This window comes from Malaclemys terrapin, chromosome 10 (assembly GCF_027887155.1).
Source record: "Malaclemys terrapin pileata isolate rMalTer1 chromosome 10, rMalTer1.hap1, whole genome shotgun sequence".
NCBI classification, from domain to species: Eukaryota; Metazoa; Chordata; order Testudines; family Emydidae; genus Malaclemys; species Malaclemys terrapin.
The window spans coordinates 2,000,745-2,052,188 of NC_071514.1; the positions used below are offsets into that span (position 1 = coordinate 2,000,745).

At 39.8% G+C, this 51,444-nt stretch overlaps 1 protein-coding gene across 2 annotated transcripts; it reads left to right on the forward strand.

Moving 5' to 3' along the window:
• Positions 1-2,032: 2,032 nt before the first annotated feature.
• Positions 2,033-32,957, forward strand: GOLM2 (golgi membrane protein 2). Of its 2 annotated transcripts, XM_054041334.1 has the most exons (10): positions 2,033-2,448; positions 8,027-8,081; positions 10,847-10,949; positions 13,208-13,298; positions 14,968-15,112; positions 15,532-15,612; positions 16,022-16,120; positions 18,045-18,218; positions 26,858-27,025; positions 32,409-32,957. In XM_054041334.1, exons 1-10 carry the CDS (start codon positions 2,122-2,124, stop codon positions 32,477-32,479), a joined length of 1,314 nt encoding a protein of 437 aa, XP_053897309.1. In that variant the 5' UTR covers positions 2,033-2,121; the 3' UTR covers positions 32,480-32,957. The 2 variants fall into 2 exon arrangements, with proteins under 2 accessions (XP_053897309.1, XP_053897310.1); XM_054041335.1 differs by lacking the exon at positions 26,858-27,025.
• The last annotated feature ends 18,487 nt before the right edge of the window (positions 32,958-51,444 follow it).

Consider the following 51,444-nt stretch of genomic DNA (forward strand, 5'->3'; position numbering starts at 1 on the left):
ATCCCTCTGAAATGCCTCAATCTCCTCTGGTCCTTATTAATCTAAATAAGTTTATGCCATCTACAAATTTTGCTACCTCACTACTCACCCCCCTTTTAGGATATTTAATACTATTAAACACCATTGGGCCCATTAAGGCAGCATTTCTCAAATGCAGCCACCAGGGGCTTTTCTTGCGGCCACAGCCCCCCCAGGCAGTGATAAGGGCGGGGGGAGCAGTGGTCCCTCCCTGAGGGTCACCAGCAGGGGTTGGACCCTGCCCCTCTCTGGAGACACAAATGCTGGAGGAGGAGGCAGCTAGTAAGTTTCCCATTTTCCTGGTGATGTAGGGTTGGGCTCCAGCCCTGGAGTAGCAGGCTCTGGCCATGGGGCTCCAACCCCCAGCTGCGGGGCTAACCCCCCATTGCCCGTGGCCTCTGCTGCCTCTTCTGGCCTGTCATGCATTCCCCCGTCCCCCACTTCCCCCCTACCAACCTCCCCATCCAAGGCTTAATTTGTCTCCAGGATTGCCAGGATTGAGTATGTCTGCTGCTGTGAAAAGTGATATTTTTATGTTTGATAATATCACTTTTCACAACAGCAGACTTGCTAGCTAGCTAGTCTTTTTAAAAAAGCAACCAAAAAAAGGAAAAGAAGCAACAACAAAAAAGACAAGTACCTGCAGAGCACCTTATTTGTGTTTCTATTCTGATTAGGTCCTATAAAGAGGAGAGACAACTGTACATTATTTTTATTATTGAGTCTGCAAAAAGATTCAATACATTTACAATGATTTGGACATGTGTATGTACATATATATTTGTTTTTCCTAAAGTTATTTAAGTATTTTAGGAAAAATTGTCAGCACGGTCCCCAGCAAGAGTTGGTGGCCGCACTTCAAGGCCACCAAAAAACATGTTGTGAGACCCCTAAGGAACCTGGAGGCACCCTGCTGTTAATCTTTAGCCATGATGAAAATTGACCATTTCATCCTACTCTTTGCTTTGTCTCCTAGACAGTTTTTGACCCAAGACAACGCTTTGCCTCTCACGCCGTGAGTCCTTTGTTTAGGACTTGGTTAGTCTCTTGGGATGGACCTTGTTAGAGCTCCAGGCAGTTTCCAGCAGATGGATCTGCCGGCTGTGCCCAGACCCCAAGGCCCTGTCTGCACCGCACCGCTACGGAGTGTCTCGCTGCACTTGTCTGACGGTGTCAGAGGGGAGCCGGGTTAGCCTGGAGCTGTGAAAAGCGACCGAGAGTCCGGTGGCACCTTATAGACTAACAGACGTATTGGAGCCCACGCTGGCGTGGGTGAATGCCCACTTCGTCAGACGCAGGGTCGGACAGGTTTGCCCTGGTGTCCTTCGCTCGTCCCTCTTCCCCGCCCCCGGCTGTGCTCACCCGGGGCAGTGCCCGCCCCGGCGCGCTCCCCTCGGGCTGCGTCTCGGGGTGCCAGTCCCTAGGGTGACCAGATGTCCCGATTTGTGGGTCTTTTTCTTATCTAGGCTCCTATTACCCCCCCACCCCCGTCCTGATTGTTCACACTTGCTGTCCGGTCACCCACCAGCCCCCTACATCCGGCGGGCGCGGCGCGGCACACCAGGCCCAGGCCCAGGCCCCGCCGGCGACTCGCTCCCGCTGCCCGACTCAGCGGGAGAAGCCGCCGGTGCCTGAGGGGAGCCAGCCCAAAATGGCGCCGCGCCCACCCCCACCTGAGGCAGTTGGGCTCTCGCGAGAGCTGGGGAGGGGGGGGCTCTCGCGAGACGCGGTAAGGCGGAAGTGGCGGGGCCTGCCCTGGAGCCGCCGGCCGGGGCCCGGGACCGGCGGGGGAGGTGAGGGTGGCCGCGGGGCCGGTAGCGGTTCTCCCGTGTGGGGCGGGACGGCGCTCGGGGTCCCCTCTGCCGCAGCGCGATCCCCCGCCCCTGCCCCGCCGCCCTCGGTGCCCTTCGCTTCCCGCCCCGCTCGCAGCTTCCCCGGTGCCCCGAGCCCCCCCCCCCCCCCCGTCCCGTCCCGCCCCGTCCCGCCGGGTCCCCAGGGGCCTTCCCCGTCCCGTCCCCCCCCCCGCCCCGCGGGGCGCGTCTCGGCTTCTCCCCTCAGGTGCGGGCGGAGGCGGCGCGCGGGCGGAGCCCCCCGGCCTCCCCCATGGTGGGCTTCGGGGCCAACCGGAGGGGCGGCCGTCTCCCGTCCTTCGTCTTCGTGGCGCTGCTGGTGCTGATCGGCCTCCTGGCCTTCCACTCCTGGAGCGCCGCGTCCCGCCAGGCCCTGCTGCAGGAGGAGCTGGCCGGGCTGCAGGGCCAGGCCAAGCGCGGCGAGGCGGCCCGCGGGCGGCTGGAGAAGAGGAACTCGGACCTCCTGGTGCGGGTGGACTCCCAGCAGAAGCAGCTGGAGCAGAAGGAGGCGGACTACAGACACCTGAGCGGGCAGCTGCAAGCCAGGGACAGCCAGGCTACCCAGTGCGAGGACAGCAAGGTCAGGGGCGCGGGGCCACACAGCCGGGCGGCTGTTGGGGGTGACAAGTGAGAGGGGGTCTCTGTACTTCCTGCAGTCCTGTTGTCTTCGACCGAATCCTCTCTAGTGCCCCATCTAGAGCCCTAACAAACCTCCGAGGCAGGGTTTGGGAGTCACTCTGGGGGCCTCTTCTAGGACTAGTGACTTTGTCAGCCTAACAGTTTGCAGCTCCTGAGGGATGATTGAATGGGTGCAAGAAACAAAGGCTTTAGCCAGTGTGGGATATGGGCTATTTGACTATAACCTTGGCAGCGCGTTAATATGCTGCAGGTCAGCTCGTTTTTTCTGGAACTTTTTTTCTTCCATCGGATCTGTTCTGACTAACGAAAAAGACATCCGAAGCTTTAAAAGCTAGGGGACTACTGTTCTACTCTGGCTTACTGGGTAATGTGTTATGGAAAAAATGACTTCTTTACACAGCACATTGACAAGCCAAGGTAGGACCTGACTGCCTGTGCACTTTTCTTGACCACTTTAACTTGCAAAACTCTTTGTCTAGAAAAAAGAACAGGAGTACTTGTGGCACCTTAGAGACTAACACATTTATTAGAGCATAAGTTTTTTCATGGGCTACAGCCCACTTCTTTGGATGTAGCCCACGAAAGTTTATGCTCAAATAAATTTGTTTGTCTCTCCACTCTATATGCATCCGAAGAAGTGGGCTGTAGCCCACGAAAGCTAAATGTGTTAGTCTCTAAGGTGCCACAAGTACTCCTGTTCTTTTTGTGGATACAGACTAACACGGCTGCTACTCTGAAACTCTGTAGGGATATTTTAAACTAACTATGCAAAATATTTTCCATTTGGTTTGTCCTGGGAAAGAGTGCGTGAATAGATTTTGTGCTAGTGCTGGTAAATTTTCATGACAACTTTGCCAGGCTGTGTTAAACAAGCAGCTCTTTTTAATAGTAAGAAACTAAAGATGTGGTGGTAATAGTTAGTTTGCGATCAGTGATGTGATTGAATTTTGTAAGAAACCCTGTGTATGGTAGTAAGTGCAGTGTTTTTTTTTAATGTAACTGGGGATTGTGTTCTTGTGATTGAACAGTTTGTACTTTTAATTAGTATTTTTGTAATAGAATTTGAGGAAATATTGTGTAAGTGAAATTTTTACTGCTTTTTTGGATGCCTTTCTTTGTGATTCACATCACACATTTAATGAATTTTACAACAAAATATGATCAAATAGCATGATATAAAGTGCAATGGTGTAGTTTTGTCAGTGGAATTTGAGTAACCTGCTTAAATAAGAACTGTCAAGGTTGTTGTTTTTAAAAAAACCTGTCCAACTTAGACATGGGATAATTGCTGTTTAAATGAAAAATGTATCTTATTCCGATTAGCAGGAAATATGGTGGGAGAGCACCACAAATTTTACTACTTAAATGGCATCACCGCATGTTTTGGTCTGTCTATATAGTGAAATCATTATTTGCATTATTTCCCACTGCAGCAATGAATGAGCTATTCAGATCTTGCCATTGAGGAGATTGGAAAAACCTATCATTCAGTCTTTGCTGAGAATTAACTTTTGAGTGCTTAGAAAATAGACACAGTGTGATTAAGTATGTATTTTTAGAAGTTGATATTCTCTCTGAAAAACAAATAATGATACAGAATAAAAAAAAATCATACTGCTGCATTTGACTTTGCTGCTGTTTGTGTTTGGTTAATTACTAAAAGTATGCTCTACAGGGATACTAAAATCAATTGCAAATTGTGACCCGTAAGGCAGTTGGAAAACTACGTTGTACAGTACCAGGATAGTTGGGTTTTGGTAGTGATTTGTAAGTTACAGCTGGCTGAAATTTTCCAAACTTCAATTTTTGTTGTTGAGTTTTTATCACAATTTCAGTGAAATCAAGTGGTGGGTATTTGTATGTGTGAACTTTATCAAATTCATCCTACTTCTTGGACAGCTCTCTCTAAATATTGCTATGCTAACTAAGAGACTGTCTTATATTCTAAAATGCTTGGCTTATTACTTTTTTACTCTTAAACATTCGGCTTTTAAAAGCCATGCAATAACAGCATGTACAGTATTAAGCATATTTAAGTTTCTTTAGTACTACTTCAGATCATAACCCTAAGTCTGCTGCTTGAATTTTAGCTAACTGTAGTCATCTTGAATTTCTATATTCAGATAGAGATACAGCACTGCAACTGATTTACACAGAATCTGTGGTAGAGTAAAGAACTCTTCATTAGTACATTTTTATAACTGGGAACTATAAAACTATTGGGAGCACTCCATGCTAAACTGGTAGTGATTGGGTTAAATGATATGACTTGCTTGTAACAGAGAACTGGTTTTAAACTCTTTTGGAAGTGTCTTCTGCAGGGAGGTCTAAAGCTATTTTCTCACTTGAAAAGGCTTATGAACACTTCATTGTGGTTTGAGGTGGTTTTTTTTTTTCTTCCCCCCTGTACTTAATTAAAGAGAGAGGAATTTTAACAATTGAAAGTTTATGGCTATTTAGCTGTATTATTATTTTTAAGATAGCAGCTCTATAGAGGAAGGTATTCTATAAAATACCTACTTTTCATAACACTTCCATTTATCCCAAACAACATAGAATCTAACTCACCAAGTTTTAGTGGATCCTTTTAATTCTGCATCCTGTACATTTCTTCAAACAAAATGGGGAGAGGGGAGTATGCCAGCGGCTGAGCTTACCAGCTTTGACATAGTGCATATAATGAGAGATTCAAGCTTATGAGTCTCATTATTTTGCTTGTGATTAGAATGCCAGTCGGCCCTTGTTGAAAGGAGCACATTAAAGCATTTTTGTTTGGGATTTTTACTGTGCATCACCCAAATCCAGAAGCCTTAGGGCCTCGATATTATCAGTAAGCACATAAAGTAGTGCTTTTAAGCACCTTCCCAAGGTCTCATTTTAAGTTAAAATTATAGATAAAAGGACATTAAGATTGTTTAGTCCTCCAATGTTAATATATCAATATAGTTTTATTGAGAAACATTTTGTTACTTCCTAAAATCAATGTTTGTTGCCTCTATTTAGAGCCTTAATAGAAAAAGTTGATGGCAAAGAATGAGGTCCTGTACAGAACCCTCTTCTTCACTTCAGAGGTGTTTTCCTGACAGCTGTCATTAAAATCTGTCTCAGATAACAGTAGCATGGCAGAAACATAGAACTCAGAAATCAAATACTGCAAAACCATGCTGCCTAGATCCAGAGGAACAGCATGAACTGTAAAGGCTGCAGGATAGTATAAAGTTTGACCCTTTTAAAACAAATGTTTGTGGATGATCTTTAAATGTACAGTGGAATTCATGTAAATGTGGCATGAGAGCTATGCAACACTATATGAGAGTTTCCACTGCCAATAAACCCACACTATGGACAGTTCTCAAGATATAATGTTTAAATATTTACCAAAGTGTCTGACGTGGCAAGCCCAATGGAGAAGAAAACTGCATTGCATGTTTGAGATACAGGTGAATCTGACGGGGGTTTTCCAGTACAGCTTAAAACTCTCCAGTAGGCACTGATTTGGAAATAGTGTTGGTTAACACAATACTAGTGCCAAAATCTGCACTGGGAAAACAACAGAAGGCGTTTATAGCCACATTTTTAAGGTCCACAACTATGAAAAGCAAGTGAGTTTTGGAATATTGCAGTAGGATAATTGCTCAAACCCCCCCCCAAAAGAATATTTAAGGGCTATAGCAAGGATATACATCATCAATGGACATATATTTCCAAACTGCTTGAGACATGGCAAGACAAAGGGGTTTGCAACTTTCTTTTTCTTAGCCTGTTCTCTTCCGTGTAAGAAGAACTATTGTAGTTCTTCACACAGTAACAGAAGTGCAGCCCTACATGTAAATTATTCCAGAAAGCCCCAGGGCTTTGCCTTTGTTGCTTAAGTAGCAAAGACAACAGACCTATCCAGAATTTTGTGCCCCTCCACAACTGTTTTTCTGAAAAGTCCCATTTCTTGCTTGTGTGAACAGAGTTTGTTTCAGAACGGCGCAAATAGCACTAGTCGGCATAAGGCATGTAGATGAGAGAACTGTACTTCCTTCGTAAGTGTAGGCGAAACAGTCCATGAGTGGGAGAGAAGCAGTTTCTCCTCACACTATGGACATTTGCCTTTAGTTAAGCTCTCTTGGCTATGGGCTATTTCATTATTTAAAAAAAAAAAAAATTGTTTTGGGGGCTTCAATGATGAAGGAAAGGGATGGTGGGAATATTTATACCTGTCTCAAATTATTTTCCAACATGAGGAAAGAGTCTCCTCTCAACTTGTCTATAACTCAGGTATTTTACAGAAGGGTAGAACAAGGTGGGTCAGCGGAAGGAAAGATCAGCAGCAGTAAGGCTTCCCATATGAGGGACTTCCATGAAGATTTTTTTTTTTTTTTAAGGGAATGAATAATCCTATTAAAATTGCAGGGCAAGGAAATCTTAGTGCATCTTAAGACCTGAGAGCAGATGTAGCTTTTTTTAAAAGAGGTATTCCATATGTCTGATTCAGAGATGTTAAAACCTCAGAAAGTAGGGGGGGATTGAAATATCTAATGTCCCTTTTTTCCCAAAGCAAAGGGGTGTGTCCATATTGTACAATTTTAAAAATAACTATAAATAAATTGTGGCTACGTTAAAAAGCGAAGATAATTGAATTCTAATGTTTAGTTAAACTAACAGTCCAGAAGCCATACTGGGGAATATGTATGATCCCAACAGAGACAAGTTTCTTTCAGAAACTAACTGTGCAGAGGTCAGTTTTTGACACAACTCCTTGGCTCTGCATGGGGTTTCTTTGATTCGAGACATTGTTCCCTCACTTCTAGCATTTTTCCTCTTTGCTTTGGTTGGTTCATTTTATGAAAAAAATAAAGAAATATAAGGTATTTTGGCATGATAATGGCTTTATATTCTTTACACTTACCTTTGCATTTGTTCTCATTGGTTGTAATTGCTAGTGCTTTTACATAATAAAAATATCTAATAAAAAAAGCCTTCATAGAAGTCTGGCTCCATCAGAGCTGAGGTAGATCTCTTAAAGACACGTTTTCATTTTAAAATTATTGTTTAAAGCAAATATTCTTAGCTGTCTTGCCATTGCTTCTTACTTTAGTACAACTGAAACATTTTAAAATGATTTTTCACTATTAATACTGTTTACTTTGCAGTACTTAGGCTTGAACAGTGAAATTGTGACTAGTATGTTCAGTTTGTTTTCATGTAGTACCACAAATGAACCTTAATATTACAAATAATAGGTTTAGACATAAATATATCTACTTTGGCTTCGTTAGTTTCCAGAAAATATTTCTATTAAAGGTAGGTTTAGCTAAACCTGTCTAAGCAAAACATAGGGACTTGTAAAGGAAATGTATGATTGATTTTACTTGCAGCACCTTCTGTGATTCTGAAAGCAGTTCACACAAGTTTATAAAATTACACTTTTACTTAATTGTGAGATCGAAATGTGTTCAAATACTCTTGGCTTATTCAGGTGTAAATATATATTTACATCTTTTAGAATAAATAAACTTCTTTGTTTGCAGATCAAACTACAGAACAACATATCATATCAAATGGCAGACATACATCGTTTAAAAGGTAAGGAACTTTCTACTTGCACATTGTGCGAGAATAGCATACTAACACTAAAATTTTCAGAATTCCTTAGGAATTGTGGAGTGCATGCTGAAAGAAAAATCTAGAGTATGTCTGATGCTGGAGTATTAACAAGTGACAACTTGCGTCCTTCAACTACGGAAGTTTTACAAAACGTAATTCATTATCTGGTTTAGTTAATAAGGGCAGGATGGATTTCCATATCAGCCTTTTCATGTTATGCAGTGGAGGGAGAGGATACATTCTAGCAAAAACTTTTCCAAAATACCCAAAATCATTTTCAAGGTGACATGTAATGTAATATTCTAGGTACCAGTAATATCAACATTGGTTGTCCATTTGTAAGGTAACTCCCTTCTCTTCATGTGGCAGTATAATAATACCTGCATCTGTAATTTTCACTCCATGCATCTGAAGAAGTGAGTTTTTTACCCATGAAAGCGCTTATGCCCAAATAAATCTTTTAAGACTTTAAGGTGCCACCGGCCTCCTTGTTGTTTAAATTAGTATTAAGTAATTTGTCTATTGAGGTAAAAATTACGACTGAAGGAATGAGGGGGAGAGAGATTCTGACTCCTGCATAACATAGAAAATTATAGAAATGGAAAAGGACCAGAAAATTCATCTAAGACAGTAGGATCGACGGGTTGGTGACCAAAGTATTTCCCAGTCTATTGCAATCTCAGGTGGCAGAGCAGGGCTGCTGCTATGGCAGGCTCCCTGCCTGCCCTAGCCCCACGCCGCTCCTGGAAGCGGCCAGCGCGAGTGGGGGGACAGGGATCTCCCTCTGCACGCTGCCCCTCTCTGCAAGCACTGCCCTCGCAGCTCCCATTGGCCGGGAACGGGGAGCTGTGGGGGTGGTGCTTGCAGAGAGGGGCAGTGCGCGGAGCCACATAGGCCACAGGGGCACGTGGGGCTGGGGTAGGCAGGGAGCCTGCCTTGGTGGCAGCCACGCTACAACACCAACTGGGACCCGCCAGAGTTAAGTGCTGCCCGTCGGGAGGCTGCACCCCAGCCCTGACCCTCCTTCCAGAGCCAGCATCCCATACCCCCTCTTGCACCCTAACCCCCAGTCCTGATGCCCCTCCCAGAGCCAGCACCCTGTACCCCCTCCTGCACCCCAATACTCTGCCCTAGCCCAGAGCCCCCCCACACCTGAACTCCCTCCAGAGCTTGCACCCCTCACCCCCTGCCCCAGGCTCAGCCCAGAGTCCCCTCCCACACTGCGGACCCCTCAGCCCCAGCCCAGAGCTTGCACCTCCCCTACCCCAGCCCAGTGAAGGTGAGTGAGGGTGGGGGAGAGCGAGCAACTGGGGGGGGAGAGGGGGAAGGATGGAGTGGGCGGGGCTTTGGGGGGGCGGGGTAGATCTTGGGTTGCCCTTAAATTCAAAAAGTGATCTTGGGCGTAAAAAGGTTGGAGACCTCTGATCTAGGGTGTGTCTTCCTTCTCCTGGGGTGTATTGGGAAGATTGCAGATGTGTGCCCTGCATGTTGTAATGTTTAGGGCCCTACCAGTTTCATGGCCATGGAAAATGTGTCACTGACCATGAAATAAGCCTTTCCCTGTGAAATCTGATCTCCCCCTTGCGGCTTGGGGCTCCCACTTGCAAGTCCCAGCTGGCTTGGGGAGGGAGAGGACTTATTCTTCTCCTTCACAGTCACTCTTGCTCTCAGGGGGAGATCAGACCAACCTCGGAGTGCCTCCCCCTGCTTCAGGAAGCTCCAGCCCCAGAAGTTTCTGCAGCTGGAGGAGATTTGTGGAGGTGGGTCCAATATCCCCCTGCTCTTGGAAGTGTCCCAGCCAGGGAGCTGCTAGCTGAGAGTCTCAGCTGGGAAGAAACAGGCCTTGTCCTTCCCTGGCATGGCAGCTGTGGGGGAGGGTGAGAGGGGAGATCAGACCCACTTCCAGGTATTTTTTTTTGGTTGGGACCCTCATGGTTACAATACAGTGAAATTTCAGATGTTAACAGCAGAAATCGTGAAATTGACCAATTTTAAAACTGTCTGGCTGTGAAATTGATGAACATGGACTGTGAATTTGGTAGGGCCCTAGTAATGTTGACTCCTCACTTGCTTAGTATCTTTAAAGCAATTAAGAGTAATTAATATCAATAAATAGGCATTTTAAATCTCACATTTACACCCGAAGCAGCAGGGAGGAGAAGCTTCTAAAGTAACTGTTTTGAAAACTAAAGTGTATGTTAAAGGCTAATGTAGATAGATGTAAAAGTATAACCTGTATCCTTTTAAAAAAAATTTCTTGGAGTAGAAGCACAGAATGTCTGCTGTATGCTAAGGCTGATGTGTGTATGCATAAAGTGTAAATTGCTGACCCTAGAGAGAGAGAGAGGTTTCCATTTATATTGCTATATTTTTCAAAATAAGGCGGTATATTAGGAGATTAATATTAAATTATTTCTGACAAGTAGATGCATCATATAGCCCTTTAGAATGAAGAGAGTTAAATTTTTACCATATATTCTTATCCTGAAAGGTCACAAGTGGTATTCTGGACTTCAATATCAATGTGTATGAATTGATTTCTACTTTACATGAAGAACTTATTTGGCATGTTGTGTGGCTATACAATTTTTTTTTAAAGATTCCATGGGGGCGGGGAATCAATAAAAACAGTAGAGACCAGAAAGATTTGAAAATGTGCATTTTTCATATAAGAACATCAATGGTAAAAGGGATTAAAGGGGAGGTGTTTTTCTACTCACTTTGATTTGTGCAATTTGGCCTAGAACAACTAGCAGAATTACGCCAAGAATTCATTCGTCAGGAGGACCAGCTTCATGAGTACAAGAAGAACAATACTCGCCTTGTGAGGAGGCTGGAGTATGAGAGGTATGATGCTTTTGAGTGTCTGTAATAACCACAGATTTGTGTACAGTTCCCATCAATGTGAACTCCACAAGCTAGTCAAATAGATCTTTAATCCTCAAATAGACCTTAATCAATAGATAGCTGACAAATCAAAAAAGCTGTCAGGATTTCTAATGTAAATCTTTATTTTCTGGTGTTTGTGTTTTGTTGGGAGTGGGAAAGTCTCTAGAGAAATGTGACTTCCCAGAATTGTGCTTTTTATTCAGTTTGACTTAAATCATATATCGTCTCAAGTACGAGTTGAGACAATAGAAGAACTATATTTAATCAAACTGGGTTATTGAAGTGTTTATGATATGTTTATCAAGGTCTTCATGACAAATTTATTTGATTGGAATTGAGGTAAAAAGACTGTGTTTAGGCTGAAATTAACTTGAAATGTCTGCTATAAATTTGGAAGAAAAATCAATTTTTAGGAAGCAGTTCTTTCCCCCACATATTGTAGGGAAGGGTGGGACACAGTAATATTGAGAAAAGGCTTAAAACTTCTGAAAGGACAATTTATAATGTTTGGTTAAAAGTGTGTGTATTGGGAAGCTTTCAGGACAAAATACATAAAGTAGAAAATTAAAGCTTTGCAGGGCTACTACCTCTTCACATTTTTATCCCCAAACTCCCTAATTTGTGAACCATCCGTGGTTCATTTCTACGCCTAAAAACTGTTTTTAAAAATAGGTTTAAGGGTCTGTTACTTTCGTATTTGTTCATGTGCTCCACCTTTCCTTCTTGAAGCTGCTGTGATAATATCATGCTCTTTTGTCATCAGTATTAATTGGCTGTGGCTAGCACATACCTTCCTCTCTGTCAACTCAAGCCTTACAAGAGATAAAACACAGAGAGTAGATGGAGGCAGACGTAACCACCCTGGGTTTAGCTCCTGAAAGCCTAATGGGATAAGCAAAGCAACTCTCTCATTTTGAGAAGATAGCCCTTTACTTGTTTATGTGCCCATAAATAAACATTGGATGCAATGGAACACATTAAAACTAACATATCATAACTGTTTATTCAGCCAATATACCTGCACAGGAAGGAATGAACTGCGTTGTATCCTGGTTCCTTTTAACTTGAACAAACTTCTAATAATTAGAGAAACCCTAATATGTCCTTGTGGACTGCAGTTTAACAGTAATTTGCTGATATTTTAACCGAATTAATGGGCTTTTCATCTAGGGCATTCTTAAACATACTGTTAAATTCCTACAAGTTGTAAAATTATCTCTTTCCGTGATCAGTTCTGAAACTTATCCAAAAATATTTAAAAACCTTAATTACACATTTCAGATGCAAAATCCATTTTGAGTAAATAAACACAGTTATAATAAATGTTATTTCTCTGAAGATAAGAATTAGTGATTTCAGAAGAATAGAGAATTCATGTGGGTGAGGTTGTGGAAAGCTACTTCGTTTAAATGAAAGGGTTTCTAAAGCTGTGTTCAAAATCCGTTTACTGACCACTGGCTTTTCTATTACAAACTAATCTGAAACTCTTGCACAGATTCTCTTCTCAGTCTAGAATTAATATTTTATATGTATAAAAAACATTAAGGTTCAAATTCAAGCTCTCAGAACTTAAGAAAGGCCATAATTAAGGTTGCCTGTGCAACTGTAATTTGGTCTCCTTGTGCGTGTGTATTACGATTGTCTTTAATTATGATCACATTTCTTTTGCATAGTACCTTAAGTCTGGCATTTCCTAACTTGAGTGCCTTACTCTGCACCCTTAATATTTTTACTGTAGTTTTGTGTGGTTTTTGTCCCTTAGGTTTTTTTAATCTGACAAAACATACCATCCTATTGCATTATATTGACACCCACATAGTTGATCAGAATTGTTGGAATCTTTAGATCCACTGAACAGACCTTGTTACTAGCGCCAACAGAGTATCTGGTAGTAGTAGTTTGTCATCCTTTCTGAGGATGGGCACTAAAGAGGATGAGAAACTTTACTCATGAGTTTCACAGATATTTGCTGATGGCAGAGGAATGGTGAGACTAAGGAATTTTGGTTTATTTTCCAGGCCTATAAGGGAGTGTGCTCTACTGGTCACAGACCTTCTGCTCACCCCACCTCTGAAACCTTGGTATTTTCGGTGCTATCCCAGTTTCTAATCCTCAAGCTTCTTGTGCCAGCCGCTTTTCTTTTTCTCCCAGGCAATTATGGGAGACTTGGTATAATCCAAATCAAATGTGTAACTGTTAATGTGCTTCCTATTAAGTTTGCAGTGTGGACAACAAATCAAAGACATGAGAATGCAACATGAAGAAAATATAAAGAACTTAATGGACCAAGTTGCACAGAAACAAAAGGTAAATAGTGGCTAAAAATAACTGTTGTCGAAATAGTGAATTTTTTGTTTCAATATAAGGATAGCATCATCTTGAGCAATAAAATCGGAACTAGTTTGGATGTCTGGGACATTGGCTTGGGTTCACCAAAATGTTACCGTGTAATTATTTTGTTTTAGTTCTAGACCGGAAACACGTTTAAGGTCTGCCTTGTAAATCAGCAGCTCTAGAAACACTTGCTGTATCCCATCGTGGAGCTGGATGCTAGATTTTGCCAATGAGATGTGCAGTGTAACTACCTGTTAGTCCAAGGCCTATGTATGGTAACTTCCTACTAGAGGCAGAGGGGTAGAAAACCTATTAATAATGATGGAACTAATTTTTTCTAAAGTTTACTGTACAATATAGTACAAGCAAAATACATGTATTATGGTGGAGTAATGGTTTTCTTGGCATTCCTTTGGAATGACTGTGATATCTGCTTCACAAATGCTATAAGGAGTTCCGCCATTCCAAATTCATGCCAATGAAAGCTTTGTACAACCACACAATCGTCCATTTTCTCTCTAGATATAAATGTAGTGGCATACTTTCAGCCAGGCAGCAGCCTAGCAACCCTATTTGTGGGTGAAGTTCATGTCTAAAATGAACTTCAGGTACAAATCTGAGTAATTGAACCTTATTTAATATGCACCTTCGTTCAGATAGAGGTATACCCACTCAGTAATTGTACCCTTATTCTATTCTGGGGATATAAATTGTTCCTGCAAAAGGGAATTACTGAATTGAGCTCCATATGAACCAGTTACGATCTGTTCTGCTGTAAATGGGAGTCATTGCTTTGCACAAGGCACTCAGGAATCCTTACCCTTGTGATGCACCTGTTGGGGGAAGAGAAACATGGTCGAGGTGGGCCCTTTACAAGCCATAAGCCTAGATTCACTCAGGGACCTTTGTGTTTGAAGTCTGATTTTGTTATCTTTCTGAAGGCTCTTTTCCCTCTTGCCCTGAGACACGTTTTTTGATTTTTGCAATGTTCTTGAATTGGCATTTCTTTCTGATAGTCAGTTCCTGCACAACTGCAGGAATTGACTCATGTTTGGAGCACAGTTGCCAACTTTCACGTGGTAAATAAGCACCCTCGACTTTCACAATAAGCCAAAAATCAAGCTAATCCCATTTGAAAACAAGGCCAAAACAAGCCAGTCCCAACACTCTGTGACTAGATCCCCCCGGTGTGCAGTCTAGGACTGTGGTGGGCCCACTGTGCACTCTGCTTGCCGGGAGCCAATCAAAAAAAAAAAAAAAAGCAACAAGCTACAAGCCAAAAACTAGCCAACAAGCAACTCACAAGCCAATTAAGGCAAAAACAAGCCCAATTTCTGCATTTTTATTTGCGGGTTTGGCATGTCTGGTTTGGAGGGCACGGGCAGCATGTATATGTGGCAGGCAATGGCAGATGTTGGCCTATAAGGGGTCTGGTTCATGCTCTGCCGTATTATCTACTGCTCTCAAGGTTCAAAACCTTTAAGAGCTTGGAGCTAACCATTCTCCTCCTAAAGAGCCAAGACCTAGGAGTGAGAACTCTGCAAGGTATGCTCAGAGAAGCAGAATTGCAAGGTGAGTGAGTGATTTCTCCCCTCCCCTCCAAGGATCGTCTTCATGAATGTTTAATCTGTTTTAAAAACAGGATACACAGAGAATCCAGCCAAGACAAGACATTGAACGGGGTTTGAATGATGATCAAACAATATCTAAGACCGTTCAAGTGACAGATGAGAAAAATGTAGTAAAGAATGAAGAACCCTCAAGCAATCACATCCCTAATGGCAAAGGTATTTCCTTTTTGCATCACAGGATAAATATGCGTTAATTGTATTCTATCCCTCCCCGTCAAACAGAACAATTGTTTCTGAGCTAGGACAGTGAGCAGCCTGCCTCAGTTCAGGTGTGATTGGCTAGATAGTCTGATTACAAAAACTACGGGTATGCTGCCCTTGTCCTTCTCAGCACAGAGGGAAAAGACTGAGTTTGGAGTTCGATCCGCCCTTCCATTGGTCCCTCCAGAACGGAGCTGAAGTCCACTAGCAGGGCAGTGTGCGGAATCTTGTGCTGGCATTGTTGGCATTCTGCCTTGTCTGTGGATAAGTGACTCGATTCCAGGGCTGTTAGCCCAGCAACTTTCACCAATGCTAAATTCACTATTAAAGTCAAAAGAACAACACAGAAGAACTTAATGTTTTTATTTTGACAGAGAAAATCAAATCAGGAGGTGATGCAGGCATGCCTGGAATAGAAGAGAATGATCCTGCTAAAGCTGAAGATACTCCTGCTGGTTGGAAAAATCATGTTCTAATGTTCTAGGATATTGCTATTTATATAATTCTGATTTAAATCTCTGAAGTGTTAGACAGCCAATTAGTCAGTGAACATTTAAATCCAGATGATTTCAAACCCATATATGTTAGGAGTTGTGTGTCAATACAGACTTTTTCGGTCAAAAAACATTCAGATTTTTGGTAGAAGGTAAAAATGTCAAGTGCTTAAGTCAATGGGAATTAAGTTGCTTCGTCATTCTAGCTTTTTTTTGAAAACTTTACCCAGAAGTTTTAATTTCTCAGTTGTAGCACTGGGATTTTAAAATAAAATTTGGTATAAATAGAACTTTGTTAAAGTAAAGCCTAGAATATAGTGGTGGTTCTGTTGGACAAAACTCTTATTGTGAATCCATTTATTTTCTTTAGCTTTAAAGAAGCCTCTTATTTCAACTTCTCAAAGTGAAGGTCATCAACCCAATATGAATCTTCCTACTGTACAGCCCCGTTTGCCAAATATGATTCCAGGTATGAACTCTTAACAGGCGACATTTCAAAATCTCCTAAGATCTTGTTCAATAGCTAATTTCTGCTACCAAATCATTTAAGGTTAGCTGCAAGCATCCACTGACTCTGACCTTTTAAAACCACAAGAAACAGTAAATTATGATTTTAAGCCTAACCAGTTAAATTTAGTTCTATTAATGTCAGGCAAAGAGCAAGGGTAAAGAAGATGATGATGATGTGGGTTTGATTTTTTTGTTTTTTGTTAAAGTCCTGGGGAAAGGTTGGATTCTGTCTACACTATAGTTGAAAATGCATCTTCAAATGCTATCCTTGTTAGGAAGGTGAAATATACTTTGTGTTTGTGTAAATTGACCAAACAGCGTTAGGATATTTATAAGTTGTGCCAGTAGAATTACCAATGGTCAAACGAAAAATGTCCCTTAATGGTTCATTGCAAATTCTTAAAGAAATTAAACTTTAAGATACTAAAACTAGTGGATTTTTGTGTTCAGAGTTTGCATAGGTATACGCTTAAAAAGTTTTAAATTTCCAAATAGAGACATTTCTTAAAGATACACTTTCTACATCTATTTCTATAATTGTACATAGCCTCTGTGGAACAAAGTCAGAGCCATTTCGTTCTGGGTAAAATTAGTTTTCCTTGTCTCTAAGAAAAGCAGTAGAGATTCTGTGAAATCTTGGCCCCACTGCATTCAATAAGAGTTTTGCCATTGAAATCAATGGGGCAAGGATTTCACAGGATTTCTCTGTGCTCCTTATTCATGTGTATCTGCCACCCTATTTGCAGTGGCTTTGCATTTAAATTAAGGCTGTCAAATGGTTAAAAAAAATAGCAATTGCAAGATTAAAAAAAGTCTCAATCTGTTTTAATTGCATTGTTAAACAATAGAATACCAATTTACATGTAATTATAAATATTTTGGATGTTTTTTGTACATTTTCAGATATTGATTTGTTACAATACAAAATGTACAGTGCTCACTTTATTTTTGATTACAAATATTTGCAATATAAAAGACAAAAAAATGAATATTTTTCAATTCACCTCATACAAGTCAACTCAGTCCTATATCTTGTTCAGCCAATCGCTAAAACAGACAAGTTTCTTTACATTTACAGGAGATAATGCTGCCCGCTTCTTATTTACAATGTCACCTGAAAGGGGGAGAGGGCATTGGCATGGCACTGTTGTAGCCATGCCATCTATCTGTCAGATATGCTAAACATTCATATTTTGACTTGTAGACTCTATAAAGTTTTACATTGTTTTGTTTTTGAGAGCAGTTATGTAAAATTAATACAAATAATTCTACATTTGTAAGTTGCACTTTCACAATAGATTGCACGACAGCACTTGTATGAACTGAATTGAAAAATACTGTTTGTTTTTACAGTGCAAATATTTGTAATAAAAAATAATATAAAGTGAGCACTGTACACTCTGTATTCTGTGTTGTAATTGAAATCAATATATTTGAAAATGTAGAAAAACACCCAAAAATATTTATAACAACTTTAAATTGGTATTCTGTTGTTTAACAGCGCAATTAAAACTGCGATTAATCAGTTATTTTTTAATCTAGTTAATTTGTTTTGCGTTAATTGCTTGACTTAACTGCAATTAATTGCCAGCCCTAATTTAAATTACTTTTGAAATCCTAAATACTGTACAGGAGGTATTGATTAAAAATCTGGGACAGAATGCATGTGGGGCAGAAGCTTAGCACAATCCTATGCTTATGGGGTCAGAAACTTCCCTACACATTGAAAAGTATATGAGTGAAGCGGTCAGTGCCTTGCCGTCTTCATTAATAGAAGTGTGGACTACACTAAATTATCTTCAGAGGAAGCTTTGTAAGCTCCCTTTTACATGGTACAGAAGGAAAACTAAAAGGGCAAAATAACACCTTTTTTCATGCTGTAGATTTAAATGCTGACAATGAAGGAAATGTTAATCTTGTGAAGCAGATCCCTCCAAATCCTCCTCAGCTCTTGATTCCTGAACAAAACTTGGAAAGTAAAGAACACAAAATTGAAACTGAACTTGGAAAACAAGCTCCAAAGGAAAGAGTTGGTGACTTCCAGAAGATGAAGCAAAGTAAGTTAGTCAATACCATTGTATTTGTACTTCAATCTCTTGGGATGCGTGCATGTCTTTCTGTGTCATATCTGTTGCAATAACACCCATTACCAACAAAGTGACCAATTGTGTGGGTGGCCTTATAGAAATTAAACATGCAGAAAATTTAAATATGTGGGAAATATTACTACAGAAAGTACATTCCTTAATTTTCTTAAGACAATAGCATGTCACTGTTCAGAGAGATTAGTTTTAATTATTCAACTATCTTTATGGGTATTAAAAATGTAGCAATTTATAACACTTTACATTTTAAATAAGAATTAAGTATGAAGACATTCAATCAAAATATTAAAATCAGTTTGTATGTTGCAGGTAGACAGCTGCTTGTATCTATCCAATACGACTTAACTCAGTTTTGACCCTTTTTTCTTAGTGACCATGCCTTGCATGCTCTTACAAAAGAAATAGTTTGGTACTATAATGGGGGAGGAAATTGACTTGGTTTGATTGCTTTTTTGCATATTGTTCAGAAGCTTTGTTCTGTTCCAAACATATCTCCCAGAAGAACCCTTATGTTGCCTTCTGTCTGTGTTGGAGAATTATTTTTCTTCTGACAGAAGCAAGTTGCACTTAATGTGCAGAATGAGTTGTAGTCCTGCCAAGGATGGATTAGTGGGCAGAGTGTAGGTGAAACAAAGGTGCATCACCAATACAATTTCACATGGCTCTGTAATTTATCATGTGGACTGCATGTTGTGTGTTACACATATAGTATGTTTTGTTATTTTTCATCTTAAAATTTTATTTAATTTTGTCTTGTTTTCCTAGGAAGTCTCTTCTTGTAAAACTGTTTATATTTAGTAGTTTTAAAAGCTCAAGATTGCATTGGCTTGAGTACTTACGTTGATTTATACATTTCATCCATTTTCTTGCATCAAAACAAAGGTGTTCAAACTTTTCAGATGAAAAGTTCCCTGTGAAGTGTGGTTCTATGGACCGGGATAGGCTTTCTACTTCCTCTTACAATCCCAGATTTGTGCTCTTAAAAAACAAACAAAAAAAACCCCTCTTCTGGTTGGTTGTTTTTTTTCCCTCCAATTGAAAAGCATTTTATGAACATCTCTTTAAAAATAAGTGACTTATGGAAACTTAACTTTTGTTCAGTATTGACTTTTTAAAAGCACGTTCTCCAAATGGTGTGCATGTTATTCATGGAAGAAACAAAAGACTAGTTTTGGTGATTGAACATTCTTAAATCTACTTCTGAATGTGAAGCTTTAGAACAGTGAAAACTAACTTGGGCTGCTTTTAGGCAGGAAGATATAACGATATAATTTTTTTATTTTATTTTTAAGCAAAGCAGAATCAATTAAATGAAATGAACTGACTTTGGTTCAGAATAATTATTTTGCATACCTAACAAAATGTGAACTGAACAAACTTTCTCCAACAGTGCTTTGTAGTCTATTATTCTAGTAGGCAGAAATATCTAAAGATATTGAAATATTTAGTTAATGGAATTCTTGTGTTGACACTCTGGTTTCCCTTGCCTTTTGGAAGGACACTGTTGCTCTAGAAGTGCACAAAGAACAGCTACTTTTCCTAAAGCAGCCTATTCTTTCTTTTTTGACTGATTTGTCCACATGTATTCCAGTTTTTGTGATGCGCAAGCAGTGAACTCACTGAAAAATGACTATAAGATAACTCTGCCAAAGAAGGTACCAGACCTGGATCTCTCTACCAAGGATTAGTGCTGGGTAAAGGTACGAACTGAACTCCAGTAGCTACTCTACGTGTCTGAGATTGGAACACCGTAGTGAAACTGCAGAAGCTGCTTGAGCTCTGGGAGAGTAGGTTCTGATCTGTGTAGGTGGGTCCTAATATTCTACCTTATAACCTGTTCTAATGCAGTCCAGAACCCATTTAGATAGTCTTTGGATAGAAATGTGCTGTCCTTTCACTCTGTCAAATGCCAGAAACACTCTAGGTGAATTCCTGAACGTTCTTGTTCAATCCAAACAGTAGGAGAAAATCCTGACTACATCTTAAAGTATGGAATCTAGCTTCCATCCTTGACTGGTATGAGGCTTGGGGAAGAAAACTAGCAGGTGGATCACTTATTTAGGTGAAAGTTGAGGACTACTGTAGGTGAGGACAGGAAAATAGATCCTGTGGTTCTATGTGGTTGTTGTCTGCGCTGTCAAACCTACCGATGAGAGTAGAGGAAGGGTCAGAAGTTCGTCTCCTCTGTGACCTCTGCCTCTTCCTTGGAGGCTCTGATATCTGTTGGCCTGTATATCTGCTCCTCCTGGAGGTGGGGCTGTATTGCCCCAAAGAGCACAAGGTGGCTCACGAGTCTTTTAGCATATGTAAGGCCTCATTGGTATGGGTATCGAGAAGGTCATGATCCACCCTTCAAGGACCCTCAGTGGTCATTTGGGCCTCCTTCAGAATACTGGACAACTGCAACCAAGATGCTTTGCATGTAGTAGTTGGGGTTGCTATGGTGCTTATTGACATTTGAGACCTCGAAGGATGCTTGTAAGGAGGTGCAAGTTACCATTTGCTCCTCAGTGATGAATCTTAAGTTCTTTCCTATTTTCCTGAGAGAGTGTCTCAATAAAATGATGTTCTGGCCCAATTCAGGAAGTTGTATCTAGCCAGAAGCATTTGGCAGTTTAATTGATAGGTGCTGAGGAATGGGCTTTACAGCCAGAGAGGTATTACTTTGGGTGGTCTCTGTTTAGACCTCTTTGGGACAGCTGCAACCACCAAGGATCCAGGTATGGGGTGATTATAGAAATACTAATACCCTCCAACGGGACTTGGTAATGTCTATGTCTTCTGTGACGTGGGTGTCACTGATGCTCAGGTCTGCTATAGATCCCTTGTTTGTTCCAAGAAATTTTCTTTGATATTTTGGCATTGCCAGTCTTCTGGAAATAGAATACAGGATGTCAAGAAGTATGTGCACCTTCTCTTGTGCTATTTCTACTGGAATTTCCAAGATATCAGCCATTCATTGGAGGCGCTCCTGGAAGATCCAGTAATCACCTTACTGGCTTGGAACAGTTGGAGTGACAGCCTCATTAGGTGATACTTTATTGCCACTGGGATTGGCTGGACATCTGTCTCTTGAAGAAATTTTTGGTATAAATCCTGGGTCCAGATGTTGAGAAGTATGGTGGACTGGTTGCCCTTCTTGATGTGGTCTAAGCTGTGAGGGAGGACCTGGCTTTGGAGGCAGAAACAGTTGGTGAAGTCTTTCTGCTGTTGCATCTCCCAGTGGCCCCAGAATGGCTGTGATTGTATCTGATTGGGATGTGGTGTTGTAGGCGAGAGAGGATTCCCCAAGAGGGCCCAGGGATGAGTTCCCTCCTTCCCCATCACCTCCTGTTGTCCCGTGGAATTTTGTCCATGTCAGAATGGCTTGGGTCAAAATGAGGAGAGTATGTTAAGTACACCTCTACCCTGATATAACATGAATTCTGATCTAAAGCAGTAAAGCAGCGCTCCAGGGGAGGCGGGGCTGCGCACTCCGGCGGATCAAAGCAGGTTCGATATAACACGGTTTCGCCTATAATGCAGTAAGATTTTTTTTTTTTTTTTTTTTGGCTCCCGAGGACAGCGTTCTATCGAGGTAGAGGTGTATGTGGGTGACATCTCTCTACTTTACTTGGCTGAGGTGGAGGAGGGAAGAGTATATCTCCTCCATAGGTGGAGCCATTCTCTCAGGCATTGTAGATGGTTCCTAACTATCTTGTGTACAGACTGAGGTGGCTGACCCAGATGCCCCCGGAGCGAGGAGTTTATTAGTGGCTAGCAATGGCAATTTTGGGAGGCTGGTTATTGTTAAGTCTCCTGGTACCAAAACGATCTGCTCTGGATGTGCATCTCGCACATTAGCAGGTAACATGGTAACAGATGTTTCAGTGCCATTGCTTTGGTACTAGTCATGGCATGCACCAGCTCAAGAAACAGTGCAGAGGCCATCTTGAAACCTGCTGGTGTTGAGGTGTCAGAGGCACAACGGGTCTCAAACGGTCTCCTACTCTCCTGGGTGCTGGTGAGGGAGCTCTGTCTCTCTCATCACTTTGAGAGCGCTGTTTTCCTCCCTCTCGCCTCAGAACTCTGCATCCAGGAGAGTTTGGAGGATGCTGTGATGGATGTATGGGACTAGCTTGCCGAGGACTGGACCCAGGGCTTACAGGAGCACTAATTGACACTGTCAACTCTGGCTTGGAAGATATCCTGAGGGACCTTTCCATGAGGAAAAGGTTTAGGTGGGATTCCCTGTGTGTGTGTGTCAGTGTCAGTGTCAGAAAAAGCCTGACCTTGAGCATTGGAGCAATACGTGTGCTTCAGTGAGGCGGAAGAAGCACCTCAGGTGTCCATTATTAATATGAATAGTGGCTTTGCAAGAGGGACAGGATCCTGGGGGTTTTGATTTCACCATGTCCAGGTGGTGCTGTGCTGGAGCACCTCCCATCTAAATCCTATTTTTTTTTTTTTTTTTTTTTTTTGCCAATGAGTTTAAAAAGTATACAAATCTAAGAATTATAACTACAATGCTGACTTAAAACCTAGCTAGAGAAGGAAATTGCACAGTGCTCAGCATAGGTTCCAGCTTGTCTTTGGCAGTAAGGCAGTGAAGGCTGGTTGTGGCTGTCCAACCCTTATGCCCTTGGTTACAGGGCACAGGTGAGTGCCCAGGGGACACTGCTGTCGAAAAGAATCGGATGTTGTATGCATGGTGGGAGGGGAGGCAGGCACACCAGAAGTGGAATACTTGTGGACAGTTTCCTAAACAGTAATGGTTTTGTAGGAGCAGTTACTTAGCTTGTTTCCATACCTGGCTGCAGTCAGCTCATTCAAGAAAAAGGGCAGCTGGTGGATCGTATAAATATAATAATTTAGCTCTTGGTGCTTCTGTGAGTCCATAGCACTTTACAGATATTAATGTAATGAAATATCAAGCTTTTGCAGGGCACATGGGAAAGAGTGAGAGTTGAAGTAAAAGTGAAATCTCCAGAAAATCTGTTTTGAAATTAACAGAATTCTCACTATAAGCTTTAAATGGGAAAAACTCCACACCTAACATACATGACCAATTTACTGAAAGCTTTTGTTTTCTTGTGGGATGCAATGGTCCCTTATTTTTGTAATATAATCTTTTGGGATTTTCTATAGCACCTTTTTCCCGTAGTATCAAAGCCTATATTTTCTTTTTCTCTTATAGTACAAAGCTGCTTGGTTTAGATTATCATTTGTTTAGATTGTTAGGCTCTTTGGAACAAGGAGTGTGTCTCAGACCTCGGATGTGCATGTAACAGCTAGCACAGCAGAGCTTTGATCTCATTTGTTCTTCCATAATACAAATAACTAATAATCTTCTCACAACTTGTAGGAAGACCTGGGTATGTTAACTAAAAAGAAAAGTAACTCTCATGCCAAGCTCAATCTCTGTAAACTGAATTTTTTTAAAATTGGCAACTATATGCCCTTATTTTTAAATTGGTGAGAAACTTGGTGTGCAATATCAGTGAAATTCATTTTTTCATCTTTTTAAGGCTTTGAATGTTTTTTGTTGCCAAACTTTACTGTCCTGTTAAATCACACTTGGTCTGCTTGGTTTTATTTTTTGAACACTAGAAATTGGTCCAAACACTTCATCTCCTGCTTTCAAGTTTTACATTGAGGCTTAACCTTTAATGAATTCTCAAAATGATAGATGTTTTTCATGTCTCTTATATACTGGTACTGAAGATTGATTTTTTTTTTTTTTAAACATTTGAGCAGTGTCATGCAATTGAGATTAAACTGTTTCTATTCACTTATCAATGGACAAAATATTGTATTGTATGAATTTTATTTGAAATCGGGAAAACTTAATGGAACTATAGCCATGGAAGTTGTTTGAATCTCCAACAAAAAATTTCCCCAAAGTGAGCATGTCTCTTAAGAAATAAATATGTTCTTAATAGCAAATTGAGGTTCATCTGTGCATATGAATCTCTTTATTTGATAGTATTTATAACTAATTTAAACTAAACCAACCTAATAGGCTGTTTTAAAAATAAACAAATATAGCCTATTCTGTAAAAAGCAACAGAGGGTCATGTGGCACCTTTAAGACTAGCAGAAGTATTGGGAGCATAAGCTTTCGTGGGTAAGAACCTCACTTCTTCAGATGCAAGTGGAGAAGGTGGATAAGGAAAAGTTATTTACTTATTCCCATAATACAAGAACTAGGGGTCATCAAATGAAATTAATAGGCAGCAGGTTTAAAACAAATAAAAGGAAGTTCTTCTTCACGCAGCGCACAGTCAACTTGTGGAACTCCTTACCTGAGGAGGTTGTGAAGGTTAGGACTATAACAGAGTTTAAAAGAGAACTGGATAAATTCCTGGTGGTCTATTAGCCAGGATGGGTAAGGAATGGTGTCCCTAGCCTCCCTCTGTCAGAGGGTGGAGATGGATGGCAGGAGAGAGATCACTTGATCATTGCCTGTTAGGTTCACTCCCTCTGCGGCACCTGGCATTGGCCACTGTCGGTAGATAGGATACTGGGCTAGATGGACCTTTGGTCTGACCTGCTACGGCCTTTCTTATGTTCTTAATATCTTGCTCTTCATTGTGGCACAGTGGATTTAATTATTCTTAACTAAATCTTGATAAATATTTGTCCATTCTAGCCTTCAATATCTGACACAACTCTTTAGCAGCTATATTTTATTCCTACCTGTGTTCCTCCATTTTTAACCTGAATTATCTGACTGTAAGTTATGCTAAATTTGGCTGACCTAAAGTTGATTGGTTCTCTTCATATTTGAAGACTTAGTGTTGTTTCTTTTTCTGTAGACTGAGCATGATCAATTCTTCTTCTCCTTATATGTCTTTATTTACAAAACTTAACAGTGTATTTCTCTCCTGAGTTCTGACCTTTATTTGTTTAAAATGCAGTACCAAGAATTCACGCAGTAATTAACGTAGTGCTAATTAAAGCAATTGTCTAACATTTTTTAGATAGTGAAAATGTGTAATGTATCTAAATTTGACTTTGCTTGTGAGCAGGTCATAATTTCCTCTATCCTGGTATATGAACCTATTTTTGTGCGTCGTCTTGTATATGGATTAATTTTGAAAAGTTCTGAGAATAGGCCAGTACAGCTCAATAGACGTGTGCACTACTTGTGATTGCTCAAAGAAGAAATGTGATGTTGTTTCTGTCCCCTGTGTGTTTGTTTTTTGAGACTGCATAAATGCATGTAGTACATACCTGTGCATGTAATCTTCCAATTTCCTTGTATATGACTTAGAAACTTTCTGTGGACACTTGTGCCAGTTAAACTCAGATTTGCTTTCTGTGAATATTAGTGCAATAAAAAAGACATACAAACATAGCTGAAGAGAACTCACTTAAAAATTCAAACAAATCTTTGTGGAAAACCTTACTCAGTATTTGCCAATCTCTGTTAATCACATGCTTCATTGTGTACAGTAACATTAGCTTTTCTTAAAGCAATGCCACTCTCCTAGTCCAATCATCCACTGCATGCACGCTTTTCTCTGATCCGAATGTTGAAGTGGCATTCTCCCATTCAGTTTTTCTGCATTTAATTGCTTTTTACATATGTGACTTTACATCGGTGATGATCGTGATCTCCTCAAATCTCAATTTTTAGCTTCTCTCCAATATATAAAGATTGTATTGCATTTTAATCTAGTCTCCAGTTGCAATCCTTCCAGGTTCATATCTGCGAATTTGATTATCATATTGCACTCTCTCCTCCAAGTAGTTGATAAATGTATTGAATTGTAGTGGACTCAGACCCCCCTGGATACTCCACTGAACACCTGTTCTCAATTTGACATTAAACCATTAATCTTTTCTCATATATTTTTAGTTTGTGTATCCGTTTTATAGTTCCAATTAATTCATGTTTTTTGTAGTACCTTATTTCACTGTGGAACTATTCCTCGTACCCGCTTAAAAGCATAAGAAGATATTTACTATATTTTTTTAAACTTTAAATCGTAACAGGAAAGTTAGTATAAAGATATAGTAACTACATAGTTCAGCAAAAATATTCCAAAGACTCCAGACAGATCTTTGTTGGATTGGACCAGAGACAGCATGGTGCACTCAAGAGACTAGCTGAATTCCTTTGAAGTATTTATACTTCACCGTGAGCAGAAAACCACCAATCTGCTTTCTAAGGAGAAGATTTTTTTGAATTTTTGCCAATGTGATGGTAAAAGTTAGGCAAATCTAAATTTAAATTAAAAATTCTTCATATTCGTGGATAAATCCTGGCATTCGAGGAAAAGTGAATGGTATATCTGGATCTTCATATATGGAGCTTTTTATTTAAACACTTTTTTTCTCCAAAGAGTGAAGCTCATAGTAACCAAATACCATAAGAACTAGCTGGCATGTGCCACTGACAAGCAGAATTCTCATAACTCCATTTAAATGATCAAGTAAATCTTTTTGCATGGAGATGTTTTCATAAAACAGTATTAGTTTTTCACAAGTGACATGGCTACAAGGACTGAAGATTCTAACCTATCGTCTGCTTTGTTAGAATCCTTTTCTTTTCTTTTCTTTTCTTTCCTCTTTGCTTCTGACTTAATCCTTTGCCTACTTCACAGGCCGATTCTTTGATGAGAATGAATCCCCTGTTGATCCGCAGCATGGCTCTAAATTGGCGGATTATAATGGGGATGATGGTAACGTGGGTGAGTATGAGGCAGACAAACAGGCTGAACTGGCCTACAATGAAGAAGAGGATGGTGATGGTGGAGAAGAAGACGTCCAAGGTGAGCTTGGGCCTTGTCTCCATCCCACTAAAGAAAAATCCACACTGAGTTTACTTGTTGAATTTGTGTACAGCTTCAATATTACTAGTTAATCAAAGCTGCCTTAGCATGAAAGAAATGTTCTTCAGGCAGTCTTTCTCTTCTGTTTATACTTGCTGTTTCAAAACCAACCTTATAATGGTGTTCAATACAGCATATTTTAACATTGTATAAAAATCTTTGAAACAATCTGCTTTATTATGCTAGTAAAGTTAGGATGACTGAAATTTCAGGAACAGTTTTATTTGCCTTCAATAATCAGGAAGTCTCGTAGTTAGTTATTTTGAACACACATGCGTCTGCATTCATTAAAACAATTTCAAAGGCATATTAACATGTATTTTGAGAATACTACTTATATCTATAGTATCACAACTATCTTAGGATGCTATATATTTGCTGATCGTAAAATGATCATCATTTAGCAGCTAAAACTATACTAAACATTTTTGTGCTTAATACACGGATTCAACAGACATTCAATTCACCCTATTAACTTCAGAACTAGTTAACTCAGTCAGCTAATATCCCTTTATATGTGCATGCCTCCATCTTTTGTTCTGCGTGTACTTCAGTGTATTGACTCTTTGTTGCCTGGCTCCAGTTACACTATTAATGTTGTTTGGTAGTGTAGTAGTATGCACAATTTTATGGAGAAAATGTTTAGGGTTCTAAATATATTTCCAACTAAAGGAAAAGTGCATAAGACAAAATATTTTGAAGATCTATAGGTGCCCTGTTCTTGATCATCTTATTGTAACCACATATTCTTTTCCTGAAAAGTTCCCAGATAACAAGGTTTGTACAGCAGGAAATAAATTTGAAAGACTTTCTTTTAAGCATAGTTAATGGATACCCTAAATATGGCTAGAACCAACTGACTAGTGTAGTTGTGCACTTAAATATGCATCGTACTGGGGCGTGGGAAAGCTAATGAACAGGGGAAAGAGTACATAAGTACAGATCGGAACGTTGAGCAACGAATTAACTTACTGACAAATGAAAATTACTGCTGCTCTTCCAGCATGAGGCTCCTGTTCTTGCAGTTTTGATCAAAAGTGACAGGTGCATTTCTAAATGCACTGGATTACTGTCTTCAGTTTCATCTGAATAGGGCTGCCATGTCTTCAGTTCTAATGGTCTGTAAAACCCACTTTGTATCTTCGATTTGGAGATCTGACCAAGTAGAAAACGCAGCCTGTTTATTTTATTGCCATTGACTTACAGAAGTATGGGGTGTCTGCTCTGAACCTTCCATCTTGTAACGTTAAGGAAAGAGTCCTATCTAGACACTCACATGTGTAACTGTCTAAACCATGCATCAAGATTTTCAAAAATAGGAGCTTAAAGTTAGGCTTCTGTCTGGTTTTTCAAAAGAGATGAGCATCCAACAGCTCCCTCAGTAGGTACTTGTTGGATGCTCATCTCTTTAGACAACTCGGGTGACTAAATATGACTCCAGTTTTTTAAAACCTTAGCCATATTGCCTAGCTTTTCATTTTAGCCCCTATAATACTATGACCCTTCCTAAATCTTCTCCAAGTGCTAGTGTTCTGTATTCCACTCAGTACAGTCCCCTCTCTCTCTTTACTGCTGTGCTCTATGAATCATAAATTGGAGTTGGGGCGGGGGGGGGGGGGGGGGAACTGATTAGGTCAGCGTTGGACTAGATACGTGCCAGTGCAGGATTGTTCCCCTCCAGTATGCAGCTCTTGCTCACTGAGAGCTCAGTGTGAGAGTTCATAGGTTGGATTCAGTTTTGACTGACTTTTCAATAGTAACCCACCGTTATAGTGGTGTATTCTACAGAGCAAGTGATGAGATTAAGAGTAAACATCACTTGTGTTGCATGCTACTATAAGCAGTGTATTTTAGTATACTATTTTGTACACCAGTTCTTACAGCACGATTCTATTAGGTATGTTGGTGGGAAATTGAAAAGTCAGAGGCATAGAGAGCTGTGGTTAAATTCTGTTTGTTCGAATATGCCTTGGGTTGTAAATTGCTTTAACCTGTTTAAAGAACAGGAGTACTTGTGGCACCTTAGAGACTAACAAATTTATTAGAGCATAAGCTTTCGTGGGCTACAGCCCACTTCTTCGGATGCATATAGAGTGGAACATATATTGAGGAGATATATATATACACACACATACAGAGAGCTTGAACAGGTGGGAGTTGTCTTACCAACTCTGAGAGGCCAATGAAGTAAGAGAAAAACTTTTGAAGCGATAATCAAGCTAGCCCAGTACAGACAGTTTGATAAGAAGTGTGAGAATACTTACAAGGGGAGATAGATTCAATGTTTGTAATGGCTCAGCCATTCCCAGTCCTTATTCAATCCTGAGTTGATTGTGTCTAGTTTGCATATCAATTCCAGCTCAGCAGTCTCTCGTTGGAGTCTGTTTTTGAAGTTTTTCTGTTGTAAGAGAGCCACCCGCAGGTCTGTCATTGAATGGCCAGACAGGTTAAAGTGTTCTCCCACTGGTTTTTGAGTATTATGATTCCTGATGTCAGATTTGTGTCCATTAATTCTTTTGCGGAGAGACTGTCCGGTTTGGCCAATGTACATGGCAGAGGGGCATTGCTGGTATTTAATATTGATTTGGATCAGCTGGTGGCAAAGAGAAATAGCTTTGTAAAAGTCTTGGACGTTTACAAGATATGATGTCTGACAATTCAGAAAAGGAATGACAGCTGGGTATTTGCTCTGTTTTTCTGTGTGCTGGTTATTTGCCTGATTTTTGGTGTACAAATCAATGACAGGGAAAAGCAAACAACCCTTTGTTCAGGGGAAGCATTAAAATGTGTTTAGTCAACACGCTTTTTGGTGACATGGTTTCATTGTTGTAATGAGTAGAAGGAAAAAAATCTCAATGGCCTTTGTCTAAAGTGAAACCAGAATGTTTTTGGAAAATATTCTGTGGCTTTAAAGGCAAAGCACAAAGTATTGTAGGTGCAAACAAATCAAGTTAAGCAGCTCTTGTTTTTTATCACAATATGTTTATGTTTTAAATTGTATTTAATAGCAATATCAATGTTTGCAAATTTCACATTCATATAAGAGAAATCACCTAGGGGATGCAGTCTTCATGAGTGGCTTTAATCTTTTAATTCTTGACACCTGTATTATGAGTCTTTGGCACAACTGAAATACTCCTGAACCCATGGCAGCCTGGTTTCATTGTAATGTACACTCTGCATTAGCTAACTCTTAAGGAACCAGAGCACATTTCACATAGGTTAAATTTGAGACTTGGACTATTGCAGTATGTAATATGACGGTAAGACTTGTTACAGGATTGTTAGAAGGATACTAACCCTTAAAACTGACACTTTCTAGCTTGCAAATGCAAAGTGCTTTAGGAAGGAAGATTTCAGTGGGAACTTTCTGAACAAGACACATTTGAGGGAAGATCTAAGTAAACCTCTTCCAGCAGTGAACCTTGCCCGTGTTATTTCTAGGAATGGGAGGGATGCAACAAATGTGAAGAAGAGGAGCTCAAAGCTTTTGAAATATCTTTCAGAATTTGTCATTGCTGAATCTGGAACTTCAGCTTTCTTGGTTTGAAAGCAGTAAGGAAAAGGCCAGAGCCCCATGTTAGGTTGGAAAGAAGAAATAGAACAGGACAGTAAAGTTTGACAATTGCTGTGGTAGATTGTTGGGGTATTGCAAAGTTTGGTGAACCCAAAAATCTAGCTTGAACTGTGCCATTTAAAAACATTAATCCTTCTGAAATAAGGGACAAGTGTCCCTGCTATGGATACTAGTAAAGTAGCCATGTTAAGGATAAATAGTGAGCTTTAGTTAATTATACAATTGGGTAAAAAAACAGCAACTGAGATGCTGGAATTTTTAGAGGGGAAAATACATAGAGTCAAAGCTGGAAAGCAGGAGTGTTGAATGTTGAGATTCTGGAAGAGACAAGAGAACTCCTCTTCCCTTCCAGTGGTTGAGGATGAAGTTACAAATCTATCAAAAGCCTACCAACCAAAGGCTGATATGAAGGATGCAATCTGCCATGCAGTGTTCATACATGGTATCTGATTAGAAATTCGACCACTTTCTGGCATCTGGGATTAGCAGTGGGGCTGGGTGGGAATGCTGAGGGGAATCTTGGATCTCACCCTCCAAAGAAATCTTTTCTCTCTACCTGTGGTTAATGTCTGGCTTAAAATATTTTTTTCCCTAAGTCCTGAGCAGGTAAATGTCATAAATGACATGGTGGATATCAGTCAGATGATAGCCTTTCTGGGTAACTGCATTCATCTTTTGAGCAGAAAGGGGGTAACTGAGAATTTTATCATACGCAGTATGATGACACTGAAAATTAACACAGAACAAAGATTGAATTGATCTGAAGATGAAAGAAAACTATAAAAAAAATACAGCTAATATATAAAATACAAGACTGAAGTCTAGAGTTTGCTGTTTAAAGACTTCATGAGACACTGTACTATGGTGTCTTAGAGGCTCAATAGAAAACTTTAAAATAGCAGACTTCAAAAACACTGATTTAAAAGTACAATTTGAAATACTGGACATGGATTCCACTGCTTCACAATTGACTGTGCCAAAGATTTTTGGAGTGTTCCTCCTTTTTGTGCTCATGAGGAAGAGAAGAAATTTATAGCTTGGTTCATTATCAGACCATATTCAACTTTTTTGGCAGTTATGTTGTGTGGGGTTTTTTCTTGTAATGCACTGTCTGTGAATGTGGGGGAAAATGGAGAAGGCACAAAGTCTGGAGTTCTTCTGGAAAGGATTTGGATCTAATAGGATTGTGTGGCACATTTAAAAGGGACGTTCTCAACTGGTAAATATTACCAGTCCTAGAATCCCTTAAAGTCAATCAAATCTCTGAAACTCAGCACTCCAAAATAAGGGTATCTAGCACCGTCAAAATCCCACTTCTTCAGCAGAGGCAACCCAAAAAATGAAAACTGCTGGGTTTGTAATTAGATGCACCTCTACTCAGATATAATGCGACCCGATAAAACATGAGTTTGGATATAACGCGGTAAAGCAGCGCTCCGGGGGGAAGAGGCTGTGCACTCCAGCAGATCAAAGCAAGTTCGATATAACGCGGTTTCACCTATAACACGGTAAGATTTTTTGGCTCCCGAGGACAGCATTATATCGGAGTAGAGGTGTATAGCCATCATGCCATCTCTGGCCTGTCTACTCTGTTCTTGTAAACAAGCAGGTTTAATGTGGTGTGCGCCCATGTCAGTATCCACATATGTCTGTAACCAGATTTGTTCTGGAAAGCTATTTTTAAATGAGTTTCAGTAGTGATCATTTAGTTGTCTATTAATTTTGATCTGAATATTTCAATTGCAGATGATGAAGAGAAAGAACTTCAAATGGACCTTGGAGACTATGGAAAGTCACGCTTCAATGATGTGCTTTAAAGCCTGAATTAATATCTGAGAATTTGCAACAGAATTGAAGTGCTTCAAAACTGAACTATTTTTGTTTCAGTATTCCTTAAGATGGTAATAAAGAAACAGTAATAGGTTACTTAAAATCAATTTACTTAATGTTAATTAAGTAATGGAAGGAGACATAAAATGCTGTGTGTATATATATGTACATAGTTGTACTATTGCAAATTGTATTATCAAAATGACATTTCTGTTCTGTTCTAGTGAGCCAATTAAATGTAAAGACTGTACCTTACCTGCAATCTTTGCATTTAAAACAAACTAATATATTACCAATTGAGGCTGAATTGTTTCTGCAAATTAGGAAATCTTGTAAACTGGAGAACTTGTACAGTTTGTATTTTACATATGGAACAAATACACTGTGGAAACAATTGGACAGCTGAAGGACTCCTTTTATACAGGAATATATTATCTGTATGAATAAAAATACCCCTTTGTTTTCCATGGGTGCTGTATTTTGCAGGTAAGCTTTCAATTGAGACAACTGAATGAAAATGTGTAAAAAAAAAAAAAAGTGTGGGTTGCACCTTCCTTAATAAATTAAGAACAGAGATAGGTGACTGAAACATTCTACAGCAACTTGCCAGAAATCAGAGCCATTTAATCCTAGCACACAGTGACCAAAGTTTATATCCATAGTTGGAAATCAGTAATAGGAACTTGATCCATGCTGGAAGAGGTATGGCTAGCTGATTTCACCAGTCAAACTAAAAACTGAATCAGTATTTTAAAACTTCCCTTAACAAAGCTGTAGGAAATGTATTTGCTAACACCTTTAAAGGTTACAACTGTTTCTTAAATTAGAAGTAGTCTACAACAGTTCTGTATAAATAGTTCACATAGAGAAAACTAAAGGAAAGTATGTGCAGTCTTTGCAATCACTAGATATAATCATATGAACCCTCTAACTTCATGAACAGCTCAAGTCTGTCATTTTAATGTTTAATACGCTGATACAGATCTCTTCAAACATTTGACATCTGCACTGTTGCTTTTCTATTTCAGAAGAGTTTGTAAGGTAGGTACTTTTTTTGTATTCTGGGTTTAAATACTTTCTGAATTCTATAGAAATGGTTTTGTTTATTTACAGTAAGTTCAAATTTAAGGTTATTAACGCTACCTGCTTCTCAAAAAGGGCTACTGTGAATAGAATTTATGGGGCCTATGACAGGGGTGATTGTACTTTGCTATCTCTGTACTCAGGTTCAAATTTAAAATAGCATCGTATTACATTTGATTCATTGTGGTGATTACGTGAAAATTTTGAATAAATTTAAAAGGTCATCAGTTTTTTTGACTTCAGTAACAAGTCTTAAATATACAATAACTTCATGAAAATAAATCTTTGAGAAGATTCTGCTTAACCATCTGACTTTTTTTAAAGACTTGAGCTTGTATACTTAAGCCAGGACTATTCATTACACACTTAAAAAAAATTGCATGATGTGAGAATATATTTTCAACATGAAAATAAAAAGCAAAAAGCTGAACCTGCTCAGTGAGATGCCATAACAATACCCCAGTACTATACAGCTATCACAACTGTAAAACTAGCAGTCTTCAGTAGATACTGTACATGTACACTGCAAGATTTTACTTAAGAAAATTTCAATATGTAACTTTCGTCCTGAATGAGGTGTTCAAGATTCAGTTACTGAAACCGTTTATTGGGTTCTAATAAATTAAGTTGTTAAGTTTTCACTGTCTCATTATTGGCTTTGTGGGCTATTTTAGACAAATCGTATGTATTTGAAGTTCATTCTTTTTGCCTTGAATTTTTGTGTGTGGTGGTGGGTTTTTTTTGTAGTGCATTAATGTCTTCATAAAAGCGATGGATTGCTGAATACTAGCCATGCGTAAGCAAATGCTGTGAAAGCTGCTGTTTATATGCCAACCAGCATAGTTATTTTGGAGGAGCCCATACACCTCAAGATATGCTTTCACTTGTGATTCTAAATACAGGATGTTAAGCTAGATTTTCATATGCAGAAAGGCTAGGCCAGGCCACTACAGAACCTAGCTCCCCTTCTAGGTTGGTTTAAGAAAGTTATGTCAGAATGAAATGTGGACACTAAATATTTTAACATCCTGTGGAAACAGTAATTTAGATGGTGTCAAGGCTGATTTCCCCACTCTGGCACTTCAAGTGTAGAAGGTGGGGGCCCACAAGGATTTTAAAAATTTAATACTGGGCACTCCAGGCCTGGTATTAAACTCCCAAGGTTACAGCTTCTCTCTGACCTTGGATGGGTAGATGCTGCCACCACCCAAGTGCAAAAAAACCCAACCCCTTTTGAGAACCCAGGAAGGAACACTTGGGAATTCCTTCCTGTGGGGTACCCTCAAGCCCTTTCACCCCCGTTCTTGGGAAGAGCTGAGGAAAAAAACAAAGGAAATCAGCTGTTGCCACCAGCTAATTAAACAACATACGCACAACCCTCTTAGGGGGACACAAATCCAATCCTGTTCTTAAAAATGGTAAATTTTATTAAACCCCAAAAGAAAGTAAATGCATTTGGAACTTACACTTTTTGCTAGATCTTAAAAGAAACAATTACAAAAAACATCAAGATAGCTTTCTTGAAGTTCAGCTTAAAGGTTACAAGCAAAACAAAAGCATCTGGCGTTAGCACAGAGGAGTCCACAAGCCAATAAGAAATAACCCTAATAGTGTCTTCCTAGACTTTCCTGGATTACTTACATATTTGGGGGTTCAGATAAGTAGGGTTGAGGTATGATTTGATGCTTTTTCATACCTGGTTTTAAAGCTTTTTACAGCATAGCCCCAGCCCTGTCCTGCTCTGTCCCCTCTCTGGAGAACAACAGACAAAGGGAAGGTTGCTTTTCCCCTCAATTTTAAAAAGTTCTAGCCCTCCCATTGGGTCTTGTGGTCAAGTGCCCACTCCCTTTCTTTTATCTAGCCAGGGAGACTTTTTAACCCTTTACGGGTAAAGCAAGCAGAGAACAGCCACCAAGAGGGACTTTATAGCTAACTGGCTGGGTGTCCATAAAAGGGAGCTGCCTCCCCCTCTCCTCCCGCCCTTCATTTATTACAGGTGGTAAATAAACTGATCATTATCACACTAATTTTAAATGTTCTGAACCTAGATAGGTGTATTATAACAGTCTGTCATCTTAGAGCAGTGGTTCTCAATCTCCGGCCCAATCAGCACAGCTGTGGCCTATGTGACATCCTCAGGGCCACACAGGTAGTATTGGATGTGGCCCACAATGGTAAAAAGGTTGAGAGCCACTAGCTTAGAGTAACTTTACTGAAACACCAACTTGACCACACTGCATATACTAAGTATATCTTACATAAATCTGTCACTACGTAACTCAATGTTTATTTTTCAGATTTAACTGTTCAGTCCTAGCTAGGTCTGGTTTGTGTGATGATCTCTCTCTCCGTTACAACATTGCATCAGGAACTCCATAATCATAACTTTCTTACCTGCATTTGGGACTCTGCCCCTTTTGAATATTTATTTTTTTGAAACAATAAGGGATTGTCTACTTTAAAAAAAAAAAAAAAAAAATCATTCCTTTGCCCTATAAAAGATATTTCACCCACCTTGTCTCATTTAAAAAAAATATTTTGCACCAAACTCAGGTGTGTAATTCTGCCCTGCACTGGCACCATCTTGATCGGGTTAGTAGCTCTGTCTGAACAAATATCCTATGTGGAATAGGTCTCAATATTTTACATCCTCTGTGGCTGCTGTTGCCTGGCAGCATAATTTCCTCCATTTTATAACAAATGTTATCTGCCATTTTTAGACCCTAGTAAAATCACTAAAGTGGATCCAATTCATACTGGATGGTTGGTGGACTCACCATCTAATACTATTCTTGCTATGAATTATAATTAAGCCTCTTTGTTTTCAGTTTAAAGTGATTTTTTTTTTTACAGAAAAATTCCTGGATTTTACAAGAAGTATTAGTCTTCCAATTTTCACTCTACTTTTGTATCATTCAAATATATAAAAAAATAACTTATTAGGAAAACACAGTACATGGCATGAGATATTTATTATGATACTACATTAGTCTGTGTGTATATGCAAAGCTGCTTGTTGAAGTAAGGATATGTATTGGTCCAGAAGATACACACACTGAACAAACAGGCACGCAAGCTCTGAAGTGTGTGCATCTGAATGTACTGATGAATCTCAGGCCCCCCCCTGTACATACTTCAAGCTGTTATCAGATAATGGTTTCAAGATGTGACGCATGAAAATGGGAAGAAAATGAAAATCTATTCTTCTGTCCACTAAAACCCTGATATTTACCCAGAAAAATTCCTAATTTTTTGCACTGATTTTCAGCTATTTTTGATGTTGTAATAAACATTAAATTCCTGTAAAAAATAAAAACCAAAAACAAAGGGCCCTAATTGTAATACAGGGACAGTGGTCAAACTGCTTATTTCATAGAACTTTCATTTTTGTGATCTTCAGACAGATTCAGCATTGACCAAACCATTCAGATGACAGTGGCAGTCTGCTGTAGTCAGGACAGGGTAATGCACATTTTAACAGTCACGTTCCTAGGCATGTATACAGGTCAATAATTTAGATCATGTAGACAGGCAGAAGAAACTGTAAGTGTCCACACTTGTTCATGCTGTTTTAGATAGGAAAACAGAGGAAGTTTCATGTTGGTACTGTTGGCAGGGATAACCTATTAACTCATTATGAGTAACTCAGTTTTCTTTGAAATAAGGCCCTGTATTAAGAATTAAATTTAGATTCCAAAGACAAAAGTGATGGGTAGGGCTTCCGCAGTTTATTTCAAAGTTAATCGAAGCTATAGAATGAAGATGAAAAATGTCAGAAAGAGTCTAATCCTGCCTCCTGGAGTAGGAGTCCAGAAAAACATAGTGCATGCTGATCTTGGTGTCTGGATCTTTTACTGAGAGAATTCCACTTCTTGAGGGCTTTTTGCAGGGGAGTGGGGGTGCTCTGAGGAAGGTTCCATCTGTATTTGACTACTGTGGGGAGACAGATTGACAAAGGCTGCCTATCCCTTTTCCGGTTTGAAGACTTTGTGGTTTTATAGCAATGTGAGTACAGAGGTAGGAATCTCATTTTCTCCATAGTTTTGGAAAATATTTAATTATAACTGATAGAAATATCTTTTGGTGGTCACAGGGTATCAATTTTTGGAACTTAATTTACGTCACTGAGCACTTTACTCTTCATTCTTTAATGAGCCAACATTTAAAGAATTTTATTTCTAATTTGAATTATACTGTGAAACAAATCCCACTTCAGTGGAAAAAAAACTGCATTGTTTTGGGAAACTGTCAGTTTTTTCTTTAGAGGATATATAATGATCTAGTCATGCCAAAAAAGACATCACTCTAGCCACTACTTAAACTAGAAAACGGGAGAACAAAACTAAAGCTGTTTTATTAGAAGTACCTTCGTTCTCCAGTAACTTGCAGAGTCATACTTCCAGCGAAGAGTAACAAAAATGATTAAAGGTATAGAAAACATGACCATTGAGGGAAGATTGAAAAAATTTCATTTGTTTAGGCTGGAGAAGAGAAGACAGAGGGGACATGACAACAGTTTAAGTACATAAAAGGCTGTTACAAAGAGGAGGGAGAAATTGTTTTTTAACCTCTGAGGATAGGACAAGAAGCAATGGGCTTAAATTGCAGCCAGCGCAGTTTAGGTTGGACATTAGGAAAAACTTCCTGTCAGAGTGGTTAAGCACTGGAATAAATTGCCTTGGGAGGTTGTAGAATCTCCATCATTGGGAATTTTTAAGAGCAGGTTGGACAAACACCTGTCAGGGATGGTCTAGATAACAGTCCTGCCTTGAGTGCAGGGGACTGGACTAGATGACCTCTTGAGGACCCTTCCAGGTCTATGATTCTGTGTGCTCAGGCCCATCCCAAATATAGAATTTATGTTTTGGACAATAGCCTGAGTAGCTATAAGCATAGCTAGTTCAATCCTAATGCTTAAGCTAACTATATTATGGCACCAATGAGTTCTATAAGTAACACGCTTGCCTGTAAAGGGGCTATTCATAAAGGAGATTCACTTCTAATCATAGAATCTTCAAACCACTCACTCCAGTATGAGAAGATAATAGTGCAGGTATATGATTAATCTGTTTGTTAGATGAGAGGTTCTCAACCTTTTTCTTTCTGACACCCCCACAACATGCTGTGAAAATTCCATGACCCAGCTGTGCCACAATTGTTTTTCTGCATAAAAAAGCCAGGGCTGGTGTTAGTGTGTAGAAAGCCGGGCAATTGGCTAGGGCACGACACCACAGGGAGCACCACAAAGCTAAGTTGCTCAGGCTTTGGTTTCAGCCCTGTGTGGTGGGACTTAGGCGTCCTGGGCTAAGGTCCTCTGCGGTGGGACTTCGGCTTTCTGCCCTGGGCCCAAGCGAGCCTAATGCTGACCCTGCTTGGTGGACTCCCTGAAACCTGCTTGGGGGCCCTGGACCCCTAGTTGCGAGCCACTGTTTTAGATGGTACTAAGATAAAGTTCAAACTCTCAAGAAGTTTTAAAGGTGGAGGGCTCCCTAATTCACTATTGGAAGATTAATTTTGTAAATTTGCCAAATGACTAAACAACGCTTGCAGTTCTTACTCATTTCAATAGGTAAAAATATTTAATCTGACTTTTATGGGGAGTGAGATGTGAGTGCATTGCGAGATCTTATCTTCCTTCAACTAGAAGAAAGGAGGAGTCTGGTGCAAGGGTTTTTTTAAAAAGTTTTTTTAAGTAAGTGGCTCAATTTTTTTTAAATATTAAAAAAAAATTAATTTAATCACAGGATTTTGCTACTGCAGAACCATTTGAACTGACCGCTTTCCTAGGAGCAGCTAGAGAACAATGCCTTTGAAATGTAGCTGTGTTCTGTCCCCTGCTACCATTAAAACTGACGCAGTCAACAAAAAAAACAAGTGACTTTAACCTATCCAGTTTAAAAAAAAAAAAAGGGGGGGGGTTTAGAAACACCCAAACCATTCTTTCTAAGTCAGTATCAGTTTCCATGGAAATGGCAGCATACAAAATGTTGACACATTTCAGAGACACTGCTACTTGAACACCTGCTTGCCTAAAAACACCACCTAGACTGCAAAATTAAATTGGTTCTCAGTCTGTAGTATTAGTTTTAAAAGATAAATTAAAACAAAGCACCTTTAAAGGACATCACCTGTGTTTTTTCTATACATTGATGGAAATAAGAAAATGAAAACAGTCAAGCTACTCCTGATCTGTGTGCATGTCATATACCCACATGCCTAGAAGGGTATTCAGCTCATCAAATTCTTGTTTTAATGCCCTCAACAAAGTACTCTCTCTAGAAAGCAGCTAATAGGACCAAGTGGCCATCCTTTTTCAAAGCTTTACATAAATTCAAATTAGATTCTCTTACACTAACCACTATATTCTTCCTCTAAAGCTTGTATCACTAACTGCTTGGCCTTATCTACAGTAGGAAAATGTAAGCATGGTAAAAATGGCCACCTGGTCTACACTAGAATGTATGCCAATTGTAACACCAGTGCTCAAAATATTTTACACATTGGTTGTCTAAAACATTCTAGAAATAATTTTAACTGAAAATGTATTTGAGTTTTAAACACAGCTCCTTAAATTAGTTAAAAAGCCTTGTGGTGAGAATTGAATATGTATTTGTGCTTTCCAGTAAGTAATTTGCCATAGACTTAAATTCCATAGCTTCCCTCTCGGGAGATAAAAAGGACACAGTTTGCTATTTTTCAGTTCAAAAATTTTAGTTCCTAACTTTTTTCAATAAGGCTTGTGAATACTACTACTTCTCTTTTGACACACACTCAATAGAGCCAATAAAGGAAAATAAAATGAAATAGCCAAGTTGTTTTTTCCCTAGCCTATATTTTAAATGTGCTTCTTATTGACACTAGATACATCTGTGTAAATGAATATATCGAACTACCCAAACCTCTGCCTCCACCCTGCTATAAATACATAAAAAATATAACCTACCACTACCCTAAGACGACAGCCTGAGTAACCAGAGGAGTTTTACCCCATTCCCTGAACCTCAGCAAATTTGGGTACTGTCAGCGCAATGAGAGAAGTTACTTGGGTTCCAGCCACAAGAGCTGTATGCTGAAAAAGCCCCCTCTGCTGCACCCAGAAATTCAAAGGTAGAGCCTGTAGGTGAGAGTGCATCTCAATAATTGTGGTAATACACAGCAGAAGTTACCCCTTTGGTAGCAAGGACCAAACCATGCAAGGATGTAAACACTGATATGAACACTTTGAATATCACCTAGACGTGAATAGGAAAACTGCAACCTCTGGAGCACTGTTATAGGTTTAGATCACTGCATTTTACAACAGCTTTCATTTCCAATTTACCTGCAAGCATAGCTTCACATGGAGCTAATTGTACTAACTTTGTGGCAGTGACAAAAGCAGCGTTGCCAAAATTGCAGGTCTGGTTATATTTAATGTTTTTCTTAAAGTCCCTGTTCCTGGATTTTTATTACATGAGACTTCAGCTTTCATTAAAAGAAAGTTTCTAGTCTTTATAGTTGTGAAGAAAAACTTGAAAATGGGAACTTAACGGCTTCAAAAAGACAAATTAAAAAAATCCCAACTTCATTCCAAATCTCATGATTTTAAAAATGTGAGGTGGCCAGTACTATAAAGGAATGGTTTACTGAGGCAAAGCCCATTGGAAACTGCCTAATGATAACAAAATCACTATCAAACCACTTGTCTAGCTATTAACAGTGCATTCACTTACTGTACTAAAAAAGTTATGCTTCCACGTTATACAGTTAACTAATATACAGTAGATACATAACCTTGTGTCATCACTGTCACCCTTGTCTCTCCTGCTCCACTTCTATACCCAACTGTTGTGTTTTGCCCAATTTACACTGTAAGCTTTCTGGGACAGGGACTATTGTTGCCATCTGTGCAGTACCTACTACAACGGGACCTGACAAGTTGGGTCTTTTGAGTCCTATCATAATAGAAATAATAACTATTGATGAAAGAAATGAACTGGCTACTCCAGTCTTTCAAAAGTCTAGGAGAAACTGGTGATGCGGGAGTACCCAAAAGTGCACCTCACAGACAAAGGGAGGCAAAACCATGTCAAAAATGAGGGAAGGAGGGGGAAGAGTTTTTATAAATGCTTCCCCCAACCATCCAGCAACAACTTTCTTCAATTTCCTCAACCAATTTTAATTTATCTTGCCCTAACACTTGGGGAAGCAGACACTGGTAAATTGGTTCAGATTCAATGAAAGAGACACAGAACTATGAACTCTCTATTTTCTTACATCAGAGGTTCTCAACCAGGGGTACGTGTACCCCTGGGGGTACACAGAGGTCTTCCAAGGGGTACATCAACTCATCTAGATATTTGCCTAGTTTTACAACAGGCTACATAAAAAGCACTAGCGAAGTCAGTACAAATTACAATTTCATACAATTACTTGTCTATATTGCTCTATACAGTATACCCTGAAATGTAAGTACAATATTTCTATTGCAATTGATTTATTTTATAATTATATGGTAAAAATGAGAAACTAAGCAAGTTTTCAGTAATAATGGACTGTGATACTTCTGTATTTTTATGTCTGATTTTGTAAGCAAGTAGTTTTGTAGTGAGATGAAACTTGCGGTACACAAGAGAAATCAGCCTCCTGAAAGGGGTACAGTAGTTTGGAAAGAAACTGGTGATGTGGGAATACCCAAAAGTGCACCTCACAGACAAAGGGAGGCAAAACCATGTCAGTAATGAGGGAAGGAGGGGAAGGGTTTTTATAAATGCTTCCCCCAACCATCCAGCAACAACTTTCTTCAGTTTCCTCAACCAAATTTAATTATCTTACCCTGGCACTTGGGGAAGCAGACACTGCACTGTTCAGATTCAATGAAAGAGACACAGAACTATGAACTCTCTATTTTCTTACATCAGTGGTTCTCCTGAGAGCCACTGTCTTACATCATGCCCCTAGCTCTATCTGAGCACCTCACATTAACATACCAAGGTCACCACAGCCAAAGCAGCCTCACTGTATCTTGTTTGGCTGCACGTACTTTGAGAAGGGAAGAACATTTTTAACATTTGAAAGGTTGGGGGAAAGTTTGAATTAAAAGTTACCTTTTCTTGGTACTCCTCTACCCCGATATAACATGACCCGATATAACACGAATTCGGATATAACGCAGTAAAGCAGCGCTCCGGGGGAGAGGGGGGGCTGTGCACTCTGGCGGATCAAAGCAAGTTCGATATAATGCACTTTCACCTATAACGCAGTGAGATTTTTTGGCTCCCGAGGACAGCGTTATATAGGGGTAGAGGTGTATTGCTATTAACTTTGACTCAGGTCTTTGCTTCCATATTCCTCCTCAATCCCTCTTTTCATTTATTTTTCCTTCCAGAAAAGAAAATGGAAGCAGAGATGCATACTAAGGATTTCAGCTCTGCAAGTTAGAAATCAAAGTATATTTATTTGCCCCCTTTTCTGGCACTTTCTCAATGTAATTGTCTCCTACTAAGCTAGAAACCTAAAAAAAGTTAAAGCAGCTTTTAAAACCAAAAACCTTTTAAACTATGGAAATCTTAATTTGTCTAGCAATATTAATGGCTGTTTATGGCACTGCAGATGCTATGGTGACTGGTGCTTTTTGAAAATTTCATATAGTACACAAAGCTATTTATTGGCTTTAGGGGATGATTAAACACTGAAGTGCTAGTGCCATTAACATCCAATTATAACATTAACAATAATATTCTTCTTGCTTTGCAAGTTCTGCATTGTTACCTCCTTGTACTTTTTGGGGTATGGTTTAAATAAATAATTGTCCAAAGACAAATCTAAAAGGCGACTAATTATTCAAGAGCATGTCATTGTGACTGGATAGTAATTATTGTTGAACAATAATGATGTTAGCAAATTTTGTGAGGGAAAATGGTATTTATGGGTAGTGCCTACTGAAATCCTAGTAATATTTCTAATATGCATCTACTGCAATTTTGCTATTGTAGTTAGGCATGACAGGGCATGTTATGCTATAACAGAACCACTTCTTGGGCTTGGTCCACACTGGGGCGGGGGATCGATCTAGGAAACGCAACTTCAGCTACGAGAATAGTGTAGCTGAAGTCGACATTTCCTAGATCGAACTAAGTTTACTTACTGCGGGTCCACGCGGCGCAGGCAAGCTCCCCCGTCGACAGCGCTTCCTCCTCTCAGCGAGCAGGAGTTCCGCAGTCGACGGGGGAGCGCTTCTGGGATCGATTTATCGCGTCCAGGTGAGACGCAATAAATCGATCCCAGAAGATCGATCTCTACCTGCCAAATCAAGCGGGTAGTGTGGACCTAGCATTGGATGGCTTTCTTAAATGTCATGCCTTTAATACCTAAAGCATATCGCAACATGACAAACTTTCTCATTACTGCTTAATTAGTTCCAACTCATAACTGAATCAACAATACAGCTAGTAGTTATTAATCAGATCTCTTGACTTATCTGAATAATTCTGCATTTAAAACATAGACCTGGAAAAATTTGTAAAGGTGTAACTCCAAGGCATTTTTGTCGCACTCCTCATCTATCCTTGATTTTTCAATCCACTGGAAGAATTCCTAACTAAATTTATTCTGCACCTCAAGCTCAAATTGGTATCCTAAAACCCAAACTGCATTCTTTCTTCATATAGCCACAATACAAATTGTGGAATTGTAATGTAACTGAAACCTACTGATTTGGAAGAGAACAGAATACAACATGCTCTTTGTAGGGCTGACAGTAGTAAACTGATTTCTGTCACAAAGTAAATAACTAAAATATAGTGAGATGATACATATAGTAAAAGGGACCAACTATTATAAAATCACTTTCCTAACCATAGTTTATTTTAAAACTGAATAAAATCACTTAGCAAGACAACCCACCACACAAAGATTTCCACCCAAAAACTATACTCATCCTTTAAAAGAAGAGAAACTAGAAATCCATGTGTGCAGTATATCCATACATATTTGGATATTTTCTTCAGAATTTAATTTTTTATTTTTTCTCTCTTCTTGTTTCAGCAGCTAATGTATTCTGTATCAATCCACTGGGTCACAAAAGCGTTGACTAGGACAAATTGTCATTGCACAGAGGCATCATGCTGGAAATTGCCCTGATGTCAACTGGGGAATTTTGGGATTGACAAACTCCCGTAAAGCAACTTCCATTTTTTTTTCTAGTCTAGAAGTTTCCCAAAATTAATTGTACCATAATGGCTACTGAGAGACCATGGAATAACTGCACAGGTAAAAATACTGTTGTGCCAAAAAGCAAAATTGCTTTCTGGATGTCTTCAGTTGTTAGGGACATCCAGAATCAGATTTATTTTTTTATCATCTGATTTTCTTATTCAACAGACCCATCTGAGACACTTACAAAGTACACCTCTACCTCGATATAACGATGTCCTCAGGAGCCAAAAAATCTTACCGCGTTATAGGTGAAACCACGTTATATTAAACTTGCTTTGATCCGCCGGAGTGCACAGCCCCGCCTCCCCGGAGCACTGCTTTACCGTGTTATATCAGAATTCGTGTTATATCGGGGTAGAAGTGTATAGTATAGATTTTGTCTGCAGTAAGGGGGAATAATTTAAATCAAAGCAATTTAAATCACCAATTTTAATCATGATTTAAATCATCAGAAAAGAAACCCTGATTTAAATAATTGATTTTAATCTTGTTTTGCAATGTATATATATATACATATTGAGTCTCATTGGTTGGTAACCTTTAAAACATTTTGATTTGCAATTAAATATAGCTTTTACACTAAATTAGCTGCTTTTTTTGCTACCAGTAGCAAACACTACATCTTATACACATTTATTTAAACAATTACATAGTATTTATTCAAATTCTTAATGTTTTCATTTGTTAATGTTAGTAAATGGTGAATGATACGTTTCTTATTTACTATATGGTAATTAATTTTTTACTCGTGATTTGTGTCAAGCTGTATTTGGATAGAAACCGGAATTCAATTTAAAATGCACAGAACAGCATTTTTTTATTAGTCAAATAAAATTATCTTGAGTGTGCTGGATACATAAGAACCAATAAGTTTTTAAAAACATGTTTTTCATTTAAAACTAATCGATTTATTGAAACAAATGAAGTATTATCTGTAGTTAGTGACTTGAAATGATTATTCTGAACACTGTGTCTAAATATTAGGATGAACTAGAGTGCATGGCATTAAATGAGGTTATTGATATAATAGATATTGTGGAAACTTGGTGAATGAGAATAATAAATGGTACATGGTAACACCAGGACACAAAGTATATAGCAGGGATCGGCAACCTTTGGCATGCGGCCCGTCAGGGAAAGCCCCTGGCAGGCCGAGCCGGTTTGTTTATCTGCCACGTCCGCAAGTTTGGCCGATCGCGGATCCCACTGGCTGCGGTTCGCTGCCGCAGGCCAATGGAGGCTACGGGAGCAATGGCCAGTACCTCCCTTGGCCCGCGCCACTTCCCGCAGCCCCCATTGAGCTGGGATGGTGAACCATGGCCAGTGGGAGCTGCGACTGGCCGAACCTGCAGACGCTGCAGGTAAACAAACCGACCCGGCCCACCAGGGGCTTTCCCTGACAGGCCGCGTGCCAAAGGTTGCCGATCCCTGTTATATAGGAATGACAGAGTAGGTCGCACCATTGGGGGAGTGATACTATATGTGAAAGAAAGCAGTCAAATACAGTAAAACTTAAATGAATCAAACTGTGCAGAATTTCTATGGATAGAAAGTCCATGCTTGAACAGTAAGAGTATAGCAGCAGGAATATACTACCAATCATGTGACCAGGATGGTGATGGTAATTGTTAGATGCTCAGGGAAATCAGAGAGGCTACAAAGGCAGAAAATACAATAATAATGGGGAATTTCAACTATCCTCATACTGAGTGGGTATATGTCACCTCAAGAGGAGATGCAGAGATAAAACTTCTAGACACCATAAACGACTGCTTCTTGGAGCAGCTTGTCCTGGAACCCACAAGAGAAGAGGCAATTCTTGATTTAGTATTAATGGAGCACAGGATTTGGTCCAAGAAGTAAATAGAGCTGAACCACTCAGTAACAGCAAGCATCATGTAACTAAATTTAACATCTTTGTAGGGAGAAAAATGCCAAAGAAACCCACCACAGTAGCATTTATCTTCAGAAAGGGGAACTATGCAAAAATGATGAAGTTAGTTAAATGGAAATTAAAAGGAATAGTAACAAGAGTGAAGTGCCTGCAAACTGCATGGGGACAACTAAAAACACCATAACAGAGGTTCAAACTAAATGTACACCCCAAATTAAAAATAATAATAAAAATAAAAAAAATAGGAAGAGGACCAAAAAATGCCACCGTGGCTAAACAGCAAAGTAAAAGAGATGGTTTAGAGGCAAAAAGGCATCTTTTAAAAATTGGAAGTCAAATCCTACTAAGAAAAATAGAAAGGAGCATAAACTCTGGCAAGTCAAGTATAATGAGGCAGGCCAAGAAAAAATGTGAAGAGATACTAGCTAAACACACAAAAACTAAAAGCAAAAAAATGTAAGTACATAACAGGCAGGAAGCCTGCCAAACAGGCAGTGGGGCCACTAGATGATTGAGGTGCTCGAAGAGCACTCATGGAAGACAAGACTATTGGAGAAGCTAAAAGAATTCTCTGCATCAGTCTTCACTGCAGAGGACATGAAGGAAATCCCCACACCTGAGCCATTCTTTTTAGGTGACAAATCTAAGGAATTGTCCCAGGTTGAGGTATCAATAAAGGTGGTTTTGGAACAGATTGATAAATTAAACAGTAATAAGTCACCCAAGACTTCTGAAGGGTACAAATATGAAACTGCAGAACTACTAACTGTGGTGTGTAACATATCGCATAAATCAGCCTCTGTACCAGATGACCAGAGGATAGCTAACATAAGGCCTATTTTTAAAAAAGGCTCCAGAGGAGATCCTGGCAATTACAGGCTGGAAAGTCTAACTTCAGTGCCAAGCAAATTGGTTGAAACTATAGTAAAGAACAAAATTAGATCAGTGGTTCTCAACCGGGGATACACATAACCTGGGGGTACGTAGAGATCTTCCACGGGGGTACATCAACTCATCTAGATATTTGCCTAGTTTTACAACAGTCTACTAAAAAGCACAAGCAAAGTCAATGCAAATGACAATTTCATACAATGGCTTGTTTATACTGTCTATATACTATACACTGAAATGTAAGTACAATATTTCTATTCCAAATTATTTATTTTATAATTATATGGTAAAAATGAGAAAGTAAGCAATTCTTCAGTAATAGTGTACTGTGGCACTTTTGTATTTTTATGTCTGAGATTGTAAGCAAGTAGTTTTGTAGTGAGGTGAAACTTGGGGTATGCAAGAGAAATCAGCTTCCCAGAAAGAGGTACAGTAGTCTGGAAAGGTTGAGAACCACTGGTCTAGCCCATCTCATTAACTTTAGTGGATTATCAAACTCCCATAATTAAGCTTTAAATGTAAGAGTCCACGCCAACTTTTTCACTGCTGATAATACAAAATATATCCAACTTATGCATTTAACTAGAGTGACTGGACATACTTTTCACTTACCTTAATGTCCACAAGAGTAAACCTACAAGTTTTGAATATGCAAAGAAGTTATAATATTTCCATTATGTGTAAAACTAACCAGTTATTGGACAAATTAGGACAAAACTGATTTTTGCAATGTCTTCTATTAAAGAGTTTTCAAGTCATTTAGTGCAGTTTTGTGGTTTGGGTTTTTTGTTTTTGTATAAGACTTGGCTTTACAGCAGCAAAACAGTTCAATTTAATAAGTCAACAAATATTTTAAATTACTCTTCTTGTGCCTCTACAATACTACACAGGTTTAAAATATGAAAAAAAATAGATCCAAGTGGAATAGAGAATAGAAAACAAAATTCCTGCAATTTTTTCTTCCCCTGCTTATTGCTAAATTACAGATTGCAGTCAAAGCTCCTTTTGCAGAAACATTCCAATTTCTGCAGTACATTGAAAAGATTCTTTACCTTCATAAACATATTAGTTTGAGAATTTGAGAGTCAAGGTAAAAATTTATCTTAATGAAGCTTGGCAGTAAAGCAGTAAGTAACCTCTTAAAGAAACAAACATTTGTTGCAGTTTTCAACTAAGTTCTTCACACACTGGTTTTTACTGTACATTTCTTTTTACTCTATCCTGAGAGATGTTTCTTATGTACTTCTTAACTAATATGGAAACAAACGTTTGCAGTGTCTTGGTTCTTTGTAAAATGAGCCATCTCTAGAATACTTTCCACATCTATGAAATCTTTTGTCTGAGGAGCCAAAGCTACCTTAAAACAAAGACTTAAGCCCCACAACAAACCAAGTTAGGCAAGCATCATACCCATTTTACAGCTCAGAAAGGTAAGTTGCCAAAATGTACACAGCTCAAGTCAGTGGGCAGAATCAGGAGTAGAAATCTGGGGTTCTTACTCTCACTGTTAGTACAATAGAGTCTTGGTCCATGACTAGGGCTCCTAGACGCTACGATAATACAAACCATATAGTCACTAGACTAGCAGATAATCTACTGTGATCACAGGTCACTGGTTCACTGGTCAGTAACTTGTTACGTTTTAGGGACTCCAGAAAACATGTACAGCAATGAACTCTGCAGCCTCTCACACACCCTCACCACACGTGCAGGTGGGAAGAGCAGGAGTTATACCAAAATCTGTCAAAATGAATGATGTATTGGCTCTGCTGCACATCCCTCCCAGGAGGGTTCCAAGGCCTTTCACATCTTAAATGCACCGACACACATGGTATACACAGGGTTTTTGCTGCACTGAAACTACACACAGAAACATGCGGTGCTGCCACAAGCGGAGTAGGCCCCAACCACCAACTGTATACTCTGATAGCAGCCCCCGTACTGAACATTCTCCTTCCTTTGCCTCCTCAGCTTGGTCAAGCCAATGAGCTCCATGCTCTTTTCTAATTTCAGTGGGAATAGGGGCTACTGACCAAACACTGCCAGTAACCTAAACACCACCTCCTATAAACTGTTACTTCCCCCCAGAAACAGCAAAACACTATCCCCAGCCACACTAAACAAATTGTCTACCCAGAGTCAATGGCAAAAAATGTATTCCCTCCTACTAAGTCTTCACTATAGCATATCAACAAAATGTTGTTTCTCCCCATAGTCTCAGTACCCTAGATGGTCCTCCTTTACCCATAAACTGTCCTCAGCCTCCCCTGCCCCCAGAACACACAGCCCCCTCTTATCCTTTAGGCTCTGTCTTCACTACGGGAAAAATGTGTATTCTTTACTCAAGTTAACTAACTCAAGATAAAATCCTAATGAAGACATGGAAGTTTATAGTTTTCACCCTAGTTAGCAGGTTGAGTTAAAGGCTATGTTTTCATGGCTAAAAGTTTTGTTTTTGTTAGAAAGGAAGACAACTAGCATATTGACAGGTTACAAAGTAGCAGCCGTGTTAGTCTGTATCCGCAAAAAGAACAGGAGTACTTGTGGCACCTTAGAGACTAACAAATGTATTTCAGCATAAGCTTTTGTGGGCTACAGCTCACTTCTTCAGATGCAACTAGCATATTAGTTATCTTGCAGTAAAATCCTAGTGAAGACAAGGCACAAGTAGCGTTTGCCTTGACGTAGCAATGCAAAGTCAGCCCTATACCCCCAGCTTGGGTTGATCTGCCCTAGCTACATGGACGTAAATACTACAGAGCCTCCACCAGGATTTTACAGCAACATTGCTAACTCAGTGTGTGTTTATAGTGTGATAACTAATGCTTTTTTCTGGCAGTGAAGACAAGGCCAAAAGCTATGGGGGAGCCCGGTATTTAACTTGACCTGCTAAATCAAGTGAAAACTACAAACAGCCTTGTCTTCACTAGGATATTACCTTGTTAGCTAACAAACTTTTTTCCTAGCAAAGATAAGGCCTGCAAACAATCTCCTCAATCTGCCCACCTCAATATCCAGTCTCCTTAGCATCCTCCTCTCTATCACTAAAGTTTGTCTCATTTGTCACAGCTGCTGCAGCCCCAGAGACGAGAATGCCTGTGTGGACAGGGCTCTCCATCTTACTGTGTTGCTTACTGCTGCTGTTAGCAGTAGGCCAGACTTCTGCTCTGACTGTGCCTGTCAGTACTAGCACTGCCAACTGCATTTCACCTATGGGAACAACTGGGGAAAAGGCTCTCTCTTGCTATAGCCACGTAGGTCCCAGGATATTACAGAAACAGGGTGGCTGAGGCAATATCTTTTATTGGACCAGGTGAGAGCTGACCAGACCCGACCCAAAGAGCTCTGTGTAAGCTCAAAAGTTTCTCTCTTTCACCCACAGAAATTGGTCCAATAAAAGATATTAGCTCACTCACCTTGTCTCTCTAATATGCCTGTCCATGTATTTATCCCATACCCATCACAAGGGTATCTGAACCCACTGCCTCCTCACGGTGCCAGAGTATGGGCCCCTCACACACTATGGCCACCCCCTCCAGTGTGAGGTGCCCCCCGCCACTCAGAACCCTCCTCTCCCAGTGAGGCAGCCCCCCACTGACAGCCTCCTCTCAGTCTGAGGCAACCCCCCCCATTCAGCGCCCCCTCCCACTGTGAGGCAACCCCCCCACTGACCGCCCCCTCTCAGTCTGAGGCAACCCCCCCCCACTCAGCGCCCCCTCCCACTGTGAGGCAACCCCCCCACTGACAGCCTCCTCCCAGTCTGAGGCAACCCCCCCCCACTGACAGCCTCCTCCCAGTCTGAGGCAACCCCCCCCCACTGACAGCCCCCTCTCAGTCTGAGGCAACCCCCCCACTCAGCACCCCCTCCCAGTGTGAAGCGCCCCACTC

Bases quoted from the DNA above. Each gene is read 5' to 3' on its own strand.
- GOLM2 (XM_054041334.1), top strand. From the start codon at position 2,122: ATGGTGGGCTTCGGGGCCAACCGGAGGGGCGGCCGTCTCCCGTCCTTC. The intron at 15,613-16,021 runs GTTGGAAAAATC...TATTTTCTTTAG, and splicing joins AGCTGAAGATACTCCTGCTG to CTTTAAAGAAGCCTCTTATT. The intron at 16,121-18,044 runs GTATGAACTCTT...TTCATGCTGTAG, and splicing joins TTTGCCAAATATGATTCCAG to ATTTAAATGCTGACAATGAA.